This window comes from Agelaius tricolor, unplaced genomic scaffold (genome assembly GCF_023055355.1).
Source record: "Agelaius tricolor isolate 1412-34295 unplaced genomic scaffold, bAgeTri1.0.p SCAF_10, whole genome shotgun sequence".
NCBI lineage: Eukaryota > Metazoa > Chordata > Aves > Passeriformes > Icteridae > Agelaius > Agelaius tricolor.
The window spans coordinates 33,624,127-33,696,215 of NW_027269270.1; the positions used below are offsets into that span (position 1 = coordinate 33,624,127).

Genomic DNA, 72,089 nt, shown 5'->3' on the forward strand with positions numbered 1-72,089 from the left:
CCTGAATTTGGGATCAAATAAATTCCTTGCATATAAATGAGCATATCAAGTACAAGGAACATATCAATTCCAAATCAGTGATTTGTCTTCTTGCATTACAGGCTGCTTTCTCCAAAGGCATCACTTTACATTTTGCACTTCACCAAGTGCAAGACTGAGCTTGCAGTTCTGGGCATTTCTGAAGCCTCCCGCTCTCCCTCAAATCCTGCAGGATTTGCTGAAATAATCCTTGTGGAGGACAACTGTGGTTGCCTAAGGAAATGCGGAATACAGAAGTTTACAGCTTATCAGCAAGTCCTGATTATGGTTTGTGCTTTATTGTCAAAAAGGGATGAGAGGTTTCCTTGCCTCTCTCTGCTTCTGTTTTCTTTTTCAATTTTCCCATTTTTTTATTTCTTTTCCATTTTTCTCCATTTTCTTTGTCATTTAAGATTTCTGTAACTTCACCACTGTCATTCAAACTACTGGCAAAATGTCTCCAGAGAGTGTTCACATGTTCATAAAAAACATATTTTAAATCTATATAACTCTTCCTGACCAGCGATCTCATTTTATATCAGGGAGAGAGAGAGAGAGAGAGAATTTCCCATTTACAAAACAAATGCTCCACATTTTTCTCTATTCCTTCAAAGCAGCCTTTCCATAACACATTTATAGTGTTGGTGTTGTAACATGATTTTTCAGGCAGGAGTTTCCTTCCAGGTCCATAACACAGCCCACTAAATCTTGTGGTGGGGTGATGCCGAGAGAGGAAAGCGAACAACACCGGGCTGACAATTCTCAAAAGCAGGAGCACTTTTCTGCTAAAAAAAACCCACTCACAGCTGCCTCCTCATTTCCTGGGGAAGTCAAGGTGTTCCCCTGGACCCACTTTGCAGCTCTGTGAGCATGCCAGCGGTGTGGTGTTGCTCTGTAATCCGTGCAGATCAATCCAGCCTCGTTAGCATCGCCCCGGCCTCGTTCCTGCAGCCTGCTGCCAGCCTGGGCAGCTCTGGGGGCTGCATGTGCCAGCAGCCACAGCTGCTCTCCCTCTGCTCCTTCCCCCAGCAGGGCACTCCTCCTCTCCAGGGCTGGTGCTGCTCTCCAGGTGTTGGAACCCAGGTAATTCCTCTGACTGCCCTGGATGGCTCGAGATGCCGGTAAGGAGCTCAGAGACCTTGGCACGGAGTCAAAGACACCTGTGCCTTCAATTTTAACCCATGGAAGCAATTACCAACTTTGTGTGAAGAGTTACAAGCCACAAGAGTTTGAGTAGAGTGATAGTGAATTTGTCACAGGGTGAAAAAGTAGAATTTTGGAGTTTTTAGAATGGGGTTTCAAGAGGCAAGATGGAGGAATCTGAGCATGTCTTGTCTTTCTTCTTCTTCTTCTCATCCTCCATGTTCTGCTGTGATGTTGGCATTTTTGGATTGGTTTAGAGTAGAGACAGACTGTCTAACATAGGTGATAGGTATTGGAAAATTATTGTAAATAAAGTACAGGTAGTTTTTAGTATAAAAAGCCAACACCACCCCAAGGGCAGGGACTGTGCCACAACCCAACCTGCCTGACAGATCTCAGCAGGTCAGAGAAAGAATGTAACAAATAAGAGAAAACAAACAACCTTAAAAACCAGAGCCAAAGAATCCTGACTTCTTCTTCGAGGGCAAAGCTAAGAAAAAGACTCTTTAATACCTCAAGAGCCTATTCAACAACAACAAACCCGAGATCCAGGTGCACTCCTTCTCCAGGGCTGCTGCTGCTGCTCTCCAGGTGCCCGTGCCTGTCCCTGTTGGGACAGTCACAACCCACAGAAGAAGGCCATGAACTTCAGCAGGCTTTTTTCTGTTTATTTTAACAGCATGCTGTCTTTTATACCTTTCTACAAAGTTTATACCTATTCATTGGCTACAAATAAATCAACATAATGTCCATTGGTGGAGGGTGGTCTCCACCACTGTTTTACACCTATGTCCAACTGCAAGGCCCCCTGTTATCTCTTCTTCTCATCTGTTTCCATGTCAACAGCCTTGGTAGAGCTCCTGTCGGGGGCAAAGACAACTCTTATCAGCTTCTCTTCTTCAACTAACTCTCTCTGGCTAAGAGACCAGCTGTCAGCCCCTTCCACACATGCCTTCCCAAATTCCAGCCCCGTTGGGACATGGGGACATTGGCCACCAGTTTTCTGCGCTACTCGCTCCTCCCCAAAGTGTTTGCCTCGCTGGTATCACACTACTCCTGATCAATGAGCTCCTCCCCACCTGAATTTCCAGCTTTATCCCTTTGCCCATGCTCCAAAATGCACCCTGGAGTGGCCAATGGAATCTGCACTCTGCAGCTATCCTGGGTTTTGGCGCTTTGAGCACCAGCTCAGACACTCAAAGAAAGAGCTGCAGTCTGAATATTGCAACTTCCAGCAGGATTCGGGCACTGAGGTGACATCAAAACTCAAGCACTTTCATGCTGCCAAAACCTTCTCTTGGCTTTTTGTCTGGACCAGGCCTTACCTTGCTGTACAGGGAGTTCACATCCATCATTATTCCATCTGCAGAAGAATCAGGCAGGATAAGTATTCTCTTCTGTCCCTCTATTTACTGCTCAGAGGTGACAAACCTGGGAAACATTTGGAAAGATGTTTATGACATTTTTTGAAGTTTTTTTTTTTTCTCTCAGGAATTGCCTTACTAAACTAAATCCTTCTTAATTATCTCCTGCAAAGGTTAAACTGTGGCAAAGTTGAAAGTTCAGTCACTATTAGAGAAATTGTACAAATTGGTAAATAGAAAAGCACTCAAATCCAGAACAGAAACACAACACAGTATTCCAATAATTAATCACAGGAATAATTCATTGCATCACCTTCACTTCAGGACTTTAAATAAAATTTAACACTACTTTTCTAAGGGGTAATGCTTTATTTCAGCAGGAGGTGATGCACGATGTAGAAATGGGTGGGACGTACAACTTGATGCTACAGAAAATCAGCCTGGAGTTTTGCAAAAGATAATTGTGCTAATACAAATGTATTCTCTGCACATGAAAATATCTTACTCTTCAAAGCTTCACACCACCAGTGTGAGGGGTGGTTGATACACCCTGAATGTGATTTTCTTATATCTCAAGTAATATTTTGAGAAAAATATGGGGTTTGACTCAGAATGTTAGTCTGAGTGATTTCAGTTATCAGTAATCATAATTTTGATAGAATATGAGTCATTTATCTAAAACCTGTAGGAAAAAAAAAAATATATGAATAACTGGTTCATTGCATGTTTAGCTGGCTGAAAATAGAGCGAACATTTACCAGAAATAGTTTTCCTCCTGGACAATGACTGAATCTGGTGGCAGTGGGTCAAACCATCACAAAGCAGAAGAGAATTCAACCTGAGAATATTTCAGCTGAATTTGACCATTACATTTTCTTCTCAGCTGCAAATGTTTTGCACACCCACAGATTTGGGGATGATTGCAACAACATTTCTCTACCTCCAGCTGTGGAAAACCCTCAATATAATTCATCCTCCCTGGGTCCCAGAGTAGCTTCTCTGTTTTCTCATGCCTTGTGTGAAGCACAAACTTTTCAGTATGAAAGGTGCAAATTTTGTATCAGACCAAAGTACAATTAAAAAAATATTTCTCTGTTTCAGGATCAAAACTGTGAAAACTGGTAATTAGTCAAAATCCAAACCATTTGTATATTTTAGGGTCAGTAGGGACTATAACCACAACCTTTCTAAAAAAATTGTGCAGACAAAAGCATTTTATTCAAGACTAGATTCTCCTTATACACTTCATAATTTCCCAGGAAAATATTTACTTAGAAACTCACAGGGAAAATATATTTCATGGGGAAAAGGCTGCTGAATTTAAGTAGCATGGCAAAATACAATGTTTTGACTGGCTTTCTACAGTTATTTTTTCATAACTTTTAATAATGTGTTTCACTTCTGGTTTATTCAATAAACAGCTCAATCACTTGATACTGAAATCACTCTCAAAATTTATTTCCTTCTATCAGGCATACAAACCAGTTTGTTATTTATAGGATGAATGTTATTATTGTAGGGTTTTCCATGGATGTTGACTGCCCACTACTGACTGATTGCCTGACCCTGGGAAAAACAAGATTACCACGACTCATTTTAAGAGAGTTTTACCAAGAAATTAATAGAATTTATAAAGAAAAAGTGAGAAAACAAATCTAAATTAGTGGATTTCACTTGAGAACTCATTTAGCCTACTTGTTGGGGCTTGGAGGGCGGGGGTTGGTTTGCTTTGGTGTTTTTTAGAAGGTGTTTTAGTATTTAAAAAATACAAAATTTGATTATTTCCCCCTGCCCATGCCTACAAATGCCCTCTGACAAAAGATCTCTGGAGATGAGTGTCTGACCTGCAGCCCAGGGTCTTTCAGCACTCCCAAATCCTCTGGGTCCAAGCCAAGGACAGACACTTTTCCTGCTGCCCAGGATCTCCTTGATGTAAACCTTTCCCCTCATCAGGAAAAATTCCCTTTTAGACATCCTTCACCAGAGGATGCACCCAGCTGCTATCAGGAGCTTTCCCTGGAAGAGTTCACATCACATAACAGCTCCAAGCCTTCATTTCAGCTCCAGCAGCCAAAGGCAAAAAAAAAAAAAAAAAAAAAAAAAAAAAAAAAAAAAAAAAAAAAAAAAAAAAAGACAGAAGTTGGGGTTGTTTTTATCCAGGGAAAATCAGGACATGTCCCTGACATTGAGATGTCTGCCTGACATTCCAGAGAAATCCAGAAACTGTCACGTTTCCACTTGGAGCAAAAGCTTTGTCTTTGCATAACTACTCTTGGATTGGAGGGGTTATTTCAGATCCCTAATTTTATTTTTAGGACCTGTAAAGTTCCACATGTCATAAGCTATAATCACTCTGAGTGTGCTTACAGTAAATTCATGCCGAAGAATGGATGCAATAAGGGAAACTGATCCCACAGAACCCAGGGAAAAAAAGAAAGAAATTACAAGAAAATTAAACAAAGACACTGTTAGAGAGAGAAAAATAAATAACAAAAGCCTTGTAGAATTATATTATCTTTCCTGCTGGAAATATCTCTGCTCGTGTCTAATCTTTTTCATAATAGTTTTGTATTGGTAGATCTCAATCATTTGTTAACACTCTGGTGCAATCAAATCCTTTTTTCCCCCCTCTGTTGTTCTGTGTTGAGAAATTCCAGTTCCTAGGAAATTTCTTCCTCTGGCAGCTAAATTTCAGCAGCGTTAAATTTAATTTCATATAAACTGCTTCAGCATGGTCTACTTATTTCTGTAGATCTTAAATTTGAACTGGTGATGTTATCAAATTTGGTGTGTGAAAAGAAAAAAAAAAATTTTTGGTTTGTTTTGTTTTGGAAAGATCATTCGTTAAAATATTGCATAAAAGAAGTTTTAAGTCTGATCTTTGATAATCTCCTTGAATTTTCTTCCAGCCTGTCTATCCTCCTTTTATTGCACTCCAGCTTATATTTGCTCCAGCTAGTCCTATATCATAATTCTCACAATTTTTCTATCAATTTCTAAATTATACCACCTAAAATTATTCTTTTAAAAGGTTCAAGTTGTAAATATTAAATTTGACCTTAGAGATTTCATTTCGTGAAAAACACAACTGTTAGACTACAAAGTCCAGACTATAGGTTGTACATACTGTAAATAAACTAAAGAGATACAAGCAAATGCACAAATTCTTACCAAATTAGCATCTGAATTAATGTAATCAGAGTTTGTTAATAGGTTATAAAATTCCCAGAGGAAAAGACTGAAACGTTTTTAGACCAAGCTCCCACAGGTACAGAACCACAGTGAACTTTGTATTAGAAACACTTTATGTGTCCATTGTACAGATCTTTTGCAGACTCAGTGATGCAGACTAATATATAAATATCAAGGAAATATAAATATTCCCTTGATATATAAATATCAAGGGAATCTAAAACCACTCCTGATCTCCAAAGCTGAGCCCCCTTTTAATCCCACCCCTGGACAGACACTGTTGGAATGTGTCATTCAAAATTCTTAAAATCACTGCAGTTCATCACTGGACTCTGTTTACTCTGGAATTCTAAAAATATACATAAATCTACCATACACAAGGATTTTTATTTTATTTTTTTTTACCATTTTAATTCTGTTCTAAAGATCATTATTACAGAAGCAGACTGCAGCTAATGATGTTGCAACTGCAGAGGGAGAATTCCAGATAAAGATCTGGAATATTTCCCTTTTCCCTGAGAAAAGGATGGAGCCTCTTTCCATCAGTGCCATTGCAGTTGCAGGTGGTTACAAGACATTAACTCATAAAATAAAGTTTTGGTGTTAGAAGACAGGTGATTTTTTTTTTTTTTTACAAAATTTAAAAAGGTGATCTTTTCTGCTTTGGAAAATGACAGTTTCTGTCACTGGTGGAAATCTTCCAGTCTTCTCTCATGCAAACAGGAAAAGCATCCTGGAAATAAAAAAAAAAAAAAAAAAATTGTTCCCATTTGGGCAAGTTTGCCTTGCTAGTTCCAGTTGCAGAGAGAAGCACGGTGCCTCATCTTTGGCTATGCATGAGCATCATAAACTGCCTGAGGGACTGGCAGGAAGGGGCAGAAACGACAACAGCTCCAGCCATTTTCACATCAGAACACAGCTGTAAGGAGAGATAATAATGATGCCCTCCTTACGCATAACATCCCTGTGTTTGGAGCACTTGGGAAAGGTTTTATCCTTCTCTGGAGAGTGTCAGCCCACAAATCAGGCTGCAGATTACTTTGGGAAGGGGTTGTCTGCTCTTCCAAATTGGACATCTCCCTCTTGCAGGTGAACAACGGGCAAAAAGGAAACACAGAACAAGAGGAAATCAAGATTTGGGTCCTAAAGCTGAGGGCACCGAATGTGAGGGATGAAAAGGGAGCTTTTTTCTATTCTGCTTTTTCTGATTTCTCTCTAATGAGTGAGCAGTGAATTGGCTGAATCCCACTCTGGAAGCACATCCCCACTGCTCTGACACAGGACACATCCAGTATCCCAAAATCAACATGCCAATGTTTGTCTGTTTGCCTTGCAGGAAGCCAAAACTCCTTATCAAGAACATCAAGCTGTCCCATTCCTTATTAAAATTAAATTTTCACTGAAAACACACCCAGTCTGTCAATGCTGGCAGTTAGTTTTTTTAAATTGAAACCGAGAAATCGCAAGATAAAACTACAAAATTATTTTATGTATCAGCCAGGCATCTCCTTTCTTAGCAGAAAGTGCTGAATCCATACCCAGAGCACTTCACTTCAGGAAACACTTTGGGATTTTGGAGCCAGAAAAGCCAGAAATCATGTTCATCCTGGATGGATCCACTGGTCCACCAGGTCCCACCATACTGCCCCACTTTCCCACAGCCCAGCACCTTCACACCCACTCCTGGTGGTGTCAGATTTCCAGAAATACAAGTTTTCCCAAAAGTTCTTGCAGGTGAAGTGCCCTTGTTGAGCAGCACTGTCAGGAAATTCTGAGGCCCTCATAAAATTGCACTTTACAGGCAGGACGGGAACTCCCTCAGTCACTAATTACACACCTTGGATAACTGGTCCCATTTCAAGACTCCCAGTGGAAATTCTTCTGGTACTTTTGTTTTTTCCCAACAACGACAACATTCTTCATTAATTATTTGGATGCATTTGGCATCCACACCAAGATGACTCTGCCAAAGAAAATAGAAACCATTTACACCCTGGATTTCCTTAGTTCTTGTTTAATTTTTGGTTGTGTCTCCTCTCGTGCAACTGTTGTTGGTTTTCAGAGCAAAGCTGGTCTCTGCGCTTTGCATTGAGTAAACACAAGCCTGTCTGCTGGTTCAAAAATCCTGGAGATTTATTAAAAAATAAATTAATTAATTAAAAACCCCAGCAAGTTTAACTTCATTTTTTTAAATAAAACTCAGTTTCTTCTGATCTTCATATGATAATAAACTTTCCTAATATTTTCCATTGAAGATTAATACACTTCTCTAGAAAGTTATATCTAATTTATGTGACTTTAAGGGTCATGCTTTAATAACAATGATGAAACACGATTATTACTTCCTAATGCTGAAATTACAGTTTTTACATTGTAAATTTTTCCTGCTATGCGCCCTGTGGCACTAACATTTTTATCACTCCATGTGTTTCTAGTTTTAAAACCTTTACCCCTGCTGTTTGAAAAATATTTCTCATTTTCGTCCCCTATGGAGTACAGAAATCCCTAAAGGCAAACCATTAGTGATCTTTCTGCCTTTTCCCAAACACTTATTATGATCACCAGTGTTGCTTCCACTGCCTCATTGGCTTTTGGTAAAGTATGCAAATGAGATGTTCAAAATACACACTTTTTGCAACTGTGCAAGTTCATACTGATTTATAAAATGGGAAGGCTATTAAAGTGACTGAAAATGTCAGCAAGATTTATGCATGGGTGACAAATTGTATTGGAAATGCTCATTTTTAACGTGCTGGCCTGGGTTCCTTCTCTTTTTTAAAAAGTATTGGATGTGATACACTTGCTTTAAGGCCATTTGCCCCTCCCATCTCCCCATTTGTTTTAAATGGACTCTGACAGTGGCTTTTTGACCAGGAAAATAAACAAAACTCTTCACATCGATTGTTTTGATCATGGAAAGCAGAAATCATTTCTCTTTTTGCTTATGTTTATCCATGAAAATATTTAGGAAAATGCTTTCACTCCTCCTTTGGGATGAAACACTCATGACCCAGACAGATCCTTCCAGGGAAAAATACCATATGCAAATACAATAAAGACCATTAAAAATAATCAACACGTGCCATCTACAAATAGAACAGCTACTAAATTTGCCAAACATGGATAAGGCAGACACAGAACTAGAAGAAAACCAGCAAAGAACCCCTGTGCTACAATTGCAGGATAAAAGGAAATATGTTATAAATCAATGAAAACACCGCAGAGCATTTCACAATAGCAAGGAAATGATGGAGGAATTTATGAGGGTTCGTTTCAATTTCGGCACTGAAGGCAAAAGGAGCCTTGTCCCTGATGTTAAAGAGAAAAGGTTTAGTCCCATAATCACACATCATATTATCAAATATGAACAGTCAGAAATGGCATAAAGAAAGAAAATCAACAAACTATTGAATGTCTTGAAACACCCATACATAATCTCAGAGGTATAATGAGAAATCCTGCTCTGATACCAACATATTTATAACTTCTGTCAACATGAACCACATTATGTGAGGGTTTAAACACTTTAAAGCATAGCATGTGCTAACAACACCAATATTAAGGGAGAGAAGCTGTGCTTTTGTGATTATTTTCTTCTGTTCCTGTGCACTGGGTTTGGTGCAAATCCGTCTCCTGTGAAAGCTCAGACCAGGGCCTGGGTTTATTCAGAAATCCCAGTGCACAGGGTTTGAGCCACCCAACCCCGTGCCCAAGGTATTTAAGAGCCTCCTGCCAACAGACACCAGAGTTTCAGCAGCATTTAGGGGCACATAAATGCAAGCAGAGCTTTTAATGAGCTGTTCCTCACTTGTTTTTGTTTTTAAAGCTGTACAGTAGTGAACATACCCTGAGAGTTCAGGGCCGTGGTCATTTGGGTACCCACAGCCACCACAGATGCAGTCTCCCTCTCCCCAAACTCAAAATGCTTTAAAAGTTACTCTGCAATCCTTTGCATTGAAAAATTCAATACTGAGAACTTAATTCTACTTTTTATATTCAGATCAGTCAGTACCAGTACCATTATTGCTCTGATTTTCCTAATTAGTTCATTAAGTTGCATAATAATTGGTTTACTGCCACCCACTTTTTATGATGCTAGAACTGTGAAAATAAAATTGATTTAGGGCCTTATTCTGATCTATTATGCTTATTCACTCCCATATCCTGGTGCTTGCTGCAGGTTTTTTTCCCCCTTCATCTTTCAAAGTCTGCATATTTTTCCCTGGTTTCACTTAAAATGCAGCCCATATTCCAGTTTTATATAGGTGGGTTTCAGATGTGCATTTGACAAGTATAAACAAATAACCAAAGCATTTCCAATGGAAAACATCTGTCTCTCACCTTAGGAGGTCAAGATAAAACTCAGTGTGTGACATGCAACGTATGAATTTGAATTTATTTCCATTGTGCTAATGACATATATCAATGCCTTGACAGAAGTAGCTGGCATATTATATTAATGGGGCTCTGTCCTAAAAGTGACACTGGAACATCCAGACAAAAGCAGGAAATGGATGAGAAGAGAGCAACTCTTTGTTGCTAGCTTGAGTAGTGGTTCAGTGTGTGAAAACCTGTCCTCCAACTACATACCCATGCAGTTGTAAAAACGTCCATTCAATGCAGATGCCTGGTGCAATAGGAGAGAGATAAATAAATAGAATTCAGGCTTGGATTTGGGAAAAAATTGACATGATCCAAGATTTCCCCAGAGCTGGATTTATATGGATGGCTGGAAGAGCACTCATTTCTTTCTGGTCCATGATAAATCCATACCCATGTCCTGGTCCTGGGTAGTCACAGCCAGACTGGAGAAGCCATGCAAAGGATGCAGGAGATGTGTTCAGATAAAACCCAAAATTAGTTGGGGACATCAGGATTGGAATGGAAGAGGAAAAGCAGAGGAGTCAACAGGTGAAATAAATTGCTCTTCCATCATTTCTGTTGCTTCCCCGAGAGCAGAAATGCAACAAGGAACACTTCATCTCTTCATCCACAGAACCCCAGAATGGTTTGGATTGGAAAGGACCTTAAAGCTCATCCCATTCCACCCCCTGCCATGGCAGGGACACCTTTCACTATTTCAGGGTGCTTCAAGCCCTGTCCAACCTGGCCTGGAACACTTCCAGGGATTCAGGGCAGCCACAGCTGCTCTGTGCCAGGGCCTGCCCACCCTTACAGTAAAAAAGTCCAGAGTGGAAAATACACAGCAACAGCCAAAAAAAAAAAAAATTAAAAAATGAAAAGAGAAAGAAGAATGAAAAAAATTATATATTTGCTTAGTGCCTGCACATTGGAGACACTTCTGCACACTCCCAAAACCAAAGTTTCCAAAAAAGCCTCCTCCCATCTCCTCCTGTGGAGAAAACCATGGAGTTCCACACCCTGCAGCTCCCAGTGGCCCAATCCATCAGCCCAGCCCCAGGCTGTAGTGGTAGGATGAATAAAACAGAATTGGACAGCAGCTACCAGAGGTTTTCATGAGGTTTTTGCTGCTCTTGGCCTGCTTTTTTATTTTTGGCTGTCGACTTTGCAGCTTTTGGAAACGTGAAACCTGATTTTCCCTCCAACAGCAGCGAGGAAGGGAAATCAGGTTCACGTAGTGGCTGAGTGCACCCCTGTGCATGTGCTTCAAAAGTTAAAAGTTTATTGAGATTGCAAACAGTTTAAATGTTATTGGGGATGCAATATGGTGCATTATACTCCCGTGCTGACCAGATGGCTGCCTTAAACAAACGCCACCAACACTTCCAAGGGAAGTGACACCGGTTTGGAGGTGGCCGAGCCCTCCCTGCCACAAATTCCATTTTCCTCCCAGGTTCCAATCCACAATCACTGCATTAACTGCTCTGGAACATCGACTCCCAAAACTTTTCTGCCAATTGACTGCTGTCCACTCACCCTCAAAATTTTTCTGAGGCAACAAAACACTCGTTTCACCAGGAATTTTGGTAAAAGCTCTTGTGGAGACACAGGTTGGCTCATTTTGACAGGAACCAGTTCTTAAAGCATCTCAGTGAGGATGACTTCAGACTGTTCTTTGAGAACACTTAAAAGATTAAAATTAGAGGTTTATATTAATAGGAAGGAATTCTTCCCTGTCAGGGCAGGCAGGCCCTGGCACAGGTGCCCAGAGCAGCTGTGGCTGCCCCTGGATCCCTGGAAGAGCCCAAGGCCAGGTTGGATGAGGCTTGGAGCACCCTGGGATGGTGGAAGGCGTCCCTGCCTGTGAAACTGATGAACTTTAAGGTCCCTTCAACCCCAAACTTTTCTGGGATTCTATGAAGCACCATCAAACCCATTTTATACACTCATGACAAACCTGAAGCACAATTTTTAAGGGAAAGAGATTCATCCAGTGGCTCTGTGCTGCAGACCAAGTTCTGGAACTTCTCTTCATGCTGAGTGATACTCACCTTCCTATATAGATCCTACTGTTTTCCAGAAAAAGGCTGTGGAGGCAAAGACCAGTTCTCACCATTCCCCTTTCCCTGTTCTCCCAGAATATGATCTCATTTGATGAACGCTTTGTCTCGATGTAAATATTTTCTAACACTGCAATAAGGAATCCATTATAAAAGTGATTGAGATGTTTCGGGTAGTTTTCCTAAAAAGAGATGATTTGCACTTTTTTTTTTTTTCAACTGTACACTTGAAGGGAACTGATGTGAAGTTAGTGCTATAATAAAAATGTAAATAAAATTCATTATAGTTCATAGATTTCCTGATACCATCTTTATTGACTCAATATTACTGAAATACGTAAAAATAAATATAAAAATTATTTTGAGAGTTCATCAGAACACCTTATTTTATCATCATAAAATAATAATGGAAAAATCCCTTCAGGAAAAAAAAAAAAAAAAAGATGACATTTACAATACATGAATTTTCTTATGTTTTCCACAAGTTACATAAAATTAAATGTATATAATTAATGTTCCACTGTTTATGAGCAGCACTGCTTTGCTTTTGCTGCATATAGTGTCTCAAAGCCAAGACATAAAATAGACCCATTGGAGCCAATTTCCCTGCAGGATCACAACATTTTTTATGGTTTCTTGTAACCGTCTAAATCTCAGCACTCGAACGCTGTTTGTCAATGAATCTTTTAGCTTAATTACAAGATGTCACACGTGCTCTGTGACCTGTGTTTGAGGTCAAGGAACATTTATATCTCACTGGAGCAAATGGAGCTGTTAGCACTGAAATGCAGCATTCCTTGTGCTCCAACTGGAGCTGACAGACATCAGGGATTGTTTGGAATCCTCGTTACAAATTGTAATTTACTCCTGGGGTGTAAGTCAGAACGGATCAGCGTGTTCTCAGATTTAGGGACTGGGAGGTTTTTTTTGCCCTCACATCTGTGGGATCACAGAAAAATTTGTGAGGACTCAGCCACGACCCCCTGCCCGAGCAGGGTCAGCTCTGTGGTCCAACCCTGTTGCTGTGTACTTGATCCACTCTTGCCCTGCAAACTTCCAGGGGTGGAAAAACTCCTGTCCTGCTTGATACCCTCATGGGGAAAAAGTTCTCCTGTGCAGTGTGAAGCTCCAGCTTTCCAGGTAGTGCTGGCTGTCCCTCATCTCCCTGCCCAACACAAAGTTCTGAGCAAAGGGAGGTGGTCACAGGTCACATCCCTGCTCCGACTGCCCAGCATCACAGAGGAGAGGAACTGAATGGTTTAGGTTGGAAGGGACCTTAAAACTCATCTCTTCCCACAGGCAGGGACACCTCCCATTATGCCAGGGTGCTCCAAGCTCCATCCAACCTGGCCTTGGGCACTTCCAGGGATCCAGGGGCAGCCACGGCTCCTCTGGGCAACCTGGGCCTCACCACGCTCATAAAAAATGAAGATGCAGCAAGTTCTGCAAACACATTGAGAGTTCCCCCTGCGGCCTCCTCAGGTCACTGATAAAGATGTTATCACCAAAAAAAAAGCCTCAGAGAGGTTCTCTGAGGCTTTTTTTGGTGATAACAGGTTCTGCAGGTTCTGTCACTTCTCACAGACATCTTGGGGTTAGAGCTCCATCCTCCCATGAACTGCTGCCCTCTCTGAGCCTGCTCATCCAGACAGGTTTGGGTGGGTTGGTCTCAGCTCCAGCTGAAAACACACCAACTCCCTCCTAGTCCATATTTGTTGAGTACTGACCCACATTCTCAAATCTGATAGGACAACAAATTTCAGGAAATTTCAGTGAGAAATTAAGATTATGACTTTTCTGTCTTCATAAATAGAATAAGAAGCTTCTACTGCCTGGATAAGTTTAAGGCTGTGACTACAAACATTGTAAACTCCATCAGTCATTCCATGGGTTACATCATATAGGAAAAAGCGTGGTCTTGTGGGCACCAACTCAGCACAGGTTTGGAAACTGGGGAATTCTACTTTTAACATGAATTAGTCATTGTGTGGTCAGCTGAGAAACTCATCTCTGACCAGGCTCTGAGGACATAATCATGGAATTATTTAGGCTGAAAAAGCCCTCCAAGACCATGGAGTCCAAGCTGGGCCCAATCCCCACCTTGTGCCCAGCCCAGAGCACTGAGCCATGCCCAGGCACTCCTTGGACACCTCCAAACCTCCCTGGGCAGCCCCTTCCAATGCTCAGCCTCTCCCTCACTAACAAGGCTCTGATTGAGAACAAAGTGACATTTCCAGGTAGCCTGGGCTTGGCCACCACCACTATCCATGGTCACATCCCTGCTGCGCAGCCTCTGCTTCCCTGCACACCACAAAACAAGCCACCAAAAGTCACCACTCCCGACTGGCAGCCAAGAATCAGAATAATTTTCTTCAGAACTATTCCAAAAAAGCTCCAAAAGTCAAGAACAACACTCTTTCCATTGCTAAAACCTCAGTACAGCTGTAACAATTAACCCAGCCCTGTAATTAACTCTGGGTGCAACTGAAAGAGTCTGACACCAAATCCAGGAAAAAGCATTTTGCTTTTCTACAATGCATAAACAGGCATCTTTCTCTGTGCATTCCTCACTGGATCTTCAAGCCTCTGCCAACTTGATTACACAATTCTTAACTAAATATTTGCCAATTGCAGCTGCGATACTAAGTAGTGCTGCTTGAAAATTCCTTTAGCAAAAAGAAGAAAAACATCATTACAGCACTTTTATTTTAAGTGGCTTTTCTTTTAATGAAAAAAAAAATCCCTTTAAGTGTATTAGATAGCGTGCCGTAATGAATAAGAACTTAAAAATATATATCTACCAATAATTTTATATTTATTGCACTTAATTTAACAAATTATCACACAAACTACATAGGCAGCAGTTTTGCTGTGAAATTATTATACTTAAATGAACTTTTGACAATGTATTAATTACAAGGACATGACCACATTTATTCTGCTGATCCGGTAATTACATGCATTAAAGAAATATTTATTCAGAAACCATGTTGTGTACTTCAAAACAGGCTTTTATTGCCAGGCTACATTTCTTGTATACAAACTGCCTTCTTGCCATTTATGAGCCCTTTTCAAACTTTTACAGGGGGCCAGAAACACTGAGTAAACTCTGGGCTGAAACTTTCTCTGCACATTTGAAAGGACCAGAACCCTCCATCAGACACAGACCTCAGGCTGGATGGAGAGGCTGGGGCAAATCTGCACAGATTTTGTCCCACCTGGGCTTTATTGTGCTGTTTTATGGGGAGAGGAGAAGAAATAGGTTCAATAATCTGCATTTGAGTTGGCACAAGTTAATGTTTGTTTCCTAGATATGAAGGTCATGCAACCTATCATAGCTGTTGTTGTGATCCTAAAAGTGGACAATATTTTCCTTGCTGGATGTGGGGACATCCCTGATAATAAAGAGTTCTGTCATCATCACATTCCTGAGCACCCAATATGCACAGGTGAAATGAGTAATAAGTAAAGGTGAAATGGAAAAGCCAAATTGATCCTCAGATTTTGTTTGCAGTTTGCAGTGCAGCCCTTTGAGTTTCACTCAACATCAAAACCTGTGAATGACTAAAAGAAGAAAACCCAAGACTGAACACCAAAGATCTTATTTCCAAAACTGATTCCAATTTTCCTTCTTAGCCAGTGCACATAAGCACTCAATTTTTCAATTATTTTTTATTAACTTTTAAGGCTATCCAGTTCTGTTATATTTGACAGCCAGTACAAAAATTTGAAATATCCTCACTTGCATTACAATCCTTCCATTAAGAAACAGAGAACATCTTCACAAAAGGAGAATGTTTGTCCAAATAAAACCAACACATTTCTGTCCTTTTCTCTCAATGGATCTTTCATAATGCCAGGAAACATTTATGGAGCCCTCAAGTGATGAGCTGCTCTTGACAGTGAGCAGCAGCCAAAGGTTAGAGTCACCTGATAAAAACCTCTGCATGTTAAAACAATATAATTTTGCTCTATAGTTGTTGTTAATTCTTATTCTATAAACCAGTATTGTTTTTAGCATGTGATTTCTTTCATTTTTAATGGAAGCTTACAGTGCATGTGAGGAAAGGGAAAAATTTGGAATTCTGAATGAACAGCCTTAATTTTCATAACCACCCTAGCCAAAAGAAACAGTTTGTCATAAAGGAAGGGATGTAACCCATTATAATTGGTCTCCCACTATGAAAATAACAAAGCAAAGAAGTAAGGGAAACAGGCACAGCAGCCCAAACATTTTTAAATGTGGGTTTAAGCTCATTAATGGTCTAAATCACTAAATTAATACATGGGGACCTTTCCTACCTGCATGAAAAGATTTACTCTTGCAAACTGGAAGTGCCCAAGGTGGGGTTTGGTCACAGGTTGGACTCAATGACCTTGAAGGGATTTACCAGCCTTAATGATTTAGTGATTCTGAAACTAGTTTGTGTCACTTTTTCCCAGTTTTTAGATATTTAGAGTGGCTGTCATGTACCTGGAATGTCTGATATCTAAGGATGAGGCCAGTCCTTGTTCCTCATCACTTTACAAGAACAACTGCCATGACTGACAAACTGGACACACTATTTTTTTTGTCAGTCTTAAGAGGAACCAACCAAGTCAAACAGGCAACCATGTTTGGTTTGAGGGCAATCCCAGCCCCTCGGACAGGAAAGCAGTGTCATGGTGTGATTTCAGACCTTTTCACTGCTGTAACAAACAGCAATTTTGGGAATAGGATAGCTGCAGCAAGGTGGAAGCTGTGAAAGGTTATGCAAATGCAGGGAATTAGAATTCTATCTCAATGTCATTACATGTGTCTACTTAGATGCACATTTTCTGCTATGTTTAAGTTAAACAAAACACTAAATGACTGTGTAGTATGACATCTCATTAATATGTTTCTATTCACATCTGTGCCTTTAGTATTAAAAAAAAATAGGCTGTTCCAGTGATAAGAGATTAAGTCCTTTAATTAGAAACAAATGACAAATCACTGTTAACCCCATGTGATGCTTTCTCAAACTTCCATCAAATATTCCCCTTAAAACATTATTAAGCACAAGTTCAGCAGATCTACTTCCTAGAAAGTGCTATTTAACAAAACCCAGGCAGGATGTTAATACTGAGGCTGAATTACAGGTTGCCAGAGCATTTCCTGCAAGGGGATTGACAGGGGATCATTTTGTTATGGGGCCACCTCCAGCGTGTTGTGACAACCAGTCATTACACCTCTGAGCACAGCACTCAGCTGTAGGTTTCTACAGGATGCAAATAGCTCCAAATGGGTTCAATTTAGAGACAGCAGATAATGTATCATTCACTTCTTTAAGGTAGAAGCTTTTAATTTTCAAGGAAAAAGAAAGAGGAGTACATTTCGGTCTCTGGGAATAAAGATCTGCTTAACAAAGCCCACCAGAAACGAACAAAAAAAAATAAAATAAATAAATGGAGAGCAGCAATAACTATTATAAAAATAAAAAGCTTAACTTGCTTTTCCCACTTGTCTTGGAGCCCCACAGGCTGTGTTAGCCCAGCATCCCTATTTACTTAGGATGCCACACAACTGCTCATTCCAAATCTGTGCTTTGCAACTGGTGACAAATACTGGGGAGTAAGATTTCCTATTTGCATAGCAACCCTTTCATCTCAAGTAGTCCCTACAGATTTTGCCAAGTACCCACACAGAAGATCAAAATGGAGAGCAATAATTATTGACGACAACTAATTCACGGTACAGGCATGGCAAGTGTTGAAAAAATCAGATTTACCAAAACAACAGCAAAATAAAGAGACAGAAGGTGCCCAACCTGCTCAAAAATGGCCATTTTTGAATCACAAAAAAGGAATCACAAGAAAGAATTTGCTACTTCAAACCACAAACATAGCCCCAGGTATTGCAAGATTACGCATTTTTAGAAGTGCTGACTATGTTGGAAACAAAGACAAAACTCCAGGTATGTAAAAAGCAACAGGTTCACAAAGGTTTTAATGATATGGCCTTCTGTCATCTTGTTCTTGACATGGAAGCTCCAAACACAAAATTTAAAAACAGTGCTATTCTCAAAGTCTACTTCTTTAGGGCAAGACATCTCATATATATATATATAATAACAGGACAGGTTATTTTGTTTAATGTTGATTTTTTTAAAAATTTAAATATGAATACCTGCATAAAGAGAGGTCAGTGGCAAATAAAATCCATTTTCTAGAACTACCTGTCCATCACAGCTTTTAGCCAGTATTCTATACAACTTTAAGGGTTTCTCTGTGTGTTATTTAGGTTTGGTTTGAGGGTTTTTTCCTCATCCACAACACTGTGATTAAACAGAAATGAAAGTCAACATCTGAAAAAGTCAGACAGAAAATGTTTGTGCACTAAAAAATGGTCCAAATATGCAAATATGGGTGTTCTGCAATCTTACTGTAAATACAGTGCAAAAGGGAGGTGACTTGCTAATATATCATATTATGTGATATATTTGAGAGCTGGAAATTTGGTATCGAGTGTATTTTTCTTTGTCTTCAAAGTAGAGGAAGGAATATGCAAATCAAAAGCCAGAGCAAATTAAAGGTACTTTGTAATTGACATTTTAATTATCTTGTTTGGATATTATTCATTTTATTTATTCTCCTAAATGCAAACAATTCTGGACCACTGTATAAATATTATCCCCACTGGAAGCCGTCAGTACCTCTAATAAAAACGTACACTTGCTTGGCTACCAAATCCAATTAAACTTATTCTAAACATACTGTGCTCATTGTAACAATGTATTCCTGAATAACACACAAAAGACTTTGGAAAGAGGGGACAGTTTAAACCAGGCCAGTGAAAAGACATAATTAGAGCTGTGTGGGCTTGGCAAAACCATCTCGACAAACGAGCCCGAGGTTACTTTTGCCAAAGCCCTCCAGGCTCACTGAGGTTTCATTACAGTGAGGAGAGCTTAATTCTGGTAAGTATCAGATATAATAGGATGTAATCAAATATAAAATAACAATAATTAAAAAAAAAAACAAAATAAAAAGACAAGTGGGAAAGAAGAAACTGAGCCCTCCTTAATGAGAGTTAAAATACAAGCATGTATATTTGCTGGCTGTGTTACGAGTGGGTTCAGCCAGTGCAGGTTTGTTTGGGAAGAAGAAAACCTGAAGATGAATTGGTGGGACTAACACAAGCAATTTAGTTTCTGGAAACTCTTTGTCTCAGCTTGGGCTTTGCCTACAAACCTCACAGGGATTTCTGTATCTCCTGATTACCAAACACACCCTCAGGACTTGCTCGCAGGGCAAAGTTACTTGGGGTGGTTTCATCCTTGAGGGGGGTGAACTGCCCTAAAAAGGGGCATGTAAACAACTCCTCCAGCCTTGATTACCCTTGGACAAGAGACCAGAGAATGTTTTGGAAGGGTTTCAAAAGATTTAGAGCTTCAGAGGGAAGTGAGAAGCTCTTGGTGACCTTCCAGGCCTGCACCGAGCAGGAGCACTCCCACCTGTGTGCAAGCAACGTCCCCAACACTGAGCAGCAATCCTGGAAACTGGATTGTCCTTGTGAAAGCTGAACTCTTTCAGTTCAATCTGCTAAAATTAGGCTTGAAACCTGATATTCTGAGCATGAGGCAGGAGCTGGAAAGGTGGAATGTTCTCTCACACCCCCTCGTTTCGGTGGGTGCTGTGTGAAGCCCATTAAAGGTGCATGGGGAACATCACACCCCTTCCATTTGGATGCCTAAATATAGACCTGGGAACCTCAATTTAGCTCAGTTTTGGCTTAGGCTCCAGTTGGAAGTAAAAAAGCAAAACCAGTTGTTAAACCACAACCTTACAAACCAGTAAACTGGGGAGGAAAAAAGGGGAAAAAAGGAAAATAAAGAAAAATAGAATCCTGTGTGGTGCTATTGCAGGGATCAGGAAATCAGGAATCAGTGGGTTTATGGCAATTTCCTTGATTCATTCCACATTTCCTCACTGGACAGAGAATCAAGCAGCCACTGGTGTGAAGGTGTGACCAGTGCCAGCCCACAGCCCTGACACAGGATGGCAATTTGGTGGGGAAGAATGTCCCAGGTACCTCCATCCTCCCAAAAACCACCAGGACAAGCAGATCTGAAGCCATGCCAGCACCAACTTTTGCCCAAATTATGATCCTTATGCACATTCCTGTGGGACAGAGCAATTGCTTCCAACCCTTCAGAGATCACAGGATATTTTGTCATCAGGGACATGTAAGAAAGGCACTCTGTGATCACAGCAATCACTTTGGACAGCCATAATAAAAAATTAATAAATAATAATAATAATAATAATAATAATAATAATAATAATAATAATAATAATAATAATAATTTGATATTTTCATCTTCAAAGCACTTTTAAAACATCTGCTAGCAGATGTCTCCAGCTGCTGGTTAAAGACAATAATTCTAGCCCTGCTGACACTCAGGGTGGCAGGGATTCCTGGGGGGATAACGATGCCATTCCAGTCACACCCAGGCCTCATGGCTGCCATGTGACATTTCCACTGCCAGGCTCCATGGAAGCACGTGGTTCTTCCCCTCATACCAAGAAGAAGGGCAGGAATCAACATTTTGGTGCTCTCAGACCTCCCTCACTCTCCATCCCAGCAGGAAATACTGCACTGGGAAAGTGTCATAATTTTGAGGGAGCAGAGGAGAATTCAAGAATGAATTTTTGGATTTTTAATGTATTTTTTCTTTAAATTTGAATTAGGATTTGCAATATGCCAGGACTTATTTTCCCATGCAGTCTCACCTAGGTCCCAGGTGGAATGTTGAATTGAAATCAGATGCATGAACTACCCCTCACCACCGCTTTACCTCTCATCCATGAGCTCGTGGATGGGAAATTTGCAAATTAGAGTCATGACCTGCCTGTGAACGCATTTTAAATTTTATTATCACAGCTCTATGCAACCCTGGCCTTCCCTTTGAAGTTAATTAATAGTTCAGGGTTTACAAACTCCTTTACTTGTCTATCTCAAAACCAGCTATTTATTTTTAGGGAAACCAGTGCCTGGTTTCCCTAAAAATCTGGACAACCCCTCCACCTGCAAGGAATGCAAGGATGTCTCTCAAGCATTCTGTGCCAAAGTAAGGCCCACAGATTTCTGTGAGAGCACACATTTGTGTACAGAAATGTAAATTTTAGTTCTAAACACTATTTTTTTGGACCTGAATCTTAAATCTCTTGAATTCAGATGAAATATCTCCCTGGAAGCCAAGTCTCCAACAGGGATATTGCTTCCAACCATCACCTTCCCCAGCCCTGATGTGGCTCCACCACCTCCCCTCACATTCAGTTCCCATCCTGGCATGTAAAATAACCTGATTTTTAGAAAAAAATAATTACTTAATTAATATTAATAAATAAAATTGTTCAAATTACTTGGGTTCTGGAGATGCTTTGCTTTTGCAGAAGGTTGTAGTCCAAAACCAGAGCCTGATAAGAACCTGAAATCCCAGGGGGGAAACTCTATTTAACCCCCAGTTCAACTTCTAATGAAAGGAAACATAGAAATGTAGCTATAATTCAAGATATCGTATGGAAGTCTGTTCAAAGTTTTTTCAAAAATATAAATTACAAGAGATTATTGATTTTTAAAAAGCTTACTTCAACAATCAGCTTTCTATCTCATTCTATTCCACTCTCTCTCCTTTATTCATTTCCTTATGTAAAAGAATTTAACCAAAGGAAACTAGCATTTTAATTCAATTTCTCCTATAAAATATATAATTTTATTTTGTCATAATGGCTGCTTTTATTTCCAGAGTCAGATTTTATTTAAATTTCAGTCCATTAGGAACAAAACTTGCCATTTTCTGATAAACAAAATCAGCAGGGAAGCCTCTTCAAACTAGGAATGTATTTTCTATCAACCTTTGTTCTAGCTGGTCTAAATGACAGGTATATTCCACTTTTCCTGCATTTAGTTTTAAAGATTCTATGGGGAGAAGGGTGAATAAAGAGAGTGACATTTTTAACAACAAAACTAGCAATCAGAAAAGCAGCCCAATGACAGGAATGTGGAAGAAATGGGGGGAAAAAAAAGAAAAATAAAAAATATCTGATCCATTGCTTCGGACCACCAAAGAGGACTAATATGAGTCATTAACAGAAAACCGTTAATTTTCCTCCCTGTGACTGTTGTTTGTAGAAGTGCTCAAACCTTTGAGGTTCAGTCATTTAACTGTTTCTTGGAAGGCTGGAAAAGAGACACCAAGGAATTCTTTAAAAAGAAAAGAAGGCCAAAAAACTCTAAAAAAATAAATGTAGATGTAGAATCGGCTAAAAAAAAATACAGATTGTTGCTTAAAGCTGCTCTTAGCTCAGCCAGAAATCCAACAGGGAGATGACAGCATTCCCAGCATTCTGCCATGTTGGGTTCAAGTCACACCACCACGGCCAAAGCCATCTCACTTCCCTCTGAAGCTTTAAATTCTGAGGGAAATCCAGCCAGGGATTGAGCCAGGGATCTAAATTTTTCCCAAAGGTTGGAAATTTAGATCCCTGGCTCAATCCCTGGCTGGTTTTCCCTCAGAATTCCCTCCCAGTTCAGTGTTTGGCTCAGAAGGAGGTGACAATCTTGAGGGCAGAGCGAGAAGCACACGTGGAACTGTCTCTCCAACCAGAGCTCTGAAGTCAACATCAAAATGTTTGTTGGGTCCATGGCATTCCTCAACCAAGCCTGGAGTCACACAGCTGCTTTTGGGGGACTTTTAAAAATGGTTTTCCTCACAACACAGCACAAAGTGACCCTCTGGCCACCAGAAAACAGCAAACACCGCAGATGGAAGAGTGGCACCAGCGCTTTAATGCCAAAATGGGGGTTGGAAAGTTCTTCCAAGGCCTTTGCTGAAGAGAAACGCCACAATCCCATGTAGGGAATGGCTGGATGCTGTGACCCAAGGCCCAGGATTCCTGTTCCACAATGAGCCAGCTTGGAGCAGTGACTCTACAGACACTGGATGGTTCCACAGCAAAGGCTGGGCTAAGGAACTGCAGGGAATGAGGAAACAAAGGAAACGAGGCTGTTTCCAGCAGAAATCCCCACTCTGGCCTCATGACTGCAGTTCTAAAGTCTCCAATCCAATTTTGGGGAAGAAAATAATTTATGCCCATTCTGAGCAAATCTGGGAAGTTGGATGCTGCGGGCAAGACCTCACTGCAAACCAGAGGCAGCAGCACACAGCCTTAGAACCATTTAGGCTGGAAAAGACCTCTAAGATCATTGAACCCCAACCATGATTTCCCACAATCTGTAAGACTGGAAAACGCCTCAAAGATCATTGAGTTTAACCATGATTTGGAAGTGGTGAACTGCTGCAGGAGCCAAGGAGAGCAGGAATTAGCAGGTATTTTGCTAACCTAAAGTGTTTCCAGACCTCCAAGCAATGTTTCTCCTGGGAATTATTAACAAGCAAAATTACAGATTGAGCCTGTGGCCTCTAAACCAGTTTTCTTCAGGTTTTGGGAAGTGGTCGAGCCCCTCTGCAGGGCATCACTCCACATTCTCACTGAGGGAAAGGAGAAAGGCAGCTGGATAAATCCACACCATGCTCAGCACCTGGAGAATTCCCAAAATCCCAGGTCTGGCTGTGGGGGGAGGGCTCCTTTGGTAGCTCCTGGAACACTTTCTAAAATCTCTTCTCTAGCACTGACCTTTCTGGTTGAAAAAGTCCAGATTCCTCTGAGCTTTGTTTTGTTTGTTACTAATTCTGACGTGAGGATTCACAGGGTATTCCAAAAGGGGAGTGAAACGAAGGAGTTATTGCAGCCCTAAGAGACTTAAAGGATTATTTCCTTGTAAAATACAAATGACAGTTTTCCTGTAATGTTTCTTCTCCATATTGCACATGTTAATCCGTAATTTCCTTTGCCAGATGCAGTGTAATCCTCCTCCTGCAGACACCACAGCACAACTGCTGCTGAGAAAACAGCAGCAAGAGGAGTTCATCCATTCTGAGATGGTCAAAAAGCAACTTCACCAACCAAATTTTTGGGTTCTCCTTGCAGCTTGATACAGAAGGAAGCAGCTCTGCATTCAGCGCTCATTTATCTTTTTAAAAAAATAGCAAAATTGGTATCTGATTTCAACCAAACTCCTCCTTTAAGGTCTGGTAGGAGTCACCCAAAATGCTGTCTTGCAACAAACCCTAAATCAATGTATGGGAATTCCCATGAATGGGTCACAACTCACTCATTTACCAGTTGCTTTTTTGCCACTTTTTAAGGATTCCTCAGCCAAAGAGGAATTTTTTAATCTTATGCAGGCTCAGTAAATTAGTTTAGAAACAACATCTTAAAAAGTCTTTAAGTAGAATAGCAAATCCAGCGTGTTAAGGAACAAATCTACCACACCCCATTAATAAGTAAATAAAGGATCTGGATGGATTTGAGGAAAGGAGAGGGAAAAGGCTACAAAAACACACAGAACTCAATTTTCAATGAATTGGGGTTTGTTTTCATTAAGCTTCTGTAGATGATTTGGTATTATTTCCTCAAAATTATTTTTCCTCACTGTGCAATGTTGAGTTCCTCCCCCAGCTATGACAGAAGGAATAATTACCTTCCTCATTAGTTCTACCTACAGCATGAGTGCCAATTAATCTGGTGATGATATTGAGAGTGGAACCAGTTGGGGGATTACAGAGCATGGACCCCTCAAGGGATTTTGAGGCTGGCCTGGGATCCCTCACATCCTCACTGTGCAGGATTTTCAGTGGAATTCACCCTTTTCCAAGGTACTGAGAAAGACTTAAATCCTGCTTTTTCTAAACGTTTCCAGAGAGATCCAACAGTGACATTTCAAATTTTGCTTTCTCCTGCTCCAGCCTCTTCCCCTCCCTGTACAAATCTGTGCATGAGTTGATCAGCAAACGCTGAGTGATGATAGCAAAGCCAAGCACTGCAGAGTTCATTAAAGCCATCCAGGTGTTGGTACCCGCTCAGGTAAGGAGTGAATGATGCAGAAACATTAATTACACCACATTGCAGTGCCATCCAAGTGCCAAATCCAGCAGTTCCTGCCCCATCTCTCCAACCACAACACCCCAAAAACTGCAGAAAGAAACCCTGGCACTATTTTGTTGTATTCAGCCTTTGAAAATCATTCCTCCCAGGTGAGGGAGAGACCAGAGAGACACTCAGATTTTAGATTTAAGTAATTTAGAATGCGAAATAGTTGCAAGAGGAGGAATGTGGTACCAAACCCACACTCAGCAACTCCCTCAGCCCCAAGTGTGGGACTGGCAGGACCCCACACCCACCCTCAGATCTGGGGGCAAAGTCAGGGAGATCTGGACAGGAATTTGTTGCATTTCCTACATCCAGCAGCTGAAGGTGATATAAATAACGTAGCTTTGTGCTTATAGTCAGTTTACAGTTATCCAAGAGATCCTGGAGATCTCCATATTCCCACTCCACCTCCACCAAATACGCTCAAGCAACACAGGCTGCAAAACCTCATCTCAAGTAATTAAAGTGTAAGAAGGAATGTGAAGACACTGCATTGTCTAGAGCACAAAATTCCACAGTTCTCCAAGATTAATGCCCCATTCCTGTAACTTGGTTGTTCTTGGCTTAAGTATTCAACATAATGCTGCTCATTACAGGGAGCAGCGACATCTCTATCCAAGGGGGAAATACGGTTCAAGTCAGCTTTCGTGTTTAAATATTAGTAGTAAATTCAAATTCAATTTCACATGATCAGTGTATGTGACACTAACTACATCAAGGTAGACTTGGGGATTTCTCAGCTCCGTATTGAAGAGAATTACATGACTGAAAACTAATTAGGGAAGCACATAAAGTGAATTTATTTAGTATTCTCTTGTATGTAGTTAACTTCAAGTAATGTATCAAATTTCCCACAGAAAAGAAAAAAATGCGGCTACATAACACTGAACAAAATGCATCAGAAATCAGATCTAGCAAATTATCCTTATTTTTCTCCTCTTTTAAAACTGAAAATGTTTAAGCTGTAATGAAAAAATTATAATAGTAGGGATTTTTCCTCTGGAGAAGAGGAGTGCTTTGCTACCCTGTCTCATGTGGGGGATTACAAAGAGCTGCCATGGAAGAAGAACAAGCAGTCAAAAGTTATTTGTCTCCCTGGCCAAACAGCACCTGAATTTTGCTCCCTGAGGCTCTGGGGTGCATTTCTGGCAGCAGTGCCCTGCCCAGAGCCTGAACAGAGCCCAGCAGCTGCTCCACAAGCAGGACGGTGGCACTGGCACCCACGCAGAGCAGGATGGTTCCAGCACTGCTCGGAGCTAATGCGTGCCCAAAACCCACTCCTAATTCTTTCCTCTCATCCCTCACACACCTTCCTGCTGGTTATAAAAACCTTTAGGATGAACCCAGTTCCTCCTTCTCCCCTCGTTGCTGTTCTGGCACGCTCAGACTCTCCATCTTCTCCCTCTCCTCTCAAACGGGATAGAAAGGAAATAGTTAAAAAAGGTAAACTAAAAACCTTTCCCTCCTCTGATCCCTGCAGCCACCAGGTCTCCTGGCAGCCAGGCTGGGCCCAGCCCTGCCTCCAGCCTGGGTGGCACTGGTGACAACACTCCAAACACCCCATAAATGTTCCATCAGGCTTTTGCTGCGCGTTGTAAATGATAAATATGACAATAGATGTCTTATCAAGTGTTTATCTCCCATTGTCTGGCTTTGTGCTGAGCATTAAGTCTAAGTGCTGCTGGGGCTGGGCATTAACAAAGCCATTTGTGATAAATGGAGCAGCCTTGGAGGGTCACTGACACTTTGACAAGCTTTCCATAGGCACTTTTCCCTGTAATGTTTTTGCTCTTTTGTTTTTTTACCACCCAATTGAAGTAATTGCGTTGTTAGAACAATAATAAAATATGTTATTAATTGGGAATAAACAAATAAAGCTGGGTCTCCTGAAGGCCCTGAAACAAGAGGGTGATGGGGCTGAAGTGGCAAAGGGATCCATTCCTTTCGCTACCTGCAGTGCTGTCCTGAAAAGCAGAGCAAATAACAATATTACAGAGTCACGTGATGAATTATTGATGAATGCTGGGTGATTAAGTTCAAAGAAACTTTAAGGATCACTACTGGCACCAGGTAGTTCCTTCAGCTTCAGCTTGGGTTTGTGCTTCTCTCCCTAGGGCAAAGCTCTTTTTGCAGCATCGTATCTCAAAATAACAATAATATCTCAAATAGGAGCCTCACTGAGCTCTGCTTCTTGACACATTCCAGTGGGATCTGTGGCTGAAAGCTGCCTTTTATTCCCCATTTTCCTATTTATCATCCTATGCACAGGAAATGAAATATCGAACTCATCTTTTGGGTGGGAAGCCTCCAACGCGCAGCCACTGCCTCCTGCATCAAGACAACACCACCCCAAATCTGAATTCTGCTTGCACATTCAGGTTCAGCCATCGAGCCCAGCTTGAAAACGAGGGAGCAAAGAGGGATCTCCTCCTGCTGGAACCAGGAGAGGGAAGCTCAGCTCCAGGGCTGCCCATCATGGTCCCCGGGCAGCTCCAGCTCTGCCTCCAAACATCACGAGTCACATCAGGCAAATCCTGGCCCGGGGGAGAATCTATTCCTGACTTAGGCACGCTCAGGGAAGACTAAAGTGATGAGCAAACAGATTTTTGTGGCTGCAGTTCTAAGCTGTGTTGACTGTGGAGCGGGGGGACCAATCCTCTGGCATCAGGAGAGGATTTTGCCCACAGTTGGGAAGTCAAACTCTGCTCCTGCCAGCCTGGGAATGTCCTTCAGGGCCTTGGTGTCCCAAAAAGCTGAGCTTCCTGACTCAACTAGCACTTTTCCTGAGGGACAGAAGGCTGAAGTTTGAAAAAATATAAAGGAGAACTTCCCAGCTTTTTCTTTACATGAATTTTTGGAAAATGGATTGCTGCTAAATGGGACCCTATGTCTACCCTTTCGGTACAAGAGGCAGTGTTATATTCAATAAAAATAGCAAAATTTAACGCTAACTAGAAAAACTGATGGCCAAAAATAGATGGGGAACAAAACAGGGGACTTTGATTATAAAACTAAAACAAACCCCTGATTTTAATACAAACATTTCACAAATCTCTCAAAGAGAGCTCAACAGCTAATTGCTGATCTGGTGACTTAAATGTATAAGTTTGTGCATTATATAAACACAAAATCAAAGGACATAATTTTCTTTCTAACACTGGAAATGCACAGGAGGGATTTTTTTAATCTCCCTCACAAATTAATTTTCCTGGGGTTAATATAAGTGAAATAATATTCAACCAATATTTTTTCTCTAGGCAAGCAAAACATTTGGCAAGAATTTGGGGTGGGTTTTTTGGTTGTTTGGGTTTTTTTCTTTTACAGTCATAGTCTGTATCTTAGATATGAAAGAGCAATATGAATTTTCTGCCATGGACAACAAATTTGGGATATGATGAGATTGTTGGGAGTGTCAGTGCAGGGCCAGGACCTGGACTTCCATGATCCTTGTGGGTCCCTTGCAGTTCAGGATATTCTATGATTCTCTGCTTTCATCTTTTTTTCAAAAAAAACAGTCAAATCCTAAAAATTTCAGCCTCCCAAAGCCTGATCTCAGCCACTAGTGATGGTTCCATGCACAAGGTGTCAGGAGAAGGGGAAGGAAGGGGAAGTGTCCTGCATCCCACACCCTTCCAAGCCAAAGAACAAGCTCAGCTCTGAAGGCCATTTTTCCTTCTGCAAAACCAGTTTAAATTTTAAAAATTGTTTTAAAAATGTCTTCATGAAGATGTTTCAAATGCCACCTGACTCAGCATTGAGTTTTTTTGGTAGAAACAACAGATTTAGGATAAAAGGCTGTTCACAGCTTCAAAATTGTCCTTTCCACATAAGCACAGAGAGGTGGGGGATGATGTTGGACCCTATTGTTCATGGCAAAGCCTAATAAAAATAAATAACCACAACCACAGAAACCAACCACAAATATCAGAAACTCATTTCTAATTATTATATTTGACTTGGGCTTGAATATTCAACCCAGCTCAAACACTGGGGGAAAATACTAAAATATTTTTACATAATATTTTATCACAATATTTTATTTCCCTGCCTAAACTCTCAAGATAAGGAACAAAAGGCTGGAAAACATGATCTGTATAAAAGTGATGCCAAGTGAGCTGGGTGACCCCAAAGGGAAGGATCAGCAGTGATAAGTTTGTACATAGATGGGTGGGAGCTGCAAAGAATTTGCTCCCTGTGTCCACTTCAAAAAGGATAAATAGGAACAGGCTGGAACTGCTGAGGAGGAGATTTTGATTAGACATTAACAAAAAAAATATAAAAAAAAAGAGCCTATAGAGATTGTGGAAAGTCCATCAGTGGTGATGAAAAGAGCCAGTTAGACAAGGATCTGTCATGAAGGATTTGGGCACAGCTGATCCTGCCTCCAAGCCCTATTTCCTATAATATCTGTGCTCTTCCCTCTCTACTTGCACTGTTAATTCAGATTTTGCTCTCTCCATGTGAGACTATTTTCCTATTTTTACTTCATTTGTAAATGAAACATGTTCAATACTCCTATTTTTTACTTTTCTTTTTCCTGGAACTTCAGGCATCTAGAATTCACTAAGTATTTTAAAATACAAGTGCAGCCTTCAGGAAACCAAAACTGTGGCTTCTCTTTATGTCTATTTTTGTTTAACAAATAGCACACATTAAAGTAAACATTTATCAATATGACACACAAGTGACAAATTAAAAACTGGATGAAAACTAAATAGAATGAGTAAATTACACTAAAACACTGAACCAAACTGGCACCAGGCATTGAGATGCCTGAAGAATAAACTTTCCCTCCTCTGATATCTCAGATCATGATGGGGGAAAATAAAAAAAAAAAAAAATCTTGCTAAGAAACATTCTTCCTGTCCTGATTTAAACCAAAGATTAAAAAGAAGATGAGAAGATGTAGACAAAGTCATTTTGGTCAAAGAACAAACAACCCATAATTCTCACAAAGATTAAACCCTGGATTTATCTCCAGGATCTGTTGCTTTTTATCAGAGAGGTCTTGGAAGGAAGAGACAAGAGGAACTGCAATGCAAACTGAAAACCACCCAGGAAATTTTCCTGAGTTTGAAATAGTTTGAATGACGTTCTCGGGGCATTTCCAGAAATAGAAATGCCCAGTGCTCAAGTACAGCAAGGAAAGCAAATATCCCTGCTGCAGCAAAATCCAAAATAGGCCTGGAGCTCCCAAACCCTCCCATCATCATTTCTTTAACCTTGCCCCTCTGGCCCGTGCGAGTTCTGGGTTCCTGTGACCCACCCAAAGTGTTGGCACCAGGGGGAATTCGTGGCACTTCATTCATGGCCCTCCCTCAGAGCAGCCTCTCCATCCTTCCTTTCCAAAGCATTTCTTTGCCTGAGATTTTTTTCCTGTTTGCCCCACACATTCCATTTTTCAGTCAGTGCTGAACATTGTTTCCTTCCAAGTCTTTCCCACCCATCATTAATTTTTTTTTTAAATTTAAAACCTTTAAAATTTAAACCTTTAAAGAAATTTAAAGGTTTTTTTTCTACTATATTTAGATTTTCACTGTTATTTCTATACACACACATACACCACATAATGTCTTCTTTCTACCTTCCTCAAACCAACTTCCTACTGCAAACACTCCAATCTACTGGAATTTTTAGCAAGAAATCGAGGAAAATTCTTCTGTTTTTTGTAAAAAACTCAACTAAAAAAGTGACACATTAGAACTGATTAACTGAATCAAAATCTGATGGATAAATCAGAAAAATGTCTTAGGTTTTAATCCCTTTTTTTACTCCCCATTGCAGCCTTTGCTTCAGGAACTGCTTCTTGGAGCCCACTACCAATGGGATGTAAAATTCTGTCAATTAAGCTGAAGTTTAGAAAAAGTTAAGCTGCTAATTTGGTCTCTAATCACCTAACACAAAAATCCCAGTGTTTTGTAATGACATCATGCATAATCATAAGGCAGAATGGGATGCCATCTGTTTTGCACCATTTCCCTTTGTCTTATTAATCAGAACTTATTTCTGTATCTCACTTTTTCTACTCCATGTAGATAATTCAATACATTCAATACCTTTTTTTTTTTTAACGCAGGATTTATCTGACCCTCAGGTTCTCACAATTTTATCAGCTCACTAATAAAGTCAGAATGAAATTAGTTCTCCTTACTTCTTGCATTATTTTAGCTATGTGATTAAGTAGCAAATAATTCCTACAACCCACAAAAAAAGTCATGAAAGAAAAAGAAGACATTTTTAACATTCTTCCTCAAAAATTTTAAGGATCAGAATGATTCTCATGAGCAAAATTAATTTAATACTTTTGTACAGAAGCTATTTCACCATTCACTGTTAGTATTGCTTTGCTTCAAACTCTCATAATAACAAATATTCCAGATCCTGAATGTTTCTAGGAAGAAAAATACCTGATTTCAGACAAGCCCAGAGTGTTTTTAGGATATTTGGGGTGACCACCTTTTCCTCAGCTCCTGTCAGAACCCTCTTGGTACCCAAACCCCATAAGCAGCACCAGCACTCAATCCTTCCTAGGAGCTGGGAGCTGACTGAAAAAATACCCAATATGATGTTCCTAAACTAAAATACTGTCACAGCTTGACAAATAAACTGATTTATTATAAATCTGTCTCTGTGGAATGTGTCCCCACCCTCAAACAGGAATAATCCACCCAGCACAAACTCTTTGGGGCACAAACTGTGCCCACATCTCTGTTGGAAATTACTGAGCACATTGCAGCATTCCCCCAAAACAAAATAACAACAACATGAAGGCTGCAGAATGTGCTTCTCCAGCATAAAGCATCTGGTTTCACACTTCATGAGGAGTTTCTTTTTTCCTCTTATGGCTTTGTGGATAACTTTTTATGTCCTGTTTAGAGGCAGCAGTAAACTGGCATTTCCAAAGTCACAGTTTGAGCAAAGCTGCAGCAGCCACACGTCCTGGTGGCTTTATCAACCTCAGCCCCTCTCTCCTGCCTCTCCTGACAGTTTGCTGCATGCAATGTTGGCATGGAACTTGTGGGGTTGGTTTTGGTTTACCTTTTTTAACTATTTCCTTTCTATCCCCTTTACAGGCTGCTCAGCTTGCTGTGCTGGGGCATTCCTGGAGTTTCATCAGTTCAGGCCTCCCTTCTGTCCTTTATTTATTATTTGAGGATAAATAATGCAGAAAATCAGAAAATAATTTGGGTTGGAAGGGACCTTAATGCCCATCTAGTTCTAACCCTCCTTTAGGGCAGGGCTGTCCCACACTTATCCACTTTCACATGTAATTTATTTTAATTAATTGGGGTGGGGATAAATTCCAGGCTGGGGGTTTCAATGAAAGCAGCATAAGCACAGCCTCCTACCCCAAAGTCTCCTGTTTGACTACTCTGGCAGGGGTAGAATTGATCTGAATTTTTCAACAAATTCCAGACAGAATTTTGCAAAAGTGCAGGTTTTACACCAGGCTTTTACACAGAAAACCTTGAAATATGAAATTCCACAAAAGGCCTGGCATGGCACCGTGGATGCTGAGCACCTTGACCAACTTGGAATGAGCAGAAATTCCCTGGGCATCCCCAATCCAAACCCTGCTGCCCCAGGCCAGAGCCTCTCACCACCCTGGAAAACCAGGGTGGGTAAATTCTTGCTCCTTAAAGAGTTCAGAGAGTGATTTTGTCCTGGGTTTGTAGCACTGTCCCCTCCCCACCAGTTCCTCTGGGGGAACACCACCTCTCACCACTTCCATTATTACAAATAAACAAAAATTACAATTTTACACAAAATCACAAACAAAAAACAAAAAAAAACAGTTCACAAAATACAACTCAACTATATAAAAAAATTTATTTTCTCCAAATACCAAAAACTTTTCAAATTCTAAGTCAAATACTCATTCAAAAAAAAACCCAATCCTACAAATCCAACCTACTAAAATCACCCTTGAAGCTCTCTCTGCCAACCAGTCCCTTCTTCCCAAATAATCTGGATTTTCTACAGATTACCTTCCCCTTTCCTTATTTATCACTCCCTCAGTTCTTGTGTGATCTGCAAGCATTAAAAGTTTTTTTCTTTCCAGGTCATTACTCATTCCATGGAAACGCTTTATGCCATGGCTGGGTCTCCATGAGATGTGGCTGAAAACATCCCCATTACTTTTTTGCAATTAGTTTACCACTTTTAAATCTGCTTAACAGGGGCCACAGTCATTTTTTATGCCCTAATTTCTTTTATTGGAATGTTGTGCAGCACTAAGTCAAGGATAGGATTTTCAGTACATTATGGCAGCTCCAGAAGTTTTATCAGTCCCTTTAGCTCAGATCTTTGCTCCCAAAGCCTGGAATCTTGGAGCCAGCTGGCAGCCAAACTTTCTCTTAATTCTGTAATTTTAGCTAAATTAATTCTATCTAAGTTAATATCTGTAATTTTTACCACGACCAGTGCCAAGATCTAACCTTTTATGAAAGCAGTTCAGCTAGTGTCTTAAACACAAATAAAATGAGATTTTTTTTTATAGAAAAAGAAATTCAAATAGAAAAAAAAATTCAAATAGAAAAAGAAATTCAAATAGAAAAAGTTAATATTTATCAAAAGTCCTATTTATCCAGATTCAGATGTGGGATGAACTGCTGATTTGCTGGAGGCTTTTTCCTCTTTAATTTGGCTTAGTTTGGGTGTTGTGGTTTGCTTTTTTTAAATACACTTCCATGGCAGAAACTATTCTCTTTTGGGAAAATATCCTTTCCCCAAGAAAATAATTTAAGCTCTTTTCTTACAACAAAACCACTGTAAGTTCACCTTTGGAAAGGGTGTCTTCAAGTTAATAACTATTTCTGACTTAGTCAAAGAGTAAAAGGTCCCTTCCAGGCAGATTTTTTTAATTCAATCAGACAATTAAAGGTAAGATTTCTCCCTTTCAGGATTCTCTAAAGGGTTTGGGTTTAACTCATTTCAACAGGTCTCTGACCAGCAAGGAAAGCCTTTGTGCTGTGATTTATTGGTTTGTCTAGCTGTAGATCTCCCAATAAAAACTGGAGGAAGGATGGAGCAGCTTGGAAAATTATAACATATACGTAATTTTGGTGTATCCAAAATGTTCTGAAAGACCATGAAACTTCTTTTTTTTTTTCCATAGCATGCTTCTTTTCCAGCTTTTACCAATATTTTTCCTCAACACTCTGGGAAATTGAGAACTGATTTTTGAGCCTGTGACTACAATGATCCAGCAATTCATGCGGACAAGTCAACCAGGCAGTGTCTCCTAACCACAGCTTCCTATTTCTTCTTTTAATTCTTTGTATTATTAATTACATATCAAAGCTGCCCAGGACTCAGAAGATGCTTTAACCAGAGATGCTGCAGCCTGAAAGTCTGGTGATGGGGAAGATTCCCTGTGGAATCAGGTGGATCCATGGCAAAGGCACTTGGGAACAGTTAAAATTTGCATTCTCCTGTGTATTTAAATGGCTTTGTCTGAATTTATGAGCTCTAGCTTCTAGTCTTTGAGAAGCACCACCTCGGTTTTGGTGGTGCATGATTTACAGGAAGTCTTAGATCCATTCATACCTATTTTTATGGATATTAAACATATATGTGTGTATATGCAAATAAAACAGCTTCATGTACCAGTTTCCATAGTTATTCCAGTTCTCCCCCATTTTTCTATGGGTGTGTTTTTCTCAATTAAGAAAAAAAATTAATCACATGTTATAACTAAGAAAAGTAAATATTTTTCTTATATTTTCACCCAAAATCTCTGTGTCTGATGCATGTATCCAAGAGGCAGGAGGTGACTCAGAATTCCATAATTCCATCCATCCTGCCCAATATTTGTGTGTGGCTTCTGGACCCGAGTCAGTTCTCTCTCCTTGCTCAGCCAAGGATGGATCATTAGGCTCACAGCAATTACATTTTACTTTAAATCAGCAAAAAAGGAGACTTCCCCCAATCCCATTTACAACATTCTTGGAGAAAATAGGTACAATTTCCAATCTCAGCCTCCCTTCTGCTCCATTGTTATACAAAATGGGCACCAAAAGCCACACATAACTATGAAATGATTATGATTTATCTGGGTATTTTGTTCCTTTAATCTATTAGGCCAATTGTCCTAATTTAACTAAGTAATTCTGTTAATTTAACTTTGGGGTTAATCTTGCTTTAAGAACACTTTTCGCTGAACAGGAAGACCATGCTCAGCTGGTGCATTTTCTTTTTCAGACCTGAATGTAACCTTTTTAAAAAAGAAAAAAAAAACAAAAAAACAACAAAAGTTTCTAGTATATCATGTGATCAATAGATACAAGTACCTTCATTTTTTAAATTAGTCCATGGCTATTTTCCTTTTACTGTTGTATAAACAGGGAATTGAAGGGTAAAATAGTTAAAACTTAATGCTATAGTGCTAATGTGGCTTTTAAATCACGTCAGCAGCAATCACTGCATTATAATTAACAATTTATTGAACCAGCAATAAAATGAACATCACATTACTTCTTAAAGCAGCAGAATAAAATGGCTAATAAATAGCATAAGCCAGACAAATTGCAGAGTAATAGAAATTTTCTTAAGATTTATAGTGTGCAGAAAGATGGATGTGCTATTAGTAGGAGCTCCAATACTTGACAAAATTCTTTTTGCAAAGACATAGTTACCAGGCATGTCAGAGTTCACAAGTCTAAGTGGTTTATCCAAATTTCAGCTCGCTGCTATTACAGTGGGAAATACTCATTACAAGGTTTTGTAACTGCAAGCAATGTGTACATTTGCCAACATTCAAACTGCTACTGCCAAAAAGATACTAAAATATTTTATAAACTGTCAAATAACAAGTCTGCTCGCTTAATCTGAGTCTATTTTCTACTTCCCAGGCAGGAAAACCTCCCAGGCCTGATCCTGGGGTCTCTGCTCGGGCAGAACTTCCCTCGGACTCGGCATCCCTGAGTTCCCACCAGTTTTCCCCCTGTGGGAAGGGCTGGGTTGGGCCTGGAGAGAAGGGGAAGAGCCATTGGGGAGGAAATGTGGATAGAGTGGAGCTGGGAGCTCTGTGAAATACCTCGTTTCTCCCAGGGCTGGGGTTAGGGGAAGAAGCACCGCGCTGCGCTCTCAGCGTTCCTGCTGTTCGCTCGTGTTGTGATTCCTCATGTCAAGAGTGTCTCTCTTATGTTCTGGTTTCAGCATAACAGATGCAGTTTTACATGACGTGTCACAACATGGAGCATCAACTGGAAGGAGTCTAAAAGAGCTTCTTTTAGTTTTTTTTTCCAATTTTCTTTGGGGAAAAAAAAAAAGAAAACGACAAAAAAACCCCGCTCTGTTTTTTGCTGAAAAGTCTGGTGAGGGAGTTTCCTTCAGCCACTATAAGGAAAGGACTTCCACTGTTTTATTTTAAATTGAGATACATCCAGCAACCCATGTCCAAATTTCAGGTTTATTTTACGTACAAACCTTGATGGGAAAAGGAATTAATCCCAGCAGCAATTAGATGTTAGACAATGGGGGCTGGAGCACATCTTCAATAATGCAGCACTCCCTGAACCTTGAAGATAAAGGACCATCCACTGACTGGTTGAAGGTGGTGTTGATTACATGGTGAGATTGTTATTCTACCATTTTTCAAAAAAAAAAAAGCTAACTTCCTAATGACTGTGCTTTTCCAGCAGGGAATCCTAGTGGGAACACCTTCAACCTCTTCCCTGGGAGACCATGGGGGAAATAAATTGAGCACATAAGGAGGGGAATTCCTGGATTTCCTTCACCCCACAGTCATGGCTGGGCTTCCAGCTCCATGAGGGGATGGGAACAGATGGATTTTAGCCAACCCAAGCCCTTCTGTGGTGCCCATGGATTTTGAATACACTGAAATAATAATAATAATAAAACAAGCTGGACCCACCCAACTCTCTGATTAAATAGGTGAGCACCAGCCTGGCTGCACTGGAATTGTTACTGACACAATCTGAGATGGGGAGTTTGGTCTCTACAGACCAAGCAGGATTTTCCTAAGCTGAATTCAACAAAACTAGATATTTTTTGCCTTTATTAATGAACTCCTCTAAAGAAAATCCCCAAGAAACACCAACCAATTGCCTCCTTGAGACCTCCTTACCCCTGGCCCAACTTTCCTGCTCATCCCACACCCACATCTTGGCTCTGAAGAGGCTGGGGCACTTTGTTTGAATAGCAAACCTGACCTGAAGATCAGGGAAACCCAAATGTGCAGATTCAGCCTCAGGTACCTACATTAGAGCATTAAAATGATTCCAGACCCGCTGGGGTTTCATCCCCTGATCAAAAAGGCCACAGCACAAAATTCAGGAGGACACGTTAATATTCCTCATTTCTGCACAGTGATGGGGTATAAAGAGGAGCCCCAGCTGAAAATTCACATTTTGCAGAGTGCTCAAAAGCAAGAAGAGATACAACCCCCTTGGACAGGAGACAGGAATAAACCAAAGCCATAGGGTCTTTTGCTAATATGAATCAAGCTGTTATTTTATTGATGGCAACAGGCTTTTTTGCAGAAAAATACAAATACTTCATGTCAGCTAAGAGAGCTACCAAGGCACCCAATAAACAGTTTAAAAAATTATTGATTAAGAAAGTACTAAGTTGAACACCTTTCCCTTGGTCATATCTAAAGCATTTGTGATCAAGGTACAATTTCTGAAACAACAAAACTGATTATGGTAAAATAAATGGTAAAAATAAAATAATAATTGTATACTGAATTAAAGACATTTCAAAAGAAAACCTTTTCTCTTATTTCAGAGTGAAGGAGGACCTATGCCACCTCCTAATATTTTGAGGACATTAAAATTATTAAAAACTATTGAAAAACTCACACAATATTTTTATTCCACGTACAAGCCACCCTTTTCTATTGGTTCTGGATAAAACTCTATGCTTCAGATAAATTTCCAACTTGAATTAAGGAAATAAAAGAACCAACATGAACCATTTTAAAATATCCATCATTACATCATATGAATCAGTGTCTGTGTTTTTCATCATGCTGGAGAAATAGCTGGGTGGACCAAAGTGATTTTTTGCTGTAGGGGTCCTAAAAAGAACAAATACCCAAAAGGCAAGTCTGGTGCAGCTTTAATGAAGGTGGGAACTGGAAATTCACTATAAGAGAATAAATCTCTCTGAAATTCAGGTGCTGCCTCCATTAACTGCACCAAACACTGCAAAAAATCAAAGTATTTCACCATGGGAAATGTAAATCAGCATGGGAATGAATAAATCCATTCCTTCCATCAGCTGGACCACACCAAGTTCTGTATTATACTCAGCTTGATTCAGGTTTTAGTGAACTATTCAACAGCTCAGCCTTCTCTGAGATGGAAAATGTTTTAGAAAGTTTAGCTATGTAGAGACATCATTTTTATATGTGTTAAACACAGATTTTTTTTTTTTTTTTTTTTTTTTTGAGGCAAACAGATGAAAAAAAAACTGGTAATACTTGAAGTGTAAGAAATAGATGATACAGAAAATTGCCAAGGCTCATATCTGATCCCTGGGCATTCCTCACTGCTGTTCCAGCTGTGGCTGTGCTGCTGGAACACAACTAAATCCAAAGGGTTCTTTCCTTAAACTTGGGGAGAAACACAAAAAAAAAAAAAAAAAAAAAAAAAAAAAAAAAAAAAAAAAAAAAAAAAAAAAAGAAAAAAATAAAAAGCAAATATGGGGTAAAAAAAAAAATTAATGCGATACCAACTATTAGAATTCTTGCAGGAGAGGCCAAAAATGATTCCCAAAATTATTTCCTCAACAGGAAAATCTGCAGGCTTTGGGTGAAGGAAAAGATGAGAAATAAACCACAGAAAATGCAGAGCTGGAAGGGACCCTCAGGAGGATGGAGTCCAATCCAGTAAAACACCAGTGCAACCCTTCTGCATGGGCAGGGGAAAATACCTGATTTTGACTAAAAGTTGATGGAAAAATCTATGGATGACAGGGCCTGACTTTTTCCAAGCTCTCCATTATTATTACCTGGAGAAGTTCATTAATGTCTATTTGTTGGCAAACCAGAAGGCAACAGGAATTAAAGGCTGCCCAGAAACACCCCAAGCCTGCTAAACAATAGGAAAAATCCATCTTTAGAAGGGAAAATTAGAAATTCTTGAGTGTTGTATAAATGAACGGGTCACGTCTGTTTATTTAGGTTGTTTTTTTATTTTTGTAGAATAACTTTCACGTGGGAAAAAACTGCAGCCTGGAGGTATGAAAAGGTGCAGTAAATCACTATATTTTAGATAATGGCTTGAAGGAATTAAGTGAAATAAGAGTTTATAATAAAGAACTTTGTTACCCTGGAATATATTCCATAAAAATCTCGCAGACTGGTCAAACCAACTCTTCAAGTGTCCCAAATGCTTTCTAACAGCACCAATTTTTTACACCTGTGGCCCTCAGTGGCCAAGCTCATGGCCAGAGCTGTGCCTTGGCCATCATATATTTGCTTTTTGGGCCACTGCAGATGGTTACAGGGGAGTAAAAACAAAGGAAATGCAGAGTTTTTGTGTCTGGCTTTTCCATTTTTGCCACAACTTCATGGATGGGCATCAGGGAAAACACACAGGATTTCCAAATATTCTCCCCACAATCTGTTGGATTTGTTGGTCAGCTCCAGAAAGCAAAACTGATGCCAAATAAATCTCCCCGAGGGCAGCACAACTCAGAAATTCACTTTGAAAGGGCGTTTTTGCTAGGTGAGCATGTCCAGGAAAACCTTGTGGAGTGCACAGAGCATCAGCTCTCCAAAGCACAGAACAGCAATCAAATATCAGCAATCAAACATCAAATACCAGGAAACTGTCCCACAGAATATCAGGATCATGAAGTCAAACCAAGGAGAACTCTGGGGAGATGAAGGTAAAACCTCAGTGAGATTTTTCCAGTTTTCACTGTGGTAGAAGAGCCACTGGAATACCAAAACACCCAAAATGTGTTAAATATTTCTCATTTCAGGATCTAAAAACCTACATTTCATTTCCCAGTGAAGTCAAAGGCTCTACCAAAGCTGCAATTTCTAGTAAAAACCAATTCAGGGATTAGAATTTCCAAATTCAGCATGGAAGGGTTTAATTTATTATAAATTGGCTTTGTTTTTGGAACAACACACACTGGTCTGACAAGAACCTACTAAAGGGGCACACACAGGATTTTGGGACAAAATAAAAAACAACTTAAACAACTGCCTTAAAAATTCTAAGTCTCCTGTTATAAATGTAAATAAGTGGGACAGGAGGGAAGGACAGGAATCAGCTAAAATATTTATTAAAAAAAAAAAAGTTTGAGCCTATAAAGCTTTTATTTGGTTGGGGTTTTTTTTTTAAGAATCACCAAGTCTTTGGGAGGATTTTTTAGCTGTTCAACTGATGCTGCCTCATAAGAAGTTTCATTAAATCTGCTGAAATAACATTAGAAATTTGAGCAAGGCCTGTCAGATTTGTGCAGTTTACACAAACCAGGTGTTTCTGGTGGGAGCAAATTTTCCTTCTGCTGCCCCAGAATCTCAGCCTATCCTAAAAGGAAAACAAAAAAGGAAAGGAAAGGAAAAAAGAATCTTTATTCATTAAGTTTGCCCAGCCACTTCAGGGAGGTGGGAAAAGCCCTGCTTTAAGGGAGGATTGGAAGGGAAATACTGAGATAAGAGTTTGAAAGGTAAGGGAGGCTCCTCCCAGGTTAATTCCTTATGGGCAGCAACACCACCAGGCCTTAGAGCAATATGAAAATCTGTCCTGATTTAGGGACAGCGCCAAGACTGCAACCAAAGGGCTCTAACATGGCACTGATGATCAGTCTGAGCAGTAAAAGTCTCTTTTTTATCTCTGTCCTGGCAGATTTGATATAAAAATCAGTATCTCTTGTGAAAGGAGTACTGTGGTTTTAGCCTCTTGATTCCAAAACCCTAAAATCTTACAAATGCTCCCTGCTTAGAGCCCAGGCCATCTGATTTTAGATCACATCCCAGAGGAATCTCCATGCACCTGAATTTAGATTCCATGTAAAGAGTGTCAAAGTTTTCACAACTCTTCCCTGTGCTCTTGGTTAATAAACTCAGAGGAAAACCAGGATTTTTCCAGCACTGCGTATCAACAGAATGGTTTGGGTTAAAGGAACCTTAAAATCCTTCTTGTTCCACCCCTTTTTCTATGGGCAGGGACACCTTCCACTGGCTCAGATTGCTCCAAACCCTGCCCAACCTGACCTTGAACATTTCAAGGGATTTAATGTCTGTCAGAGACACTCTCAAAGAAAAATCAAGCAAAGGAAAAGATGCTACAGAACTCCCTCATTTCCAAATAAAATCTGGAAAGAAATGCATGAAGTAGACACAGAGCTACAAAGTTTTCCCAGACACTTGGAAAAACCCCATCACCTAGGAAAAACCCTAATCTCTGACCCTCAGAGCAGAGATTTTTGGTGCAGAATGAAGTGGATCCAATGGAATTTAAAAATAAACTCTTTATTGTTTTAACATGTCAAACAGAAGAGATGCTTCGAGCACTGCCCTTCCTGAGAGGGGTTTTACTCCACTCTAAATCCCCAAACTTTTATCACTGGTTTGCAAAGCCAGAAACATCTGGGTATTTCCTAACCCAAACCATTTTATTAAGAATTTAAAGAGTTTGTGTGGATTCTGAGCCCCAGTTATGCAAAACCTCACCCAGAGGTTTCTTGTTGGAGCCAAGGACAGATAAAGTCACTTGGGGAATGCACCCACCCCAGCAGAGCTCCAAATCACTTTTCACACATATTTATGACATAAAAGGCGAAATTAAAACTTGCCCTAGATTAAAAATATTACTTTTTACATCAATTTAAATTACTGAACGATGGGTTTAGTGTCAAAAGCATGAAATGTGGTGGTGGTTTTCCGTGGGATTTCACAGAAAACTGACCTGCAAGGCTCGGTGATTTTTCATTGAGGAACTTCAGAGAACTACAGCAGGAAAGGGTTCTGGGCAGTGGAAAGGAACACAACACAGAAAAGAAGAATTTAGCAAGGTTATTCAAAGCAAAAAAAAAAAAAAAAAAAAAAAAAAAATTCAGAAGTGAAAAAGGAATCGCAACAACAAAGAAGGGACAAAGGAATAGCAAATGCTCATACCTGTTCAGCACTGGGGAACAACTTTAAAATTCTAGGGGAAAAAAATACAAGGAAGCATAAAAATAAACAAAAAAAAAACCCCAATATTATCTTCATTTCTGCCTCTGATTGCACCAACCTCTGGGAGGACATACAGGAGGACAAATCCTCATATCCAGCAGCAGAGCAATCCCACACCTTAACCCAGACAAAAACCTCTGGGCAAAGGGACTCCCCTAAAAGCAGTGGCACTGATTCCTCCCAGGTGAGCTCAGCAGGTGAAACCAGCACAGCTCCCAGCTGGGGCTGTGGGACTGGTGCTGCCTGAAAAAGAGATGACATTGACAGAAAATGACATAAATACTAACAGGTGGGGGCTCAGAAAGCCACCACACCTCAGGAATTTTTTGTCAGTGATATTTCGTGATGAAGTCAGAGGTTCTCACCCTCATCAAAGAATCCAGGCCTGTGGCTGCATCTTGATTTCAGGATTTTCATTTATTTTAAATATCTGTCTGGAATTTTTTGTCAGTGATATTTCATGATGAAGTCAGAGCTTCCCACCTTTATCAAAGAATCCAGGCCAGTGGCTGCATCTTGGATTCAGGCTTTTCATTTATTTTAAATATCTGACTGCATTACTTCCTGTTTACTGGGCACACTACCTTGAGAGGTGACATTTCTGTAAAGAAAGGAAGCATCAGCTCTTGGATTTGGATATTCCTTGCACACAGTTTATACCACATTAAAAATGTCCCAGTTTCCTCAGCTGGACAGAGCAGGGGGGCAGGCAGGAGCAGTTTAGGGCTGACTCTGGGATCTTCTACCTGCAGGCTGTGGGGTACAGGTGAGCCCATCCCAGGTGGGATCCACTTGGGGCTGCTCTGGGCGGTTTGGAGGTCATGGAATGGGTTGGGATGGAGGGGACCTCAAAGCCCATCCAGTGCCACCCCTGCCGTGGGCAGGGACATTTCCACTGTCCCAGGCTGCTCCAGCCTGGCCTTGGGCACTGCCAGGGATCCAGGAGCAGCCACAGCAAATCTGGGAATTCCGGCCCATCCCAGGCAGGAATTCCCAATTCCCAATGTCCCATCCATCCCTGCCCTCTGGCACTGGGAGCCATTCCCTGGCTCCTGTCCCTCCATCCCTTGTCCCCAGTCCCTCTCCAGCTCTCCTGGAGCCCCTTCAGGCCCTGCCAGGGGCTCTGAGCTCTGCCTGGAGCCTTCCCTTCTCCAGGGGAACATTCCCAGCTCTCCCAGGCTGGCTCCAGCCCTGCAGCAGCTCCTCGGCCTCCTCTGGACTCTCTCCAGTGAAATAAAGGTGAACAGCAAAATAAAAATTCTGAGTTAAAATTGGGAATCCACTCATTTCAGTGGACACTGGGCAGGAAAATGCAGCACTTTGTGTCCAGGCTCTGCTCCTCCCAGCATCCCACAGGGCCATCCATCCATCCTGGAACCCATCTGGGAACACACTGATGCTTCAGGAGGGTATCCCTGAGCATTTTAATTCTGTTAAGACCAGAATAATGATAAACAAGGATAATAGTTACAAAAACTCGCCCTCCCAAAAGAGTCCTAGAAATCCTAATTTACTGGCTGGTAGCTGGTAAAACAGAAATAGAGTAACTTAATAATCTGAGCATAGCAGTTTTCAGGAAGGAAAATTAACTAATTCATTATCACTTCTAATTTGCTGAGGCATAGCTGCCATATTTGTAAAATCAGCAGGTTCAGAAAAAAAGCAAGTTTTTAATGAATGTTCTTTTTCTCCCCTTCCTAGATCCATAAATGATACAATTACTTAGCTCCCTCTAGTGCCAATTCCTAAAATAAATTTCCCACTAATGACTGCACTCACCAATGTAATCATCGGAGCAAATTAAAAATTCACTTGGCAATAATTAACTAGTGAACTCTCAAAGGATGGAGTAAATTGCCATGAACCAAAGCAGAATTCAACTGGTGTCACAATTACAAAGAAAGGTCAAACGTAGGCTTTCTGCAATAACAAAAATCTGCCAGCCATGGGCACACTTTGTGGGCTTTGAGCAACCCAGGCACACGTGCCAGGGAGGAGCAGCAGGCAGGGAACAGGGACAGCACACAGAGCAGCCCTCTGACATTTCCAGTGCCATTATTGAAGATTTTATTTTTCTTTTCTTGTATTGTTATATTGAATTTATTGTTCGTTTCCAAGGTTTTATAATTTGACATTCAGAAGATGCTCCATGCTGAAATAAGACACCTAAAATTATATTTAAATTATTAATATTTTATTTTTTAATTTACTTATTTTATTTTATTTTATTTATTGTTATTTTTATTTATTATATTTTATTCATACTAATTCTTAAAATTAAAATTAAATCGTTAAAAACTTTTTGTATCTAATAATCATAAATATCTAATATTATATGTAGAATAATAATATATTAAATATATTATTGCATTCTATTATTCTATAACTATAATATATTATTATAGTTTTAATTAATTAAAATTATATTAATGTATTATTATAAATTATTGTAGTTTTAATTAATTAAAATTAATTATTATTTTAGATTATATTATTGTGTGTTTTATTATTCTATAACTATAATATATATTATATAATTTAAATTAATTATATTAACATATAGTATTATTGTATATTTATGATATATTAATAAATATCTAAAATTCTATATCTAATAATAATAATAAAAACAACAAATATATATTAATAGTGATAACAGTACATCCAGAGGAATCCCTATGCTCATCCAGATGTTGGAGGAAAAAGGCACAACAAGGACAGGAAAGTTCCTCATCTTTTATTTCTGCTGTGCTTACACTCTTAGTTAAAACAACCCAGAAATAAAAAACCTAAAAACAGATTATTTGTAAGAATGTTTGGGGGTTTCTTATCATTGTGGGCTGGATGTTCTATGTCCTGTTTCTGGATTTCTCTCCTTTGTTTCCACACACAAAACACTTTCAAGACAAAGGATTTTCTGAGCAGGACAAATGCTGCAGTCACCTTTTATTTGGAGTTTTTTAATGCCATGGCCATTCTGCAAATACAGGGGTGTGAGGCAGGTCAGGCTGAACTTGGAAAAGATGTCACCAGAGAAGAGGTGCAAAAATTCCCATTTTAATGGGCATCTTTGGGAAAAAGCATCTCAGGAAACTGCCAGAAGGCTGGGACGGGTGGGATATTGGGAGGAACTTTAGGGTGAGGGTGGGGAGGCCCTGGGATGGAATTCCCAGAGCAGCTGTGGCTGCCCCTGGATCCCTGGAAATGTCCCAGGCCAGGTTGGACAGGGCTTGGAGAGGCCTGGGATGGGGGAAGGTGTCCCTGCCCATGGCAGGGGTGGGATGGGGTGAACTTCAAGGTCCCTTCCAACCCAACCCATCCTGGGCTTTTGTGCTGATTAAAACCTTTCCAACCATCACCTCCTGCCCCTTTTCCAGGCTGTTCCAGCTGCATTGCTCTGCTGCTTTGGGAAAACTTTCACCACGTGAGAGTAGCTGTGACTGTTTCTGAAGGGCCACTCAGCCCCCTGGGAACACCAGCCTCGGGCTGTGCTGTGGAAACTGAACCAAACATTTATATTTTAAAAACCCCAAACGAAGCTCCTGCTTAGGATGTGAAGGACAAGGCAGCCCACACTGCCAAGTGATCTGATCCAGATTTCAGTCTCCTTTCTGCAGGAAAAATGAGTCTCAGGTCATAGAAATGGATTTAAACTTCCCAGTCATACAAGCTATCCCGAAAATATCTGATTATCTGGAAATTTTTATGCCATGGTAGGAAAGGAAAGGAAAGGAAAGGAAAGGAAAGGAAAGGAAAGGAAAGGAAAGGAAAGGAAAGGAAAGGAAAATGTAGTCCATGGCAAAACATGTAAACATAATTTGGAACAAAATTTTAGATGAATTCCATTTCCTTAAAAACCCACAGAATTACATTTTCTACCTCCAGACCAATATCTCACACCAAGCAGCCTGTAGGTGCTACTGACAAATGATAATTATTTTAATTATGTGTTTTCCACATTGTATTTTTATTTGTGTGACTCTAATACTCAATGTACCAATATTTACAATAACTATTACATATGATTGTAGTATTAGGTATTAAATATTAAATATTTTATTTTCCAAGTGTTTAAGGCAAGGCTGGACAGGGTTTGGAGCAACCTGAGATAGTGGAAGGTATCCCTGCCTTTGGCAGAGGTGGGATGGGTTGGACTTTAGGGTCCCTTCCAACCCCAACCATTTAGGAGTCTGTGATTCAATATATTGTTATTACTATATTTATAGTACATATTTTATAAATAGCATACTTTCATATATTATCATAACTTATATATATTATATTATTTGCATATATGATAATAAGTCACACATTTCAATGGCTTCTTTCCCTGGCCCATACTTCCATAAAATAAAAAAGCAAACCAAATCAACAACAAAAAGCCATCAGTGGTATTAAAGCACTGATAAATCCACCACATCCCTGCCAAGGGATCAGTGCTCCCACAAACCCAACCTGAGGGGCTGTTGAACCTAATTCTGTTAAAAAGGAAGGTGTTTTGGAGATAAATCATCCAGCAGGAATTTCTAAATTCTAAATTTCTAAATGCTACTGAAGCAGCACCTGCAGCTCAGTACGAAGATGCTCAGCCCAAAATTAACCTACCATGGAATTATTGGGATTTATTTGCACAAGGAAGGAATAATGGGGATTGTGCAGACTGCAGCAGGCAACCAACCTCCAGCATCCAGAGCAAAACCTAAACTGGACTCAGCTGTGGAAGAGCAGCACAGGTTTGAATTTATTTCCAAATTGCTGATTATTTCAAGACTTGGAGCACATGTTTCTCTTTCAGATGATTACAAGACAAGTGGCCCAGTATCATTTTTAAAGGCATTACAAAATTTTCCATGGATTTTAGTGGCTTTAAAGGCAGCATAACTCGAGTGCTGTATGTAGTAAACACACATCAAAGGTGCTTTTAGGAGTTATCATCATCTGATGAGAAGAGCTGTTTCAAAAGCTCTGCCTCCATTCAGAGGCTCCCAATCCCCCTCCTCCTGCTGCTGTCCCATCCCTGGGTTGGGATAAACTTCCTGAGATTCCTGGGATCCTTTGCCTGCCAAACTTCAACACATTCCTTGAGAGTCAGCAGCACAAGGGGGTCCTAAGGCTGCCCAAATCAAATCATTCAATCATTCAAATCATTAAATATCCCTTGATTTAATAGATTTAATAGAGCTCTGTCTGCACTTTGTTCCACTTGAAGCCATCCCCTAAAAAGGAGTGCTACAAAATCAGTAGCTGGCAATCTCTGCATGTAGGACTACCTAAAAGAGCACTGGAATTATTTTTTTTAAAGGCAGCTTCTTCAGGCAAAGGGAAGGGCTGCAGGATTTAATTTGCTCTGCTTTGATTTCTTGTTTCTTTAAACTTTTGCCAAAGGTGATGGGAATGCCAGATGCACATTTTTTTGGTGCACTGTAAAATCCAAATAAATACAAATAGCATATGCTTGGGTTTGGTGTTTCCCCTATGAATTTTTTTTTTTTTCCCCTGTGGAAAAAACAGTCAGTAGGAAAATAGGTATTTCCAGTCTGTCATGAGAGCAGCCACAACGAGGATTCAGTAAATCTCTCTTAAAGAATCACTTACAGAGGGACTGGGAGATGAAGAGACATTTTCATGCACATGAAGAGATTTGTAATCAGCAGTTTTCTTTTGTGCTGCAATTGATGCTTCTAAAATTACATTTACTGGAGCACCGGTGTTTAATGTTTCAGGCTGAAAAAACAAACAGGAATGAGCAAAAACAAACAGAGTGGAATACTCAGATGTTCAGATTTCTTACAAAGGTCCTCTATGGCTCAATTGAATTCATGAAGTACTCAAAAATAACTCCTAAAAAGATTTGTGGCAGTGGTCTGAAGTTTGACATTCATTCAATGTATGACAAAATGAGATTATTCTAATATAAACTTCATTAAAACTGTCCAGGATATCTTAAAATCAATATTTGTAAAGCAGAATATTTAAAAACCAGAAGTTATAATTAGAGCATCAGTTCATTATATCTGCATGTACAGCCTAAATTCCTGGAATTCTTGGAATATTTTTAAGCACAGCCTGAAGTACTCAAAGTTTTACACCACAAGAAATTTCTGCTTACTAGAAAGGAAATCAAATGCGGGTTTGATTAATTGATGTAGTCACATATTAAAAACTTTTGCTTCTTATCCCATTAAAAGTAACACTAATGAGCAATGGCTGTGACCTTCAAGGGGAAAGCCACGTGTGCTCCAACCCCTCAATATTCACCACCCAAATTTAATCTTTATAATGGACACCTTAAAAGGAATCTGATAGGAAATACTAAGAGCTGCTCCAAAAGTAAAACACTTAAGGAAGATTTTGATTAATGCCTCGTGATTAATCAATTGATTAATACAGTTTTCAATACAGATGTGAGGACAGTGTCTACTTTAATCAACCCTCCTGAACATGGTGAAGACAAATGATGCATTTTTTTTTTTGTCGATTGAAAAAACAAAGCCCATTTTAGCAGTTATGTAAATTACAAGGCAAGCCTTCCCTACGATGCCCAGATTTTCCCTTTTACAAAAAACCTTTCACACAGGAACTGTTAATTAGGTAATTGTCATCCTTTTGGGAAGGAACTCGCCATGAACCTAAAAGTAGTCCCACTTTCAGCCAAATGAGTCCACTTCTTTAAAGAAATCGTTTTAGAATTGCACTATAATCCATATTTAAAGTCCCTCTCCCTGATATTTCTTTATTCTGAGACTGTTTCTAATTTGTGATTATGCCTTCCACCATACTAAAACTGAAATCTTTATTCCAGTCAAAAATAATCACCCCGTAATTACTGTGACAAAGTGCCCAAGCTGTATCATTGTGGCCATTCCGACTAATGATATTGTATTAGAATGCCGAGCAATAGACTTCAAATGGAAAATATAATTATGTGCATTAGTTTGTCTAAGCATTTATAAGATCACATATCCATCAGTTATCAGGTCTCATAAAAAAAGCCATATATCACTGTCACTGCTGGTTTTGTTATTGGAAATGGGGGCTGTTGTGGACTCGGCTGAGGATGTGTGCCTCAAATTTCACTTTTTCTCTTGTCCAGTAAATCCTTGGGAGCTGAACTCCTGTAAAATGAGCAGAGAATTTTCAGCTGGTGGCACGGGAACAGATTGCTTGACAGTTTCACCAGAGCTTAACTCGATGTTTAAGGTGCCAAATAATCTTGGAGATGTGTTTGACTGTACTTTGCATAAAGTGGCTCACAGAATCATGGGATCTTTGAGGTTGGGAAAGCCCTCCCAGAACATGGACTCCAAACTGTGCCCACCCTGTCCCCATCCCAGAGCCCTGAGTGCCACCTCCAGGATTTCCTTGGACACCTCCAGGGATGGGCACTGCAAACCTCCCTGGGCAGATCCTTCAGAGGCTTGACCACCCTTTCCATGGAGAAATTCCTGCTGATGTCCAACCCGAGCCTCCCGCAGGAATTCTCCAGCCCCTTCCCCAGCTCTATTCCCTTCTCTGGACAGATTCCATCCCCTCAGTGTCTCCTCTCTTGTCAGGAGGGGCCCAGAAATTATGCCAAGAGTGGAGGTGCCTCACCAGTGGATAAATCTTGGCCGAACATCTCCATTTCTTCTGTTTTCAAACCTAAGGAAACACCTGAGCTTCCATCCTGAGCAAGCTGAGCATCAACCCAGCTTCACCTTGGCAGATCTGCGCTTTAATTCCACTCAGGCTCTTACTCAGCATGGTTTCCTTTGCTTTGGAAAACCAAACTGTTTAGGAGACTGCTAGGGAGAGTCCTTTCCAACCTAAACAATTCTGGGATTCTGTGTCAAGGAGGACACATGGAATAATGGAATAACAGAATGGTTTGGGTTGGAAAGGATTTTAAAACTCATCTTGTTCTACCCCCAACACCTTCCATTATCCCAAAACCTTTCCAACCTGGGCATTTCCAGGGATCCAGGGGAAGCCACAGCTTCTCCTCTGTGCCAGGGCCTCCCCACGTATCATCACACAACAAAGTTATTACATCACCTATTTCTACATAACAGTGATGAGTTACCCTCAGAAAACATAAATAACATTTTTTCCCCCCTCTTTTTTGGGTCATCTGAGCTGCATCTCTGTGGTTTTGACACCCTGCTGAAATAACACCGCGCTGCGTTATGGTGCCAGTATAAATTTCAGCCATCCAAACCAGGCTGTGTATTTGAACTGACAAAGAATAAATTATTTGCATCTGGCATAACTGATGGCTGTGTCAAAGCCCTGGCATATAATTCTTAATCTTATAGATGCCTGTTTACTTGTGCATAAGATAGCAGTGCTGAGTCTCTTCCCAGAACAATTATCAAGTTATTGCTACGGGCAAGCCTGGAACTTCCAGGGAGAGCCACGTGAAAATTCAGCCATGCTGGAGCAGCCTGAGAGGGATGTTGTGGATCAGAGCTCACTGCTCTGCTCTCCTCCTCTGTGCTCCCAGGAAAATGGGAATCAGAGCGTGCCAGGCGGGCACGGAGCCGCAAGGGTTTAACTTTGGGTGTTTAACTTTGCTTCCATGGGCTTCCCAGGACAAGGAGAATGTCACTCACCCTCCTCCATGGGCTGAGAACCTTCTGGGATAATCTACACACTGCAATACAAGATAATTTTTAATATGGAAACTATTTTTCAATGAGCAAGGATTTGGTTTTCGGGGGGTTTCCTTTATGGTTGGTTTTAATTAATAATGGTTTTATATGTTCAGAAAGAAAATCCACCAATGCAGACCTGGAGAATGTTTAAAAACGTTGTTTTTTCAGGAGAATTGTCACTGATTTTTATTAATCCTCTAGTTTGTGATGACTGGGTTTTATCTGATGTTATGTGGTTTATATTTATATTTATATTTATATTTATATTTATATTTATATTTAATAACACTTTGTATTTGATACTCAAATATGCAACAAAAACACGAGAAACTACAAGTTCTCAAAGGAGCCTTCATTGCATCCCACCTGATTTTACCCCAATAAAGAGCTGGGGCTCGATTTGGGAAGATGAATAGGCCCTGAAATTCCTGCCTCTTTATTAGCAGAATTAATTTTAAAGGGTCAATGTACATCCTAGAAAATTTGTCTCCTATTAAGATGTCCAGATGTTTTTGGTCTCTCTGTCTGACATTCCCACCATCAGAATAAATTGTATTTCCAGCCTAATGCAATAGATAAGAGAGAGGAATAAATCTCATCCAGTTCAGTTGATAAAATTAACATGCTGATGATATTTTAATGTTTCCATATAATCAAGGGAGCATGGATCATGCCTCCACCAGTTCCAGTGTAATTCTCTTCTTTAATCTTTTCTCAAGGAAGGAAAAATCGAGCATTAGAGAGGATTATGCAGCCAACAGTGCCCCAGTCTTGGGGCGAGTCGTTCGCCGTGCGGTCGAGCGGCTTTGCCCCAAGAGATGGGGACAGCGCCAGCCTCGTGCAGTGCCACCGTGTCCCTCACCCGTCCTGGCTGCTGCTGGGGAAGCTCCACTGAGCTGGAGAATGGCGTGAACACCCCAGAGCCACTCAGCCCCCGGGTGACCCCGAGCAGAGGGCGCAGAGGGCACGGAATCGTCCTTGGCACGCGCGGAGGGAACGGGAGCGGCTCCTGAGCTGGGGCCCGGAACCTCTGGGGGAAGAGACTGGTACAGGGCAGATGGAAATAGAACTGACTCTGTGAGCAAGGGCAGAGTAAAGGCAGCAAAGGGAAAGGAGATGGGCGGAGAAAGGAAAAGGAGAGAGGGGAGAGGAGGGAAAAGGAAGGGGAGAGGAAGGAAAGGAAAAAAAAATGAAAATGGGAAAGGAAAGGGAAAAGAAATGAGAATGGGAAAAGAAAATGGGAAGGGAAGGGAAGGCAAGGCAAGGCAAGGCAAGGCAAGGCAAGGGAAATATCTCTGAATTGAACCTAGGAATTAGTCCTACTTGGTAGAAATTATTGATTTGTGGTGGAATTCTTCAGGCAGAAGGATGTAGTTGAAGGGGTTTGAAGACCCAATTCCCACCACATTTTGATGCTCTCTGGGGATTTCACTGATTCACAAAGTGAATCCCCAGAGAGCATCCCCTTAAACTCCTGTCTTTAGTCTGTACTATGAGAAACATCAAAATGCATTCCCTTCACATATTTGCAAAGGAAACATTCATCAAGTCCAGGAATAAATGGGACACATCAACAATCAGAATATATTCATATAATCTCCCTACTGTGTGTACTCAACTTCCTTTGGCATGGTTAAAAATAGAAATGTTAAATGAGGAAATTAGTGTAACATTGTTATAAGTTATTGCAACAATTGTATCATTGCTACAATTACTGTACACATGGTTAAAAACTAATTTAGAGACAAAAACAGAGAGACTGTCCAAACTGAAAAATAGGGAAACTTCTTTTTAATAATATGAAAACTTGATTCCAAAATAATTCCTCTGTCTTTGCAGGTGGTCTGTGAGCTGGGCAAAAACCTGCTCAAGAGGAAGGGAAAGGTAGAGGTGACACACAGCTGAGGACACACAGCTCTGCTTTGGCCAGTGCAACACCCAGAGACAGCCCACAGAGCATTGTTTCAAACCACCTCCAGAAGGAATTTCTACAAGGACAGGGTTGTTCAACATTGGAAAGAGCTGCCCAGGGAGGTTTGGAGTTCCCATCCCTGGAGGTGTCCAAGGAATTCCTGGATGTGGCACTCAGTGCTCTGGGCTGGGGACAAGGTGGGGATTGGGCACAGCTTGGACTCCATGGACTTGGAGGTCTTTTCCAACCTCAGTGATCCTGGGATTTCCACATCAGGAAAATGAGACAGCAGGGACGTGTTTTGGGGGTGTAGGAGGATGAGGTAGAGGATACACTGGTTTGAATCTCACTTACATCCTACAAACCCTAAAAATCCACTCCCATTTTCCTCATGGCAAGCGATGCATTTCCAATTCCATCCTCCAACTCCAGAAATGAGTTCTTTTTCCCATGGACAGTGGCCTCCATTTGCAGCCGCTCACACTGGCTGACAGTGGTGTGCTGACCTAAAAATTTGCAAACTTTGCAGGATTTCTCCCAAACCAAAGCTGCCAGCAACTAGGACCCTGCATGCCCTTAGAGCCCTAAATGCCACCTCTGAGCTGATACCCAGATCCTGGGGAAATGAGTTCTTTTTCCCATGAAAAATGGTCTCCATTTGCAGCCACTTGCACCGGCCAACAGTGGGGTGCTGACATCAAACCCAAAAATTTGCAAACTTTGCAGGATTTCTCCCATACCAAACTTCCAGCAACTAGAACACAGCATGCCCTTAGAGCCCTAAATGCACCTCTGAGCTGATATCCAGACCCTGGGGAAATGAGTTCTTTATCCAATGGAAATTATCTCCATTTCCAGTCACTCACACTGGCCAACAGTGTGAGTGGCCAACAGTGGGGTGGTAACATCAAAATTTGCAAACTTTGCAGGATTTCTCCCAAACCAAACTTCCAGCAACCAGAACACAGCATGCCCCAATTACCACCTCTGAGCTGATACCCAGACCTTGGGGAAATGAGCTCTTTTTCCCATGGACAATGGCGTCCATTTGCAGCCACTCACACTGGCCAATAGTGGCGTGCCAGCATCAAAATTTACAAACTTTGCTTGATTTCTCCCAAACCAAACTTACAGCAACTAGAATGCCCTTAGAGCCCTAAATGCCACCTCTGAGCTGATACCCAGATCCTGTGGAAATTACTTCTTTCTCCCATGGAAAATGGTCTCCATTTCTAGCTGCTCCCACTGGCCAACAGTGGGGTACCAACGTCAAACCCAAAAATTTGCAAACTTTGCAGGATTTCTCCCAAACCAAACTTACAGCAACTAGAACACAGGATGCCCTTAGAGCCCTAAATGCACCTCTGAGCTGATACCCAGACCCTGGGGAAATGAGTTCTTTTCCCCATGGAAAGTGGCCTCCATTTGCAGCCACTCGCACTAGACGACAGTGGGGTGCTAATGTCAAAATTTACAAACTTTGCAGGTTTTCACCCAAACCAAACTTCCAGCAACTAGAACACAGCATTCCCTAATTACCACCTCTGAGCTGATACCCAGACCCTGGGGAAATGAGTTCTTTTTCCTATGGACAATGGCATCCATTTACAGCCACTCGCACTGGCCAATAGCGGCATGCCAACATCGAAATTTACAAACTTTGCCGGATTCCTCCCCAAACCAAATCTGGAATTTCCGCAGCCTTGGGCAGAAGAGGAGAAGCACCCAAGCCGTGCCATCCCCCCGGAGCTCTCCCACGTGCCCAGAGGTGCCCAACACGTGTGCTCAGAGCTGCAGGGGCAGAGTGCTCACCCCGAGCTCGTCAGTCACGGCTCTGGCGGTGATCTCAGCGCTCCTGGAGCGGCTCAGACGCCGCGGAACCGCTCGGAGCTGTCAGCACATTTCCAGCAGATTGATGGCTCCGAAGACCTCCAGTGTAGAGGGTAATGTTAAGGATCTGCAGTTACTCAGCTGAGGCTGAGATGAGGGATGCCTCCTTTCCAGGCCTGGTTATTGAATTTGAAAACCCTCATAGGTTTTGCTGTCACTGGTGTTGCTGGAAAGGGGCTATTATAGGGATGAGTTAAAAAGGAATGACTGGGAGAAGAAGCTTAAAGGAAAACCAAGATGTATCTTTATGGTTCTCAGGTTAACGCAGAGACAAAAAGATAAAGTTTCACTCTAAAGTAAAAAAAAAAAAATAAGCATTGTGTTAGATTCTGTCCTTAGAACAGCTTTTTTTTTTACAGCCAAAACCTCATTAGTGGAGAAGATCAGAGCCAAAACATTTTTTTGTACAAAAGTTTACCCTAAGCAGAGGCTCACCATGAACTGAAATGCAATTTCCATATTCTATTTCACTGACTTTATTTTATTTCATAATGAGTAACCTTCAACACTAGGTAAAAAATAGTTAAAGATAGAAAGCAGGCTGTAAATAAGTGCCAAGTCATAGAAACATTAAAAACCAGACCAACCCCAAAAAAAAAGAAAATCCACCAATTTTTTTTAACTTGTTACATTTGAAAGGAAAAGAACTATTGTTTATCATGTAATTACACCTCATTTTCTGTATAAAATCATTTCTATTCCTGAAATAAGATATAATATTAACCCTCTGCCTTGCCAATGCCACACATGCCTTTACTTACCCACCCACAGCTCCTTGAACTGATCATGCTGCACATGTTCAAGGTATCTTGGTATAATGAACACTTTGTGCAACTTAATGATTATAAAATGTCAAAAAAATCAGAATGGGAACTTATGAAAAATCTTGGAGCAACAAGTTTAATTCTTAAGTGGTGAACCTGGCTGTACATCTGCAAGTTTGTGAGAAATGGGGTTCTAAAAAATAATAATAATATAATCCTGAATATGTATCTCTCACACCTGGGACCGGTTTTGCACCAGCAAAGAGCATATTTGTTAAATTACAAGTACATTTTTCATTAAGCAGCAGGAAGTAGCCAACATGGTCAGATATAGCTGGAAGGGCAAGCTTCCCCCTAAAAAGAATAGTTTTGGAAAGCAATCTTTTCTGAACTTTCATCTGTGACCTAAAACTGAGGGTCATCAGTCATTTTGATGTTGCTGACTGGGAGGTCCACGGGAAAAGCAGGATTTAGTGAATTTGTCGGGAATTGAGTGCTTAAATTTCTCCTCCAGAGGTAGGAAGAAGGCTGCCCCTCTCTTCTTCCAACTTCTTGGAGATATTTTATTTTTTCACCCTTTATCGAGCTTCCAGTACCTTCAATGAAACCACCGGCAGGATTTTGGTAGTTCCAGCAGGGCACTCATTATCCACAAGATGGACTCATAAATTCAGGGAGTGATTTATTGCTCTGGGATCCCTCTTTCCCCCTCCAGCACTGCCTGGAGCACAGCCCACTCCTGCTCTCATCTGGTTTTTCAGCCAACCAAGATCCTTTGAAGAGCTTTAACTTCTTCAGTGAACCAATGGTACAAAACTTCCCCTGTAAAACAAAAGGCAAAGCTGCTCATGAGGATTTTTTTTCCTCTGCTTTTTATCTGTCAATGAAATATTTAATGAATCAATCAATGGAAAGTCTCTAGGCAGGAGGGTTCTAAACTCACTGCCATAAGTAGGCATTTAATTTTGATTTACTGAGGTGGTTATTGCTTATTAATCAGATAACATTATGAAAGCTGAGTACGTGTCTGTCAGTTGTACATTAATTAGTTACTAAAGTAAGAGAAGCTAAAGAGCACCAGGAGCTGCTTCCATGTCCCCTGAATTAATTTAATTACAAGGAAAAAGTTCCAGAGCACATTCTTCCACATGGGTAACCATTCATCTGAAAACAAATTGCAACAAATAGTGAGGTCTTTAGAAAAAAACCCAGCTTCTGGAAGTCACATAAGCAGCAGATAAATGTTAAAAACTTCATTGAAAAAAAAACTCAAAGTAATTTTTTTGTCAACAGATTTATCAAGTGTATGCAGGAGAATCGGAAGTTCCTTTTTTTTTCAGAATTATCCATGCTGTGACTTAGGAACAGTTTGATTGCAAAGGACATCCCATGCTAAGGCCAGATTACCTCACAAATTTCCAATTCCCAATAATTCTCAGTAGTAGCCCATCATATCTCAATACATTTTCACTTTAAATATTTCTCTGAAATATTCATTGGGCACAGCTCGCTAATAGAAAATACCCAATATTGTCAGTGTTTTCTCTGCCAGCCGACCCTCACTGCTCCTGCTGCAGGGAAATGTTCTGGGATTCATGGATTTATTCCCAGGGGTGAGATCTATCCCCTCACTTGCCTCTCTTTCCCCACCACTCTGTTTTATGTTCCCTCTCCAGCACGGGCTGAAACAAACTTTCTAAACTTAATAATAGTTCTATAAATTTTGGAAATTTGGCCTTGTTGTGACAACAGTATTTCTTAGAAGGCATACACATATTTACACTTAGTATTATTTAAATAACAATTATTTCAATAACTTGCTGCAGTTGAGTGTAAATCCCAAGGGGTAATTCCAGTTTTTTTCCTGGTGCTATCCCAATGCAGGCAGGGGAGGAGTTTGCCAGGTTGGTGTTTGTCCTCCTCTGACACCTCCTGCCCAGCTGGGCCCTTTCCAGTGCCAAAACCAGCACCTCTCCAAGTCCTGGGAATGTAAAAACAAAAACAAGCCACAGCCTGGGTCGTGTGGTGACAAACACAGTTCAAAGTGCCATTATCACTCCTTCTCCTGGTTATAATTAATCCCATCGTCATTATCATAATGAGAAACCACGTTTGGAAAATGCTGATTGAAAACCTTCAATGTAACAAATGCAGTCACTCACTGCCCTTTCAGCCTGAGGGATTCTTACATTTGCTGTTGATTAGCACAGAGTCTTCCAAAGAATTTTTATGCCCCAATCCAAACTTTTCTAGTGTCCTTATGTCTCACTTCATGATTTTTTAAAATGTTCCATTCTAGCATGAAGTGCCAGGATTGCACTTTTGTTCATTAATTTGTGATGGATCTTTAATCAAATTTTTTTCCTGATTTCTCTCCCTCTCCCAGTGACAAAGGAAGACAAAAAAAAAAAAAAAAATTGAGAGATATTGTCATGGTTTAACCTCAGCCAGCAGCTAAATCCCACACAGCCACCTGCTCCCTCCCTCTCTGTGGGATGGGGAGGAAAACTGGAGAAACATGGGGGTTGGACAGGACCGGGTTAATAATTGAAATCAATTATGTTAATAATTTTATTATTAATAATAGTGAAGAGGGAGAGGGAAGGGAAGGGAAGGGAAGGGAAGGGAAAGAGGGAAAGAGAAAAACAGGGAAAGAAGGAGAAAAAAGGGGGGGAAAAGGGTGGAATAAGGGGGGAAAAAGGCGGAAAAAATAGGAAAAGGGAAAAATAAATGGAAAAATAAATGGAAAAATGGAAGAATGAGCTCTGAATTGCCATAAATATAAAAAAAGAGGTGGCTTAGGGAGGTGACCCTATGTAATGCCATGGACTGGCCCTTGATTCCAGGCCTTCCCACCAGGCAGAGCTCCATCCCTCCTGCAGCTGCTGAGCATCCCCTTAGCACAGACCCTCCTTTCAACTTTCCAGACATTTTTATGAACATTTTGAAGCTGATAAATAACCCGAGCCGGTCCCACAGACACCCCTCTTCTGCAAGGCTGATAAGGCAAATCTAAACTACATTAGATAAGCACTGCATTTTTAGAGGCCTTGGATTTGTGTCCCGTTTTCAGCTCACCATTGGGCTGTGCACACTCAAAATGAGGTGTGTGAAATCCAAAACTCTCTGTAAACGACCCAGCAAATCCTGAACTTCAAAAATATTTGTGAGATCTGTCCTGCACATACCATATTTCCATAATCTATAGAACTAGAGATGGGGAATGACCTGATACTGGTGAATTTTAAGTCTTGCACTGTCAATAAAGGTAAATTGGTTGATCAGAGGGGCTTCTCCCAGTGCTTTTATCTCTTCTGGATGTATTAATTGGCTGTACACATATGCACAATCATTACATGACAAATTAAAAAGGGGCACATAATAAGCTTGTCACCATAAATCGTACAATAAACATCTGAATGAGAAAATTTAATAAACAATATGTTCCTACAACAGCCTCATCCCCTTCCATTAAATCCATAACCCCCTAGGACTTGTTCTACTATTCCCAATTCCTGACTACACATTATCTATTAAAAGAAGCAGAAAAAAATAAAAAAGCACAACTCACCATGCCTGGATATGTCTCTTTCTCTCACATTTTGGTCTGGCAGTTTGTTTTCTGTGGCAAGAATTCCAGCCTGTGGCTATTTTGGATGGGAAATGGTATTCTCCTACAGGAAAATTCCCTTCATTTTAAAAATGTTTCTAATTTGCATCAAGAAACTCAGTGACAGGGTGAATGGGATATTCCCAGGGGAAGATCTCCTTGTAGATGGTTGCTGTGCCTTTTTAAGGCCAACGGCTTGGATTTGGGATTCCTGCATCCCACAGGAACAGGGATCATTCCCAACCAGCTTCTCCAATGAGGATTGGTGCAGATATTGCAAAATGAAGTTTCTTTTTCTGGAAATGTTCTGTTGGAGCAAGCTCTGTCTTTGCTGGAAATAAACCACTTTTCCCAGCCTAAAATTCCCTAGTACCTATTTTCCTTTAGAAAGAAAGTGGATGTTCCTCTGGAGAACACAGTGGGATTTAAACCTTTTCCTTCACAGCACTCCAAAGTGACTTTGGACAAATGGCTGCTAATCCTACACTGCTCAGGTGTCAGAACTGATCCTATTGAACAATTTTTATAATTAATTTGACAGAGGATGCGACTACAGCAATTAAATTGTTTTTCCTGACATGAATTTGGAAGGCAGCACCAACTCTGAGGAATTTCAGACGACAGGTAAATGAAATGATCTGGGGACTTCAATGACAGACGTAGGATAACATTTAGGAGCACAAAACTTCCAGTGCAGGAGTTTAGGAATAAATAATTGGTGTTTTTGAGGTTGTTTATGGAAATGGAAGAAGAAGGCAAAGATTTCATGATGTGCTGAATATAAATCACTGATGCAACAGCCCCATAAGCACAAATGGTGGGTTGCATCTTATGATGGAGAAGGAATAATATTCTCATTTAAAACGGGAGAATATTCCCATTATTCTACAAGCAACATGTTGGGGTGGCCTAGTGCTGCAGACTGTTCACAGGCAGGAGGAAAATTCATCAAAATATGGAAAAGGGATACTTAGCGAAAAGTCCATCTTCTCTTAAGTGATGAGAACAAAACGAAATAATTTATTTAGGCCAGTAAAATGAATGAAGACTTGCCTAAGACTAGTTTAAATCACTAGGCAAGGTTGGTGCAAGCATGAACTGGCTACAGATAAATTCAGGCTATTAAGGGAATATGTCTGAAGGACATCTTTAGGAAGGAGAAAGGCTTCCCCTTGGTAGTCAAACAAATGACTTTAAATTACAGTGGTCACTTTACAAACCCAATTCCATCGCATACTTCCCTGGAAAAGCTGTGGAATTTCGTAGCCCTTGCTGTCACTTTGAGTATGTTGAGCATTTCTTTTCTATTCTATTAAATTGGAAATGAGGTCCTGACACCTTTAGAGTTGCTCCAAAATCCTAGGTAGCACCAAAAATGTGAGTGCCCCAAATTTATTGGCACTCTCTGATTTGGATCTGTCAGCCAGGAGAGAGGTTGACATCCCATATGTGTGAATCCTCATAAAGTGCTACTGCAGCACCTCATGTCTCTATAAACATGGATAAATATATATCTAATGAATATAGATAAGAAATATAGATAATAAATGTGTTATCTAAATACGGATATGGATAATCACAGGTACCACACACATGAGCAGAGACATGGCACAGGCTCTCTAGACAAGAATGGATTTCAAAGTGAAGTGCAAATGTAGGTTGAGATTTGTATTATTATCACATTAAACAATAAATGTGTGTTAAAGAGCCTGTTTTGTTATTTCCATTCATTCTAAACACAGGGTGCGGCCTCCCCCCAGATCCAGACAAACTGCAGAGACAATCCAGGCTCTTAAACCACATTTTCTTATGCTAAAACCTTCCATCTTTTGCAAATAACTCATCTGATTTCCATGATCATAAAGAACACCAAATTATAACAACAGCAATCAGGGGCATGGGGAGCAAGAGGACCCTCGATTGCAGCCCATGCATCACTCAACAGCCCCACAGAAGAAGAGATTGAAAAGCACATCAATTCACATAACTTCCTCCAGTGCCCATTGTCCTTTTCAGTTCCTAATGATGCTGAAGTGTCTCCATGATTAAAATTTAAAGGTTTCCCAGTAACCAAGTAATTTGCCCAAAACTCCTTATCTAGCACTCACCACGAAGACTCTGATTTTAATATACTATTAATCAAGCTCCAGCCAAGTTTACTACAGATACTTTCAATTACAGAGGAACTAACTTCATTCTTCTCAGTGTGGCAGTGAGAGACCACTTCTCTGATTAGCCACAGCCCCTAAAAACAGATGGATAACAGGGCTGGGCTGGATGCACTTTCCTGAAGGAACTATTTGCTGGGAATTACGATTCAGCAAACAAAATTGGATCACTCTGCTACAGGATAATCTTCAGCCAAATTTTGAGCCTAATTATAATAAAAGCCGTGAGGCGGTTTCAAGTTTTACGGTGTAACGTGGGGCTTGATGGAATGGAAATTGACACCACAGCGAACCAAGCTCCAAATATCCACGGATTTCCCACCACAAACATTCCCACAAATGCCCATGGTGCCTGTTTCATTGGGGCACATGAATAGATCCACCATCTTCAATAGGACATCTCGTGCTCTAAAGTGATGCACGTGCACGAGTGATTGCAGGATCGGTTATCAGAAAATGATCCCCGGTACACTTTATAAGAATTCCAACAGATTGCAAATAGCTATGATTTGTCACACAACATCTGGTCTCTTCTCTCCACAATCAAATGGACAAATGGAAATAACAATACAGGCTGTGAAATCACAGCTTGGAAAAAACAATTAGAGGGAGAGGGACCCCTACCTTACCCTGCCGCAGTGATGGAATTTGCACGGGGCTGCCTGGCTCAGCTAATGAAGAGTCAGTGCTCGTTTGAGCTCCAGTGTGATTGCCACAAAAGAAATATTTAATTCCGAACTTGTTCCCACAGCTGCAGTCAAAATTTCAGGCAGAATGGGATGGTCCTGTTACTACCCCAAGAAAAATTTACCTGTTCTGAAGGATCAACATTCTGTCGAGATGGCTGACGAGATGGACAAAATTGTAATGCTTTACTTAAGTATGTCAGCATTATCATTATTTATATATCTATATATTATTACTACACTGACTATATGTTTCTGGATGCAGCTGGCCATTAGTTTTATTTAATTCACCTCGAGAACATTACAGCACATACCTTCCAAAATTGCAAGAACTGTCTCAGCGGTGAAATCAGAGGGACAAGTAACAATTAACTTGGCTGTAAATTAGGAATATCCATCACCAAGCTCACATTTGTGCAATAAAATTTAAACTGAAAGGATATATGTAAAAATGTTGAAAAAGAAATAAAAGAGGGTGTTTACAATAACAGCAACTGAGACAGATTTCCATGGACAGCACTACTCAGAGTCTCTGGATGGCACCGTCTGCTGGTAAGTTTGATTATCTGGTGAAAAATCAGTTTGATAGTTAAGAAAAGAGCAATGAAACACCTGAGTTTCCTGTCATTCAAACCCAGCCTCCACAGAGGAGTTGAGATTCTTCACATTAGTTAAATAAAAGTTTGAGCTCTTATGTGGAAGCCTCTTTTACTTAGAGGAGAGACATTTCTGTGAGGAAACACACTTCCTTTATGTTGCTGTCCAAAGAAATGAGAGATTTGGGTGTTTTGTCAAATAATGAGTAAACCTGTTCTTTTTGGAGTGACCTCAGCACCAACCTCCTCTCTGCAGAACATCAGCACAGCTCTGAGAGCAGTGAAGTCAATGCAACGTCCAGGCAAGGAACTTCACTTTTTTTAGTATTCATCCAAAACTTCCCAAATTTCTGCTGCTTTTACTCTTCTTTCAGAATCTTTGTTCCCCAGCAATAAGTGGAATAGATAAGGCATACAAAAGAAAAATAAAACCACTAATATTGTTCCTGAAGTTCTCCTTCATCCCAAACACAGTAATACCTTTTTGGAAGATTTACAACGTTAACCAATTCTTTTCTGTCAAGTAGCAATTTTTTGGCAGATCCCTTTTGCATGATTCATGAAGGACCAGTAAAAGGCTAATTGTTCAAATTAATTTGCGTAAATGACTAAGCAAGAGATAACAAAATTACATCTGCACTTGTTTGGCAAAGATTCAATAGCAGTGGCCCTGTACTGCCAGCTGCTTCCAGACAACACTCTCGCAGAAATTAAAAGCTACAAATATTAATTAATACACTTTTTTGGTACGTTAATTTGCACTGAAAGGTTCCGGAGTACAAAACTGCTGAGAAGATGAACCATGATAATTAGAATTAATGGGATGGATGCATGTTTTTTGCAGCTGAAGTTTTAAAAACCCATGAATGGAACTGGGAACTTGGAACTGACATTCTCATAAATCTCTATGATAATGCTGCTATTAGTATTAGAGGGATTAAGCGCCACGGCTCCGGCGTTATCCATCACATGACACGTTGTATCCCATCTGTCACCGCCGCGGCCCAGACACGAGCGCTGTCCTTGAGGAAGCCGCCTGAGAAAAGCTCTGGGAATTCAAGGAATTGCAGGATGGATGGATGGCTCAGCCCCCTGACTCCCCAGCAGGAATAATGGCCAGTGCTCTGTTCTTGTCAGCTCAGGGCTTGAGCAAACACTCCGGCTGTGCTTAAGTTGAGCTAAGCAGCCTGAATTGGAGATAAATCAGCAACAGCCAAATGTCGCCGGTTTTCATTGGTCACTCCTTCCCCTCGTTGGGAGTTGGGTGCCTCTGGAACTGGTTTTTACTGGGATTCACCCCAATAATTTAGCATTTTTGGGGTAGCCAGCACCAATGGGGCTCCACTCAGGGCATTGAAACAACAAATAATTTTACATTAAATCAGTAATTAGTTCCTTTACCTGCTTCACAATGTTATCTACTTATTTGCACAATGCAAATCCCCTTCTCCACATACAGTATTTCCAGAGACCTCCGTGGCAGGGAGGAATGACGAGGAGGACTCCATCTTATCAGACAGCTAAATAATTACTTTATTATACTATTTTATTCTATACTATACTACACTATATTACATTACATCTGAACTGAATCTGCCAAGCACTCAACTCTGCACTCCAACTGCACAGAATCTTGTGATTGTCAGCCCACAGTCCCAACACACACACATTGGCCCTGATAGGCCAAGGAAGCAAAGCCCCATCGCTCTGGGTAAACAATCTCAATATTGCATTCTACTTTTGCACAAACACAGGCACAGCAAATGATATAAGAATTGTTTTTTCCTTTCTCTGAGGTTCAGAGAATGTGAAACTCAGAAATATTCTTGGGAGGTCATGTTTTGCTTTTCTCTGTGAAGAGAAATGTGGCTACATCCATGGAAATACTGTTTTAAGAAAACAAATTTTTAAATGTGTCCTGTCTTTAAATTTTGCTTGGAAAATTAAATTCAAATTTTATCTTAGGGCTTTCCAAACTTCTAAAAAATTATTGTATTTTAGATCCTAAAAATACTTCACGGGGACACAGATATGAGGCCACACTGCCCATTTCACTAATTACTTTCAATGCTAAGGAAGGTTGTAGAGAAGGAAGTTTGAAGCTTTCAAAAGTAAGAAATTCTTAAATAGCACTTTTCCTTCTATTTTGAATGTTGCCTGTGCACACAGGCAATAGAATTGGTGAGAAAGGCTGGACCAGAAGGGGGGTCTGAGAAACACCAGGCAGAGGAGATTATCCTGGGAAGGAGCAGCTTCCTCACCCTTCCCAAAAAACCACCCCATGGTGTTCCAAGCCTCCCAAAAAAGCCAACACTAAGGAACATCTAATAGAGAGTAGGATCCAGAATATTTTCCCCTTGAGTATTTTGGTAGGAAAACCCTCAAAATTATGTGATCATAATTTATTAGAATTATTAGAATTTATTGTTGGTGGAATTCTTGGGGGGATGCCTTTTGCAAGGCCAGGAGTTGGAATTCCATGATCCTTAAGAGTCCCCTCCAACTCAGGATATTGTATGATTCTCCTCATATTTTTATTCCTTTATTCTGAATCATTGGATCATTCTGAATAATTGGATCATTCTGAATTATTGGATCATTTTCTTCTTGTACAACAACTCTGCTTCTATTCTGCTTTTATTCAACTACATGGTTTTAAAAAAATAAATAAATAAAAATAACAACTTGTTATGTCCCTTCTCTGATGACATCATGGAATAAAATAAAAAACTCTCCTTGACCCTGACCCCGAGCACGTGGGTTGTTAATTTTGTGCAGTCAGACTGCTCATGGTCTCCCAGCTCATGAGAACTCAACCCAAATCTTTCGTTCCTTGGATCAATCACAGAGCACAGCAGCAAGGGTTGGTGCTCAGCTCCCCAAACCCAGATTTCACAGCCCCATCCAGCAAAAAAAGGCTGGAAAACACAAATGTTATTAATCTTTCAGAGCTTATATATAGAGCAATAATAAAAATGTATTATGATTTATTAATGACTGTGAATTTTAGAACATGTGAATATTTTTTCACAACAATAGCATTATGTTTGTGCTCCAAAATATTCACCCAGGTGGGCAGAAACCAATCAGCCTCAGAAATTAATACATTTCAATTAATAATATGAATTGGGATCTTTTTCCTTTCTGTACTCTTTTTACCCCTACACAGAGATGTGAGACAGAATTGCTCTGTGAATCACACGGGGTAAATACACAAAGAGGTTTTGAGACAACTTAAATCAGGGATTAAAGAGAAAACTGAATAAAGTTGTGAACCTCAACTCTCAGATAACTCAGGAAGAGAAAACAGGATCATGGAGAAAACAGGGTGCAACAGCAAGTCATTCCCAATCATTTATATTGTTAAAAAGAAAACAAAATCTGAGTATAAAAAAAAAGATACCACCAACAAAATTTTGCATTTCTGTAGCAGAAAATCCAAAGCACTTCATCGATGCTTCTGTGGGTTATGATCCTGATATTCCCAGTGGGATAACCATCATCACTACAGCTTGGAAAGAGCAACAGGAAGGCGATAAACTTTACCCAGAGCACAAGAAAATCCAGTTTCAGCTGGATCCCAGTGCTGCCCAGGATGCTGGTCCAGAACGTTCCATTGGTGGAGGGTAGGGAGGACCTGGGAGCAGGGTTAGAATTCTCATTGCGGCACGTGGAATTTGTGGAATTGGAGAGCCTGCCAAAGATCAGCTGGAGCTATCAGGAGTTTGGTAGGCATGGAATTTCCCTGAAATATAATCATCACCTCTGTGCTGTCCCATTAAAGCAAAGAGAAACTGTGGTGGCCGTCATGGACTTTGCTTTTTCTGTCCTTAATCAGCATGCTGGGCTTGCTGAGACTTCCCAAAACTCTGGATTTTGGGCTTTTTTTGGTGTGTGACTGGTATTTTTGGTATTTTATTCTGGCTCTTTTTGGTGTATCATTTTGGGAAAACTTTCACCTTTTTTATGCTGCTGTCACTTCTCCCTCGCAGCCGCATCATAAAACCCATTCCTGGCCATTCCTGACACTAAAATTCATGCTAAGAGTAACTTGAAGAGCTTAATTATTAATTAAATGAACTTCCTTTAGGCTGTAATAATAGACCAGCATTACTAGAAAGAGTACTTAAATTTGCATTTATGGCCTTTACTGAAACCATTTGCTTCCCTTGAGACAATCCTTCTTTCTTCCATCTCATCAGTCTCATGGCCCAGCACAGGGCATCAAACCTGTCATTATCAGTCTTGTCCTGATTGATACAGAAAATTTTGGGAATATTTGGTGTTTCCAGGGATCCAATAGCAGTAAGTAGGCAGCTACCACCCAAAATTAGGGGAATTTGTGCCACAGGGCAGGTAGGAAATGGGTTACAGTGGTCACAGAAAATATACCAAACTACCCTCACCCATAAAGCTCCTGGAATTCTGGACACATGGATAAATCAAATTTGAGGAGGAGGTTGATGACCATCAGCCATAAATAATAAAAATTAAAATATGAAATAAACCACCCCCAAATGAGAATATCCTGGGCACCAATCTCATTTCCTGTCAGTCTTTTGGTGACCCTCAGAAACAGCTCCTGGTGCCAAAGGGACAGTGCCAACCTGAATTCCCATGTGGAGAATTCAGACAGGGAGAGTAGAAAGCATCTTAGAAGTCCATTCAATTTTCCAATTTTGCAGTGCCTCCACAAGAGCACTAAAGGAGCATGTGCAGGTTCCTTTTAGGACAATTTCCCCCTGGACATGGCACTGAACTCACCCAGGGCTGGTTTTCTTTTTTCCACATCCCTTCATTTTCCCCCTAGGAAGTGGAATTACAACATAAAAGCTGAGAACATGCACCACAGCCATGCTCCCCTCCTTCCTGCCACCCGGCAGAGCTTGTTCTCTGCCCCTTTCCTGGGATTTTATGGGGCGCCCTGGTGACTCTTTAGCACACCCTGTTTGTTATCCCTGTCCCTGAGCCAGAGGTCGTAAATAAAACCAGGTGGGTGGGACCTGCAGTAGCCAACACCCTGTTACACAAAGCATTTGCACAGAAAGTCTGGGCTTGGCACCCTGGTGAAGGCTTAAATCGTGGAATTTCGGGATAGTTTGGGCTGAAGGTTGGAGACCATCCCATTCCACCCCTCTGCCATGGGCAGGGACAGCTTCCACTGTCCCAGGGTGCTCCTGACCAACCTGGCCTTGGACACTCTCAGGGAACCTGTCCCTGAGCAAAGCTGGACTTTTTAAAGGGATTAGAGAAGGTGTTTCCTCGTGTTTTAGCATAAATATCTCTGAATCAAATACGCTGCTCTTAACTTTTCAAAAAGAAACCCCACAATGTCATGTAGCAATAAGCAAATATTCCAGGTCAATGGTCTCACACAAAATTTGCATGGGCATTTCTGCTTGTGCTCCTTTCCCTCTAAATATCCCTGCCTTGCTTGGAATATTTTGGTTGTTTCCATGAAGGAAACAGGAGAAAAGCTGCAGGAAATGAAGTCCTGTGGTTCTCCAGGGAGCAGCTGTGGGTGTCAGAGGGGCTGCCTTGATCCGAGCAGCTTACGCCGTATCATCCCCGTCCTGCAGGACCCTGTCAGGGGGTGGTGAGGAAAAAGTGATTTATATTTGTGCCTGAGACATCCTAATTCCCTCATGCACAGTTTCAATGGAGAGAGACACCGAGAGCTTTAGAAATGTGTGGCTAATTATACATCTCATCAAATGCTCAACACTTAAACTCGTGATGAGCACAAAGCACTTGTCTGCTCCACCACCTATCCCCTTCCTGGGATGTCCTTTTTAATGGTCTCTTATGTAAAGAGAGTTGGCTGCTTAAATATTTGAAGTCTGCCAGTTTAAAAGATTTAAAGTATTTTTAAAATGCAGAATAGATTTGGGTTTTGTGCGCTCTTATCGTTCAAGAAAAACCTTCGCTGATACTTTTTTTTAATTAAAAAAATCCCTTTGGGCTATGAATGCCAAGTTTTAGCCTGGAGGGAATTTTTATTGCAGATATAAACCCCTGGAAATCAGAGTATGTACACATCTACCACCAAGCCTGATAAACCCTTGACTGTGACACTGCTACTGAGGGCTGCTATAATATCTGATGACAAAACTGACAGATTACTTCTGATGAGAATGTGGAACCCTTTTTGTTTTTAACTTGACCCTGAAGACATGTCATAACATTTGTAATATCTGCAATAAAGTGTCAACCATACTGCTCTAAGACTGCTGGAGCTTGGAGTTAAGCATTCAATTTAGTGCTCCTACAGCTTTCAATTTCAAATAAAAAAGGACTCTTAATTTCCTTTTGGACAGTCCAAGCCCAGTAGAACTGCACTAATTTGTCTTGGCAAATATGAAGTGGTAGTGGGGAACATGTCTGCTGGAGAGGAAATCCAGAGGAACAGAACAAAATAAAATAAACCTATCAATCGTCTCCACATAAATGGGGGATTTACAGTTCAGCAGGAACGATCTTGAGAGGGGATGGCAATAAAAGGACTATCAGTGACCACCTCCGTGGCAGGGCTGGCTGGATTTCAGGCTAACATTTCACTGTGACCCTCCAGCTGCACAAGGTTCAAGTGTTTTGAGGCTAAAATAAAAATTAAAATGTCAGTGATATCTCCCATCCCATGCAGTCAGAGGTGATGCTTTGGTTGTCCAATTAGGGAGAAAGACCCCCCTGGCTGGGTCTCCCCAGCCCCGTTATCTCCCATGATTTGGCCTCCTCTTGACCCACGATGGGACCAGAGCCCCATCAGGGTTTGGAAAGACCCCTGAGATCACAGAGCCTCACCACAAAGGATGGGCACAAGAAACCCAATCTTGCCATGGATGCCACATCTCCTCCTTGGCTCAGAGACTGCATTTCTAAAGGTGCTCTGGACCAGAGAATCCCCACTTCTCTGATAATCTGGTCCCAAAATTAATAGCTTGATATAAAAGTAAGCACCAGGCACAGGGCTGTGAAAGACAATATTTTTCTGCCACTAACAAGGGCTGATTTCTTTGTCTAAGTGTACAATATAGTCAAACTGAGCTTTATTTCCCAAGAGACGAGATACTTCATTTATTTGTGCAACTTCCTCAGACTTTATATTCTTGTGTGTTTCAGGACTTCAGCAGTTGCCTCCTTGTAATATTTCAGCTTTTAAGCTGTTTTCTTGCCTCACTGAACTCACATAAGATACATCTGAAAGCTTTAGTACAAATTTACTTCGAATAAAGTCTTCAATTCATTTTCATGGCACCAAAAAGACAGCTTTAATAACTGCAATGACAAATAAACTGGAAATCATTCCAGGCCTTTTCACTTAACTGACAAGTAGAACGCTCTCATAATGAGCCGCAGGTTTTACGTTTTCTCTTTGACCATAATAGCTTCATTTAAGAGCGTCAGACCCTGACACTTCATCATTTATCTACATTATTTCTCATCTTCTTTCAAATAAATTATGGAATACTAGACTGAGCACATAAAAACAAAGTGACTTGTTATCTGTAAACAGCAAGATAAATTGTCCAGAAGTTCCTCATTTAGTTCCTTTTAAATTTAAGGGCAAGTTATTGGATGTACCTTTTTTTTTTTTTCCCCATCCCAATTTTTTGCATTTTTTTACAGCCATCTTATTCTGTTGCCAGTGGCCTTTGTGCAGCCATCCAAAGCCTGATGATAGTGCAAAAGGCATAAAATAATTCCATTATCCCAAGGTTGGACAGGGTAGTGCAGAAAAGAAAAAAAAATAATAAAAATATTGAAAAACCAAATCAAATAAACAACTTCCATGGATATTTCTCTCCATCTGCAAAACTCCTCATCTGTAATACATCTTGTCAGCCTGGCAAATGTGACACATCCAAAGTAATGAACAGTGGGGCTGTGACTGTCCTCGCCCTCAGAAGGAGCTGATATTTCCCGCCAGCCAAGCCCCCCTTCCCGCCTGGAATACATTAATTCCTGCCTCTGAGTTCACATTCCCTTCATTTCCCAACCACACTGTCCTCAACACAATTAGCAACCTTGCTTTTGTGTTTTAATTAGCGGTGACAGATGAAATCTAGAGAGGTTGTGTTTAAGGACACCCCGTGTGTCCCCAGCACACTCTCTCTGTGGAAATCATATTTTCCCAATTTTGTGATTTTCCCAAATCACATTTTCCCAATATTCCGGGGTGGGGAGAACCCCCAGAGCCCGAGCCCAGTCCTCAACTGGAATTTGTGCAGCCCTCAGCACATTTAACCCTGCCAGGGGGGGATTCTTTGGGAGACAATTCCTGGTTTAGGGACAGAGAAACAAGCACAGAGGATGTCTCCAGCAGAATTCCCATGGATAATGTCACCATTATTTTTTCTGAAAAATCCCTTCACCAGGATTTCTTCTCCTGGCAGGATGAGAAGCCTCAGCTTCCCCGTGTTTTGCTCCTCTGGAATGTGATTTGGAGAATTGTTTACCCATAATGTGAATTGTTTTAATTCAATGTCCAGCCAGCTGTGTTGGACTCTCTGAGTCTGCCATGGGTTTTTATTATTCATTCTTGTCGAGCCTTCTGATGTCTCCTTTCTTTTTCTTTAGAATAGTTTTAGTATATCATGTCTTTTAATATAATACAATATCATATCATAAAATAATCATTCAGCCTTCTGAGAACTTGTAGTCAGATTCTCATCTCTCACCTCATCCTGGGGACCCACACAACACCACAACAGATAAATCCAGCAGCCTCAGTTCCTGCTGGTTCAAAGCCTTATGTTTCCAGACAAAGTGAAAACCAGAAAAGCAAAATGTAGGCAGGAAGGCTGCACAGACTTGTCCCTTTTTTTACCCTTGAAGGACTACTTTAAAAAGAACAAAATTACAGTGGCAATGGATTCCCTGAGTGTTCCTCATCCCAAAAGAGACTCTGTCACTCACCACTGTCCTTGGGAAGACAAGGAACTGGAAAGGGCATTAAAAACTGCAAAATACACCCCACCCAAAATGGTGCAGCTCATTGGACTTTGGGTTGTGGTAGCAATTTTAGACAGAGCTGAGACATGAGGACATTGCTCAGATCCCACGGTTTGGGCGATGCTCAGTCTCAGGACAAACTGGGCAGTGGAATCACAACTGTTAACAGGTGAATAAATTCATTAACAGGTGAAAAATTCACACATGAGTTCCACTAACCCCACAGAACAGAAAGGCACCTACAATCAGGAAATTAAGGGACTCTAATTTTATGATTTTTGAGGCACCATCAGGTGGAGCTGGCACTGTCCCTTTGCCACCAGGAGCTTTTCTGAGAGTCACCAAAAGACTGCCAGGAAATGAAATTGGTGCCCAGGATATTCTCATTTCGGGGTGGTTTATTTCATATTTTAATTTTTATCATTTCATTTATGGCTGATGGTCATCAACCTCCTCCTCAAATTTGATTTATCCATGTGCCCAGAATTCCAGGAGCCTTTGTGGGCACTGGCTGTGGTTGAGGGTAGTTTGGTATATTTTCACTGACAACTGTAATTC

General features: G+C 40.6%; 1 long non-coding RNA gene across 1 annotated transcript; it reads left to right on the forward strand.

Annotated features, from left to right (window-relative positions):
- Nucleotides 1-4,380: 4,380 nt before the first annotated feature.
- Nucleotides 4,381-38,845, forward strand: LOC139593445 (uncharacterized). The gene is made up of 2 exons (XR_011680301.1): nucleotides 4,381-4,664; nucleotides 38,748-38,845. It is a non-coding gene; the product is annotated as an uncharacterized lncRNA (long non-coding RNA).
- Nucleotides 38,846-72,089: the final 33,244 nt, after the last annotated feature.